The sequence below is a fragment of the Cornus florida genome, unplaced genomic scaffold (genome assembly GCF_030987335.1).
Source record: "Cornus florida cultivar Cherokee Brave unplaced genomic scaffold, ASM3098733v1 CherokeeBrave_3.0.0_Hap2_Chr06, whole genome shotgun sequence".
In the NCBI taxonomy this organism is placed as follows: Eukaryota; Viridiplantae; Streptophyta; class Magnoliopsida; order Cornales; family Cornaceae; genus Cornus; species Cornus florida.
The window spans coordinates 35,393,587-35,465,675 of record NW_026775576.1 but is presented as its reverse complement, the minus strand read 5'-3'; the positions used below and the strand labels follow the sequence as shown (position 1 = coordinate 35,465,675).

At 33.8% G+C, this 72,089-nt stretch overlaps 2 pseudogenes; both read right to left on the bottom strand.

The window, feature by feature from the left end:
• Positions 1–29,305: 29,305 nt before the first annotated feature.
• LOC132311320 (G-type lectin S-receptor-like serine/threonine-protein kinase LECRK3) lies at positions 29,306–56,941 on the bottom strand (annotated as a pseudogene).
• Positions 33,307–35,275, bottom strand: LOC132311321 (putative pentatricopeptide repeat-containing protein At3g49142; annotated as a pseudogene).
• Positions 56,942–72,089: the final 15,148 nt, after the last annotated feature.

Sequence of the window (72,089 nt, the reverse complement as noted above, 5' to 3'; positions counted from 1 at the left end):
AAACAAGTCATAGTTGGGATAATCCAAGATCATGACAAGAAGGATACTAGAACATAGGCAAACATGAATTGCATTATCAAATACAATTAAGAAAGATTTAGAATGATTCCATACAACACGACAAAAAGATACTAGAATACAAGGGTTTCATTTTCAATGCAATTATCATGATTGGAGCATTCCAATTAACACGATAGGATTAATACACGAAGTCAAGAACATGGCATAATATCAATGCAATTTAATAAGGTTTGGACATTCCAATTAACAAGACAAGAATAGTACATAGAATTATGTATAATACATAGTATCAATGCAATAAAACAAGATTTGGGCATTCCAATTAACAAGGTAAGAAATTATACATGAAACCAAGAACAAGGCATAACATATATGCAATTTAATAAGGATGGAATCTTCCATACAACACGAAAGGAGTCTTAAATCTTCGAGGAATACAACACTTGAAATTTAAGGAATTAAATCATGAATGAAGCATAAAATCTATGCGATGAGACAAGATTGGAGCATTTCACATACATGACAAGTTTAAATCTTCAAGGAATAGCAACTTGAAATTTAAAGAGTGAAATAAACCAATGTGGAAATTTGGATATCGCCTGAATTAAAACCGTACTCTTGAGATCACTTTAGGGCTACTAACCGTTGGGTACCTTTCCCCTAGTGCGCACTATAGTGTAGAGGGACATTCCCCCGTACTAGAACCGAGTCCTAGCCATGTCAATTCTTGATTGATATCCTAAGTCCCAAAATCAACAAGTTGTGCAAGTCAAGATTGTATTAAAATACAAGAAATGCATTAATCACATATCATGCACAACCAAGATTTTGGAACACACAAGTCATGCCCCTAGTTCATCAACTATCATGGCGTGTGAGATGACAAGAAATCATAGTATGCAGCTATATAGACAACATCCAAGATATATAGCACATGGAGTTCATTGAAGTAAATATACTAGAAGTATAAGATACATAATTCAATTACTTTCTAAGCAACATATGAGTAATTAAATCATTCCAAGACAAGTTTGCATGTTCATTAAGTACATTAATCAAACCTAGATACAAGGGGTCATGATTAAACCGATGGAAGCGTAAAAAAGAAAATTTAATCAACCTAAGGGATTAAATTATCATGATTACAAGGCAAGTCCAAATATTCTATGAACAAGGTGTGTCAAGGATCATATCAAGGTCAAGTTCAATGTCAAGTTACAAGTCCATTTCATGCAAGACATAACCATGTGAATTAAGTTCCATACAAAAGAAGTAAATGAATATAAGTTTCAAACTTATCCGATTATTCTCAATTTGATACATGTGAAGGAATTTGTCACGAAAAGCATGAATTCCAAGTTAGAAACTTAATCAAGACCAATGAGCTATTGAATGGATTTTAATTTTTACACTTAATTAAAATCCCTAAGTTTTGAAATTCATCCAAATGATTTCAAATTTAAATATGTTATAAAACATACCATGACATGACTTAGAAACACGACACAAGGGAATTCCATGCAATGAATGGCCATGAGCATTAAACTTTAATACTAGAAAAATAATAGTTGAAAGGTTTCAAAACCTAATCAAATATTCCAGATTTAATATATGTGAAGCAACATTGCATGCATATCAAGAATTTCAAGTCGGAAATCCAACGGGATGAATAGTGCACTTGGAGCAAATTAATTAATCTAATAAATTAATTATTACTAGATTTCAAAACTTCTCCAATTACTCTCAGTTTAGTCTATGTTGAAGAGCATGCTAGGGCCTAATATAATATGCTATCACATGTTGATTTAACGCTAGATAAGGCCACATGATTTAATATTTTATTCAAGATAAATATTAAATAAAATCTTCATTTCTTGTCCAAATAATCTAGATTTAATATATGTCAATCTACATATCAAGGGGTAATATTCTATCATACCACATGATTAAACAAAGCTATGGACAATTGGGAAAATTAAATCCTTCACAAGCAAAATAAATAATAAAATCTTTATATTTTACATCCAAGCATGTAATCAAGTTGTATAAGCATCATAAGCATGTAATATAGCAAGAATTTAAATTATAACATCCCCTACCTCAATTTGAGATGAAAACCCCAAATCCCCACCGAAAAAAAAGTGTTCCGAATCCGCCGAAATCGAAGGGTTTAACGGGGACAACACGATCTACATGAATCTAAAGGAAGCCCCATGAAAATCACAACTTGACTTTTAACCCAAACTCAAGAAATGGTCAGAAACGAATTCTAATAAGGGGGAATGGTAGAGCACGTCGAGGGGAGCGATAAACGTAAAGGCCGAAGAGATTTCACTTAGGAAACAAGTGGAGGAGAAGGTCAAAGGGTGGCAGCCAAGTAGCTTCCATGGCTGCCGGTCAAGAGGTGGAGAAGAAGAGTGAAAATCTGATTTTTCACTTTAGGGCATCCTATTTATATTAAGTCTCAAAAAGTGCCCCAAAAGGGCCCTACCGGGTCCTGAAAAGTGGAATTTGAGTAAACAAGCTCAAACGGAAAAACTCTATGAACAAAAAAGATTCAAAATAAGAAAATATGAACAATAAAAGAAACGGCGTCAAAAACTGAGTCCCGAGCAGAAAGTTATGCCCCGAACAAGTTTGCCGGCAAACGGGTCCAGAAACTCTGAAACTGGAGAAAATGACCAGAACGGAATCTAAGAGTCCATAACTTGATGAAATGTAAAAATGAATCCCGTACGAGTATCCAGGCTTCAGACGAGACATTTTGCAATAACTTTCGTTAATTGCACAATGGCCCCTACAAAAAAGGTTAACTACGAAACTGCCTCAGAATGAAAATATGTTCCAAAAGATATTTTCTTACATGCCCCTGAAATAAAATATCTTCAAAAGATATTTACGAAAAACACCCCAAGAAATGAAAAAAATTCTGATGAATTGTGCATCCATGCCCCTATGGACACCTGGAGCAACTAGAGTACTTTCTTGCAAAAGTAAAGATACGTATTTCGAGGAAACCACTCAAGATGAAGGCATGTGAAGTCAAAAACTAACTCTGAGTATGAGAAGTGAGGTTGTGCCAACAATGTGAAAAATGGGGAAAAGACAGAATAGGGAAAAAGACGAAACAGGGAAAAGGACGAAAGACGCATAGTGTCCGAAAAGTGAAAATGCGAAAATGACTCGGTCCTTAAAGGAAGTTGTCAATTCATATGAAAGAGTCTCATAAACCAATTTCGAGCACTCGAAATGACACTAAGCGACACAAAACAGAGCTCAAAAAAGAAAATTAAATGAAAAAAATTCATTCGTAAAATTTCAGGAAAAAGGAAAGGAAGGCAAATGACCGGGTCGTTACAATCATCATCTTCTCCGACGAATCTCTGGTGAGATCCAAGCTTTGATTCTCTATCTCTCCTCTCGGATTCTTTTCTCCATCTTCATCTCATTTTCTCTCACGACTAGAGGTAAGATCCGAGCCACATCTCATGATTTCAAGGCTCCACTTGTTCAATACATGTTTTAAATGTTGAATCCATGATATTTTATTGATGATATCCACCATTGATGAGCTCGAAGCATGTTTGTATATATATATATATATATATATATATATATATATGTATATATATGTATATATGGTTATATATTTTTGAATTTTGAATTAATTTATGGGAGTATGGGCCATGCTAAGTGAGTAGAATTGATTGAATTGCTGTGTTAATGGGCCCACGACCTTGTTTGTGTGGCCCTCGTGCTACCAAAGTCACAGATCTGTGACCTTTTAGTTCTCACCTTCGCACAGTTCGATCGATCGAACTTATATCTCAAATCGATCTTGAGAGATCAATCGAACTCATATCTCAGATCGATCGAAGTTTTGAGATCGATCTCAAACCTTTTTGTGATCGATCGAAGTTTTGAGATCGATTTCAAACCTTTTTGTGATCGATCGAACTTCACAGATCTCATACACACACTTCATTCATTATGCATTATATTCATGCTATCTCATATATACCCAATGCCTGTGATATTCCACATTGGATGCATTTCATACTTATATTGTTTAGCATGTTTCATATCCTGTCACTTGCATAGATTCATGTTATATATGTTTTTTCTATCTTATTTGACATGCATGTTTCTATTTTGTGCTTTTAAATTCCTTATTCTGGCACTAACTCCCCTTGCAAGTTTTTAAATTATTTTTTAGGCTATAACTAAGCGCAAGACTGTTGCCAAGAGGCAACATGGGCCTCAGCTGTAATACCCCGTAATTTTAAAGAATGTATTTAAATTAATTTTGTGTTAGGTTAATTAATTTTATTTATTTGTGCATACTACATTATTATATTATGTTCATTTAATTGTGCATGTAAAGTAATTGTGTATGTTAAAATAGTAAATTTATTCATTTAATTATGCATGTATTATTAATATTAATTTTATTTGTTGGTTATGCTTATATTAATCATTATTAGCTAATTAAAGTATTATATTTGTGTTATATAGTATTATGATATTATAATGTATTCTTTTGTAATAATAATAATTATATTAGTTTAATAATAATAATAAAAAAAATAATAATATAATAATCATATAATAATAAAAGTTTATTAATAATAATATTAGTAATAATAATAATAATAGTTATAATAAATCAATGTAATGATGGAAAATTAAATACTAGGATAGAATTTCATTTACTATGGTAGAATGGTGGATCAAATATCTTGATTAAAGATAGCATTGTCTTAAAGCCATATAGGTAGGAATATGAGAAATGGGTGAGAAGTTATTATAAATTAGATATTTGTAATATTTATATTATATATTTTGTGTATAAATTAACTAGCTTGCCTTAGAAAAAAAATAAAAGGGAGTTAGAAGCAAAGTATAAATTCTAGAGAGCTATTTTATAAGAGTGAAAGGAAAAGAGAAAGAGAAAGAAGCTTGGACCGGTGTAGGCAATTTTACCCGACTACGCGCAGACCGGCGGATTTATTTTAAATCCAAAAAGGCAAGTTATTATCTACTTTTCCCCTTTGAATTAATAAATTAATTGTTTAGCTTATTTTTATCCATAGAGCCAAGGTTTGGAGGTTAATAAATTATTAATTTTATTTTATTAAATTAATGGAATTTTAATTATATAGGATGGTATATATTTATTTAATGTCCTATGAAATTAATAATGGCTAAAAATAATTAAATACGACTTTAGGGATTTTTTCTAGAATTTTCTAGATTTTTCCGGGCATTTTCTGCAATTTCCGGCGACCTTCCGGCGAGTTTTCCGGTCGCCGGCAGTGGGGGAGACGACCGGAGTGATCCGGTGCGACGCGGCACACCATAGGAGGGTGTACGCGCGCATCCTGGCCATTAGTGGAGTCTGATTGATCCGGTGCATCGCGGTCCATGATACCGCGGTACACCCGGATCTGTGGGCGTTGGATGGAGGGAAGATAGGGTGAGATGATCCGGTGTGACGCGAGTACGGAATCCGGATGCAGCCAACCAACCAGGAAGTGACACGTCAGCAAGGCACCCTTAGTGCGCGCGTGGCAGCGCGTGCGCGCGCGTGGGAGCGCGTGGCTGATGCCAGACGCGCGTGGAGGCGCGTGGGAGAGTGGGGAAGGTTGGGCTGCGCGTGGGGAGGCTCTGGGAGGCGCGTGAGGGCGCGTGTGGGGTCCCTACAGCTGCTGGAAATTACCAGAATACCCTTAGGGCCTGTTTTGTAAATTCCAGAACCTTAAACTTGGATTTTTAGGTACTGTGTTGGTAATTACGGGTTAACGGGCCACGAAATTATTATTTTAACACCCGTTACTTATTCTTATGGCTGATTAATCTTTTCTAAGCATTTATTGGCTCGTTCGCAGTACGGATACTAATGTGATTTATTTAACGACATTGTTAAATATAAATAGTGTTATTATCGTATTTAATGGTATCAAACATTACTGTTAAATTAAATAAGGCCATGGTTTTAATCAGATAAATTATCCATGATATCTTATAGGATGTTTATACTGTTAATTGATATATAAACCATGATTATTATGCTGTGTGCATTTCAGGAAATAAATGGACTGTTTAATTATGTCGCATTTATATTATATGGATGTGTTGCCATATAGAACCATATGAGCTGGCTAATAAGTTTAGACTCATTTATACCTTATGCATTCGTTGCGATAGACAGATGTGTGGCTGTCGGGGTATGTGGTTTAATATTATTGGCATGTGTTGCCTAATTGACATACTCGGTATATTTATTAATATTATTGGCATGTGTTGCCTAAATTGACATTCTCGGTACATTTATTAATATTGTTGGCATGTGTTGCCTAATTTATATGCTCAGTATATTCATCAGTACCTTGCGAGGTGTTATCACTGTGTAGTTCGTTATAGTCTGCGTTGTCAGTACCGTACACCATGTATAATAGCTGATTTCCCGGGTAGGGAAAGGCGACACTTGACCACCTAGTGTGAGTCTAAGTGATCACCGTCTATTCTGGTTGAGGTCATGTTATACATCGGATAGTTCCCGTAGGATGTATACAGATATAGTACTCATCCGATTCATAATGATTAATTTATTTGATTCTCTGATTTGGGTCATAGTAGAGAGGACTTGCTCGTGGGGTTGACCCACCATTGTTGTTATTTCAGGATACGGTCAGTATCCGTTTCAAGGCTGAGGTTAGCAGTGTGGGACCATCATCCGAACTCATCTACTCCTACGATCCAGTGCAGGGTAGAAGTTTTATGTAGTATTTCAGTTTCAGTTTTTATTTACTTTTGACGTTGAACTCTCAGGGTTATATTTAGGGATCCCTGACGTAGGATTTCCAAGTTGTAATGAAGTACTGTATTAAATAAAGGATGGATGGATGTTGTATTATTTAATGTTTCTTTCCTGTCTAAATTCTTTTAATTCCATCATTTTGTATTCCATGCTTGTATATTGCCAATTGTTTTGATATCCCTCGTTTTTCGTGTATAAGCCTGATCAACTTATGCGTGAAAAATGTGGGGGTGTTACAGTTGGTATCAGAGCATTCCAGGTTCGAGTGTCTTAGGGATCTGTGATTACTATACTTCCGCGTTGTGTATTCTGATAATTAGAGCCTAAGTATTAGGGTTCTTTGTATTCTTTTAGTCGGTCCATGATAATGTACTGACGTTAGATTCTTTCTGAATTTAATAGAAGGATGTCTCGGCGTGGGACAAGGAATGCGAACCGTCATCGCAGTATTTCCCCAACTCAAAATGAGAATCAAGAATTTTCTCCTCAAGTTGCTGATATCATTGCACGAGCGGTGGCAGCAGGAGTAGCATCTGCTCTACGAAACCAGCAACCTCCTCCGATAGTACCTGTTCCTGAACCAGTGGCACAGCCAATGTCATGGGACAAAGTTCGTCACTCGTTCATCCGGGGAAATCCACCGACATTTGCGGGGTCCACAGATGTCTTGTTAGCATATCAGTGGAAACAGGAGAGCGAGCGTCATCTTCGGATGGTAATCTGTACCGAAGTGCAGAAACAGATGCTGGCTACGTTTATGCTGATAGGCAATGCATTGCAGTGGTGGGAGTCTGTTACTACTGTCGAAGACAGGACCAGATTGACGTATGCTGAATTTCAGACTCGCTTTGACGACAAGTATTTTCCTATGTCAGTAAGATCAGCGATGAAGACCGAATTTCTGGATCTGCAACAGGAAGATATGACTGTGGCTGAGTATGAACAGAAGTTCATAAATTTGTCATTATTTGCACCAGAGGAGGTCAATACGGAAGAAAAGAAGAGAGACCGCTTTGTGAAGGGGTTAATATGGCCGATTAAAGTGGTGATCTTAGGTAGTCCAGCATATACTACTTATATCCAGGTGGTTAATGCCGCCTTACAGCACTGCCAGATGAGGAGTGATTACCGGAAGTCCAAGGGAGATAAGCGGACTAACCGAGACTACCAGACAGTGGAGAAAGGAAGCAGCAGTGGTACCAGGTCCAATGATCGGGGCAGATTTCAAGGACATCAACCTTGGAAGAAAAACAAAGGAAACCTAGATGTGCAGAGGGATGGAGTCCCTAATCAGGGTAGACAAGGTGGGATACCTCAGACCGGACAGGAACAGTGGTCGGGAAATCAACAGAGAAGGCAGGCAGGACCTTTTACGGGACGTTGTTATCACTGTAGAGAGATTGGGCATCCGGCCAAGATGTGTCCCAAAGCTAAGCAGGGACAGTATGGGCAGCCGAGACCTAATCAGCCGTTACCTCTACCGGCCCCACCGATGCCACGTGGGCAAGTTCAGAATTTTCCGGCACTTCCAGCACCACCATTTCCTCCGGGACAACCTCCACAGCAGTTGCACCATGGCAGAGTTTATAACTTCATGCCACATAATACGCAGGCTCCTCAGGCTATTGAGGGTATGTTTTCTATACATGGTAGAACTGCTCGTATACTGTTTGACACTGGTGCATCACATTCTTTTGTGTCTAGATCTTTTGTTATCTTATCTGGTATGACGACTCAGTTATGTGACCAACCTCTTAATATTTATACACCATTGGGAGTTGGCGCAATTTTACGAGAGTATAGCGGTGATATCCTTATAGATATGGGCCGGCTTCGATTTCTTGCAAATTTGTTAGTGTTAGATATGCATTCGTATGATGTTATACTTGGGATGGACTGGTTATCTCAGTACCATGCTCAGGTTAACTGTTACGAAAAGTCTATTGTATTTTCCATACCAGGACAGGAGATGTATCTTCTTGTTGTACCACAACCTGATAGAGGGCCTAGCACTTATTTATTCGTTCTTGAGGAGGACTCACAGGAAGCGACTGCGGTATCTCTTGACAGCATCCCGGTAGTACAGGAATTCCAGGATGTATTCCAGGAAATTCCAGGCTTGCCACCGAGTCGAGAGATAGATTTCGTTATTGATTTAGCTCCAGGCACTACGCCTATTGCTAAGGCGCCGTACAGAATGGCACCAGTGGAGATGCGAGAGTTGAAAGATCAAATTCAACAGTTGCTCAGCCAGGGATTTATTCGCAGGAGTACTTCACCATGGGGAGCACCAGTACTGTTTGTAAAGAAGAAGGATGGATCTCTTCGTCTTTGTATTGATTACAGAGAACTGAACAAGGTCACTATTCGCAACAAGTACCCGTTGCCCAGAATTGATGACCTGTTTGATCAGTTGAAGGGAGCTACTTACTTCTCAAAGATCGATTTGAGGTCTGGTTATCATCAGCTACGAGTCAGAGAACAAGATGTTCCAAAGACAGCATTTCTCACGAGGTACGGATCTTATGAGTTTCGTGTTATGCCTTTCGGTTTGACGAACGCTCCAGCTGTCTTTATGGACTTGATGAATAGAGTATTCAGAGAATACTTAGATCAGTTTGTCATTGTTTTCATTGATGATATTCTGGTTTACTCTAAGTCGGAGAAGGACCATGCCAGACATTTACGCACAGTATTGCAGACACTTCGAGAACATCAGTTGTTTGCGAAGTTTGAGAAGTGTGAATTTTGGCAGAAAGAGGTCAAATTTCTGGGACATGTAGTGTCAGAAGAAGGGTTAGCAGTAGATCCAGCCAAGGTTGCGGCCGTTATGGAGTGGGGACAGCCTACCTCACCGACAGAGATTCGCAGTTTTCTGGGATTAGCGGGGTATTATCGCCGGTTCATCCAGGGATTTTCCAAAATTGCGGGTCCACTTACTCATCTAACTAAGAAGAATGTACCATTTGTATGGGATGATTCTTGTCAGACTGCTTTTGCTGAATTGAAGAGTAAGTTAACTTCTGCACCTGTCTTAGCCACACCTCAGAGTGGAATCGAGTATTTAGTATTTACCGACGCTTCTCTGAAGGGTTTGGGTTGTGTGTTGATGCAAGAAGAGCGACCAGTTTCTTATGGGTCTAGGAAGCTTAAGCCTCATGAGCTTAATTACCCGACTCACGACCTAGAGCTCGCCGCAGTGGTTTTTGCCTTGCGTATTTGGAGACATTATCTTTTGGGGGAGACTTTTCGATTGTTTAGCGATCATAAGAGTCTACAGTATTTGTTCACACAGAGGGAACTGAATATGAGACAGCGCAGATGGTTGGAGTTCGTGAAAGACTATCATTTCTCTATTCAGTATCATCCAGGGAAGGCGAATGTTGTAGCAGACGCACTCAGCCGCCGACCCTATGTCAGCCTTTCAGCTTTGTTTACAACAGAGTGGGATGCTTTGAAGACTGTTGATGAGTTAGCAGACGCTTTTATGGCATGTGTGGTAGTAACTCCTTCTATCATTCATCAGGTCATTCAAGCGCAACTCTCAGATCAACAGTGTATTGATCGGGTTTCGGAGTTAGCCTCCGGAGATGTTCCTTTTTATTCTATAGGGACTGATGGAGGATTGAGGTACAAGGGACGTTTAATTGTGCCTTCAGCTGATAATTTGAGAAATGTTGTGATGAGAGAGACACACACTTCTCAGTTCTCTGTACATCCAGGGGGAGACAAGATGTATCAGGACATGAAACGCCAGTTTTGGTGGGCCGGCATGAAAAGAGATATAGCTATCTTTGTCTCTAAATGTAGCACCTGTCAGATGATTAAGATTGATCATCAGAGACCGCCAGGATCGTTACAGCCACTTCCCATACCAGAGTGGAAATGGGAGAGTATTTCCATGGACTTTATAGAGGGATTACCTACTTCACAGCATAATCACAACTCTATTTGGGTCATTGTTGATAGATTGACCAAGTCCGCTCACTTTCTGCCTGTTCGTTCAAACTTTACGTCAGAACAGTATGCTAAGCTGTATATTGCAGAAATGGTGAAACTTCATGGAGTACCATTGTCCATCGTATCAGATAGAGATCCGAAGTTTGTATCGGGATTTTGGAGGAGCTTTCAGCAGGCTTTGGGTACAGAACTTTATCTTAGCACTGCTTATCATCCTCAAACAGATGGACAGACTGAGCGAGTTAATCAGATTTTAGAAGACATGTTGCGGGCATGTGTTCTTGATTTTAAGGGCAATTGGGAGGAATATTTGCCGCTTTCAGAGTTTGCTTATAACAATAGTTATCAGAAAACTATTGGTATGGCACCATTTGAGGCTTTGTACGGCAGACCGTGTAGGTCTCCTGTCTGTTGGCTTGGAGTTGGTGAGAACAACTTTCTGGGTCCTGAATTTATTAAGGACACGTCAGAAAAGATCGCTATCATTAGGGATCGGATGCGTACAGCTCAAAGCAGACAGAAAAGTTATGCTGACCGTCGAACTCGTGCTTTGGAGTTTAAGGTTGGTGATCAGGTTTTGCTTAAGGTTTCTCCCATGAAGGGAGTAATGCGGTTTGGGTCAAAGGGTAAGTTATCGCCTCGTTTTGTGGGTCCTTTTATGATTACAGATCGGATTGGGGCAGTAGCTTGTCGTCTGGCTCTACCAGATAATCTTCATAGGGTACATAATGTTTTTCATGTATCTATGCTACGAAAATTTCTACGGGATGAAGATCGATACCAACACATTGATGTGGGTGAGATTGAGTTGCAACCCGATGCAACCTATTTGGAACAACCTTACTGTATTCTCGATCGTAGGAATCAGATACTGCGCACGAAGACTATTCCATTAGTACGTGTACAGTGGAGTCATCATAATGCTACAGAGTCTACTTGGGAACGGGAAGATATTATCCGTGCCAAGTATCCAGAACTTTTTACTACAGGTATGTAGTGAATTTCGGGGACGAAATTCCTTTATTAGGGGGGGAGAATGTAATACCCCGTAATTTTAAAGAATGTATTTAAATTAATTTTGTGTTAGGTTAATTAATTTTATTTATTTGTGCATACTACATTATTATATTATGTTCATTTAATTGTGCATGTAAAGTAATTGTGTATGTTAAAATAGTAAATTTATTCATTTAATTATGCATGTATTATTAATATTAATTTTATTTGTTGGTTATGCTTATATTAATCATTATTAGCTAATTAAAGTATTATATTTGTGTTATATAGTATTATGATATTATAATGTATTCTTTTGTAATAATAATAATTATATTAGTTTAATAATAATAATAAAAAAAATAATAATATAATAATCATATAATAATAAAAGTTTATTAATAATAATATTAGTAATAATAATAATAATAGTTATAATAAATCAATGTAATGATGGAAAATTAAATACTAGGATAGAATTTCATTTACTATGGTAGAATGGTGGATCAAATATCTTGATTAAAGATAGCATTGTCTTAAAGCCATATAGGTAGGAATATGAGAAATGGGTGAGAAGTTATTATAAATTAGATATTTGTAATATTTATATTATATATTTTGTGTATAAATTAACTAGCTTGCCTTAGAAAAAAAATAAAAGGGAGTTAGAAGCAAAGTATAAATTCTAGAGAGCTATTTTATAAGAGTGAAAGGAAAAGAGAAAGAGAAAGAAGCTTGGACCGGTGTAGGCAATTTTACCCGACTACGCGCAGACCGGCGGATTTATTTTAAATCCAAAAAGGCAAGTTATTATCTACTTTTCCCCTTTGAATTAATAAATTAATTGTTTAGCTTATTTTTATCCATAGAGCCAAGGTTTGGAGGTTAATAAATTTTTAATTTTATTTTATTAAATTAATGGAATTTTAATTATATAGGATGGTATATATTTATTTAATGTCCTATGAAATTAATAATGGCTAAAAATAATTAAATACGACTTTAGGGATTTTTTCTAGAATTTTCTAGATTTTTCCGGGCATTTTCTGCAATTTCCGGCGACCTTCCGGCGAGTTTTCCGGTCGCCGGCAGTGGGGGAGACGACCGGAGTGATCCGGTGCGACGCGGCACACCATAGGAGGGTGTACGCGCGCATCCTGGCCATTAGTGGAGTCTGATTGATCCGGTGCATCGCGGTCCATGATACCGCGGTACACCCGGATCTGTGGGCGTTGGATGGAGGGAAGATAGGGTGAGATGATCCGGTGTGACGCGAGTACGGAATCCGGATGCAGCCAACCAACCAGGAAGTGACACGTCAGCAAGGCACCCTTAGTGCGCGCGTGGCAGCGCGTGCGCGCGCGTGGGAGCGCGTGGCTGATGCCAGACGCGCGTGGAGGCGCGTGGGAGAGTGGGGAAGGTTGGGCTGCGCGTGGGGAGGCTCTGGGAGGCGCGTGAGGGCGCGTGTGGGGTCCCTACAGCTGCTGGAAATTACCAGAATACCCTTAGGGCCTGTTTTGTAAATTCCAGAACCTTAAACTTGGATTTTTAGGTACTGTGTTGGTAATTACGGGTTAACGGGCCACGAAATTATTATTTTAACACCCGTTACTTATTCTTATGGCTGATTAATCTTTTCTAAGCATTTATTGGCTCGTTCGCAGTACGGATACTAATGTGATTTATTTAACGACATTGTTAAATATAAATAGTGTTATTATCGTATTTAATGGTATCAAACATTACTGTTAAATTAAATAAGGCCATGGTTTTAATCAGATAAATTATCCATGATATCTTATAGGATGTTTATACTGTTAATTGATATATAAACCATGATTATTATGCTGTGTGCATTTCAGGAAATAAATGGACTGTTTAATTATGTCGCATTTATATTATATGGATGTGTTGCCATATAGAACCATATGAGCTGGCTAATAAGTTTAGACTCATTTATACCTTATGCATTCGTTGCGATAGACAGATGTGTGGCTGTCGGGGTATGTGGTTTAATATTATTGGCATGTGTTGCCTAATTGACATACTCGGTATATTTATTAATATTATTGGCATGTGTTGCCTAAATTGACATTCTCGGTACATTTATTAATATTGTTGGCATGTGTTGCCTAATTTATATGCTCAGTATATTCATCAGTACCTTGCGAGGTGTTATCACTGTGTAGTTCGTTATAGTCTGCGTTGTCAGTACCGTACACCATGTATAATAGCTGATTTCCCGGGTAGGGAAAGGCGACACTTGACCACCTAGTGTGAGTCTAAGTGATCACCGTCTATTCTGGTTGAGGTCATGTTATACATCGGATAGTTCCCGTAGGATGTATACAGATATAGTACTCATCCGATTCATAATGATTAATTTATTTGATTCTCTGATTTGGGTCATAGTAGAGAGGACTTGCTCGTGGGGTTGACCCACCATTGTTGTTATTTCAGGATACGGTCAGTATCCGTTTCAAGGCTGAGGTTAGCAGTGTGGGACCATCATCCGAACTCATCTACTCCTACGATCCAGTGCAGGGTAGAAGTTTTATGTAGTATTTCAGTTTCAGTTTTTATTTACTTTTGACGTTGAACTCTCAGGGTTATATTTAGGGATCCCTGACGTAGGATTTCCAAGTTGTAATGAAGTACTGTATTAAATAAAGGATGGATGGATGTTGTATTATTTAATGTTTCTTTCCTGTCTAAATTCTTTTAATTCCATCATTTTGTATTCCATGCTTGTATATTGCCAATTGTTTTGATATCCCTCGTTTTTCGTGTATAAGCCTGATCAACTTATGCGTGAAAAATGTGGGGGTGTTACATCAGCGACATATCAAGCCAAGGATAGAGGAGCCAGTAGAGCCCTCTCATGCACAGGAGGAGCCATTACAGCCTACTCCACCTCAGTCACCTGCTCATGAGGCTGAGGATGATCATATTCCATCCATTTCGGCAGCTCAGCCTGCGTTTACACCATCACCATCTCCATCACATGCTGGAGCTGAGCATTCACCATTACCATCTCCACCACATCAGCCAGCTCCACCAGCTCGAGAGCGTGATAGGCCCGCGCTTAGATATGCGCATATGGCAGTGGACCATGAGTCAATGTTCGACACAGATTTCTTCTCCAGATCGGTGCTGACCTGATCAGCTTACCATGACATTATCCAAAGGGGCCTTGCAGCTATTCTTGCCCCAGTCACTGAGCCAGTCTACCCGCGGCTGGTACAGATGTTCTTCTAGAACCTCCGACCGTCCCCACGTGCCACGGCAGAGCTGGTCACTACTATAGATGGCTATCAGATTACTATTACTATGGACTTGCTAGCCCGATCATGCCATTGTCCACACCGATGCCCTCCGGAGCTACAGGAGTTATATCCGCGGCTATACAGGCCTTCTTATGCCGACATGACAGTATTTATTACAGGTCACCATGTCAATGGCGAGACTTTTGCCACCCGCACTTTTCTTTCAGATAACCTATGGTTCTTTAATTCCATTCTTTTTCGAAATATATACATGGCCGAGCACAAGATTCAGCGCGTGAGGAGACTATTTGACAGCCCTCTACGCATTCTATACAGGCCACTAGGTATCTATCCCCGCGCTCATCTGGAGCGTGATGAGGAAGCTCTTCGACGAGTATATCAGCAAGGAGAAGCCCAGAAAAGCTAAGTCTCTCCCATTCGGCCACCTCATCACCCAGATATTGATCGACCAGCACTACCCTTTCCATCCTCGGGAGCACCCTGAAAGAGGTTCCTGTCACTTCTTGAAGAAGGACTGGGATAAGAGCTATAATGACATCATCACTAGACTGCAGGACCACGCAGTAGTGGCTACAGAGAAGCTCGAGGCTGAAGAGGCAGAGGTAGCAGCTAAGGCAGCAGCAGCAGACCCCGCAGCGGACAATGTACCAGTAGGTCCAGCTGCCGAGTATATAGACATTGATTTAGAGCGACCTGCAGATGATGCAGAGCAGCACTCTCCAGCTGGGTTGCCAGTACATGAGGAGGAGCAGACTCAAGATCTTTCAGCTGATTCATCCATACTTGAGGCTCCTAGTTAGACCTCCGGCTTTAGAGAGCGTCTTCAGGCTCTTGAGGATGCAGTGGTTGCTATCAGAGTTGATACTGTTGCCATTCGAGCCGATGTTATAGCCCACCGAGCTGATTTTGTTACATTCCGCACGGATGTCATGACTGCACTCTGAGACTTATCTCGCGATATCCGCGAAGCTCGCCCTGCCCGACCTACCTCCTCCACCTGAGATTTCCAATTCTTCTATCTTTTTTATACTACACCTCTGTGCTCTATACTTCATTGTTGTCACTGTATATTATTTGCAGCCGGTCTATCGGCTTTGATCTTTTGATGTATCCAGTACTTTATTTTCTTTATATATGCTTTTGTTATAGATGTCATGTGTTATATTCTTATATCTGTCTGTTTGACTCCATCAGGTGCATCACAGTAACTACAATGAGAGAGAATTCTACACAATTTTCAGGACCACCCTTATGCCTCTCTCACTGCTTTATTTCATTTACACTTGCATGTCCACTATGCACTGATTATCCCTTTTTGTTATCTGATGAATTTATTCGAGCACCAAATTTCAGGACCACAGTTAATTCCAAGTTTGGGGGGGCTATGCCACCTACTTTGGATACTTCAGTCCCAACCATTCTTTACCTTAATTGCACCGGTATACTCTTTCCTTTTGTTCTCTTTGCACATTGGGGACATTATGTCGTTTAAGTTTGGGGGTAATGGTGTACTTTACAATGTTAGCTTTAAACTTCAAAATTTTGAGCATGACTTGTGTATTTGAGAGATTTTTTTTAATGATTGGTTCATATCTAGCTATGATTTTGATCTTTTGAGGACTATATTGCTTAAAATTTAAAAATTGTTTGACTTGAGAGTCCAATACCCCTTGTATGCCTTATGGATGCCATTTAAGAGTAAATTTTTCAAAAGATTGATGTCTTGCTTGCATTTGTGGTCCACATTATCTAGATTTTATAATTGTTTTGAGATTCATTCTAAGATTCTACACTAACACCGACGCACACTAGCATTCATTTGTGGAGTACATGCTTTGTTGATTATTGAATTAGTTATATCCCAATTAAGCTAGTAGTGCATTGAAAGCTTTCATTCTTGATAAAGGTGAATAACAACCCCTTTTCACTAAGTAGCCGAGATTCTAGCCTCATCAAGCACTGAACTTCTCGCGCCGAAAGGTGGAGGGCCCAAACTTTAGGTTAATAATTGAACTTGTTTATTTAAAATAAAAAAAAATAAAAAAAAGGAAAAAAAAAAAAGTGAGGACTTCTCCCAAAAGGTGAGAAGTGGGAAATGATTAGATGGAGGTTGTTTTGATTTGTAGTCTAGTTAATTTGAGCTTGTAAGTCCGTAGGGGTGTTTGAACACCTAATGCCCTAAAGCCGTCTGGTTTGGGAGTCATTGACCTAACGCTCGACCTCATGAATCGCTAGAAAGCTTAATAGATCAACACATTGCACCATGCTTCCATCTTTGATCCTCAAAAAAAAAAAAATTAAAAAAAAAAATAAATAAGCGCACCTAAATGAATAAAGCTTTAATAAAAGGTTCACTTTTTGTCTTGATGATCGGTACTAGATTTGTGTGCTAGTTTGAGGGTAAGGATGTGATTAATTCTTTAATTGGCTAAGATAGCAACATATTTGATGCCGGTCCACTCAAAAGGATTCTAGAGTTGTTTTGATTTGCATGATCATTTTCTTGATGTGTGTAGGACCATACTTGTTTGCTTGATGTTAAAATTTTGGGACATTGCTTAGAAATGTTTGAAAAATTGCATACTTGAGGTAGTTTTCTCCCAATTCTTGTTTGCAATATTGGTGCCTCTTTTAAAAGAATGAGCTTAATATTTATGGGTATCATTTCTAGAAACCCTCACGAGACTTCACTCGTCCACTAAGGGTAACATAGGGATTTAAAAGGCTTGTTGCATATGCTAAGTGTAATCATGTTCCCTACGAAAATGGGGTTATCCATTCATTGTTTTCTAGTTCATAGTTATATAGTTGTTCATTTCATTCCTTTACTTTCTAGTTCATTGCTAGGGACTAGCAATATTTAAGTTTGGGGGTGATGAGCCCTGAAAAGTGCGTATTTAAACCCCTTAAGCTTAGGCATTCTAGTACCTTTATCTATCTTACTTTACCGTTTTAGATTAATTTCGTATTATTTCCATTTTCAGGCACTTATCCCGAAAATAAGTTAACTCAGCCAAATAAGAGCAGAAATGAAGCAATTCTGGGATGAATTAAAGAAAGGAGCCAAGTGGAAGCAAAAGAAAGAAAAAGGTGGAAATCAACATCTTCGATCGATCCAACATGATCAATCACAGCACTTCAAGATGGATCAGAGCCATGATGATATTTTCAGAGATCTCAAAAGTTCGATCGATCCAACATTATTCTTCGATTGATCGAACTACCTTGTCCTTATCCAAATGATTGATCTTATCTAGTTGTACCACCCTACCAACCATTTTTGTTTCTTTCCCAAAAATATCTTCAAAATATCTCAAATTTGTCTTTATCCAAAAAGTGCCGCCATTGAAGATCGATCCAGCCTAAGTTCGATAGACCTTAGCCATGTTCGATCAATCCAAGTCCAAGGTTCGATCGATCGAACTTCCTCCAATTCGAAAAATTTAAAATTCCAGCTCATTAAAAGTTGTCCTTTATCCAATCATTGGGGAATATTTTGTGCACGACCCCAACTCATTTTGTGTGTCATTTGACCTACCTATATAAGGATAAGGATTACTTTTTACATGAGAGCACCTCATATCACATCATATCATCTCATACCTTGTAAGAACTCTTGGAGAGCAAGCTTAGAGGATGAGGAGGCTAGAGACACCATTGGAGACTCTTCATCAACCAAGGAGCAAATCTCTACCATAGAGCTAGCCCTTGAGGGTTGGAGAAGTACTACCATGAGTGGCTAGACATCCTCTTGGGGCTAGAGTTAGCCCCAAGCATGATTTCTACATCTTGAGTTTGTGTATTATTGATGGATTAGTGTTGTAATACATGTTTTGGCACTTTTATATATATAGATCTTGTTTATTCAATGATTTATGTGGTTTAATGCATCCAATTGATCATTTGATTCTATCCATGTGTCTATGTATGCTAGAATAGATGTTCATGTGTTTGTCTCTATTTCTTGTGTTATTGATGCATGTCTATGTGTATTAATGCCATAGATCTAGAGATTGTCAAAACATTGTGCTTAAAGGAATGCTCTTGTAATTTTCTAGATGGTTCATACTCATTTCTTGATGGATTGTGCCTCTCCCTTAGTTTATTAGTTTAATTTCATGTAATTAGCTTAATTTTAGTGTAGTGGTAGCATAGTTGTTAGATGGGAGAACAATCCATGCTTGTTGTTTGATGTTCCATACTTTTGAATGCAAGTAGCATATGTCTCTAACCTTGTGGTGTATTTGGCTTGTGAGCTTAATGAATGGATTAATGACTTGTTAGATATATTGTGCTTTTCACATGCTATTTAGACAATATATACTTAATTGCTAGATATATTATGCTTTTCACATGTTGATTAGACAATGTATGCTTAATTGGTTACCCTTACTAATTGAATCAACCAAACACACACACACACATCAATATTGCAACACACATTTCCCTCATTAGTCACTAGTTAAGGGTGTAGAAAAGCATTGCTTGGTGGTGACCTCTAAACCCCAAGATCTCTTTCTCTCTTACTTACTCCTTATTGCATTCAATTATTTAGTTTAATTTGCTCTCTAGTTTAATCAACCAACCAACTGATTGTTTAATCACTCGACCTACTAACCCTAATAGCGATTCCACAACCAAATTCGACTCCAATCCCTTGGGACGATCCCTACTCACCCTAACTATATTTTTAGTGAAGGTAGTAGTAGCTTCTATAAATATAAAACTTGGCCCTCGCCTTAATGCACACTCTTAAGCTTGTGGTGTAGGACGGCGAAAACCGCCACCAGACTCCATGAAATTTAACAATAAATTTACATGCCATCACGGATTATGAAAGTTTTATTACGAAGTGGTCGTTATATTAAATTAAATGGACCGCTAGGGATGTAATTGGGATTGGAGTGTATGTGCTCAGTTTATACTTTGGAGTATTATTGTAGCCTGTTTTGGATTTATAATGAAGGATTAAATGGACATCATTAAATTTATATAATAAGTTTCATGATGTTAAGGATCGTGGAAGGTTCAAATCACTAGTCTAGTTTAGTTAAACTTAATAGACTAGTATGGAAGGATTGATTTGGGATTTTTGGGAAGAATGTGCTCAGTTAATACTTCTGATCATCATTATGAAATGTTATAGATTTTTAATTGATGAACTGTATATTTTCTGTTTTGTTAGTTGGATGGATATGGATGGTATAAATTTTTTATCAATATTTTAGCAATTTAAACAGAAATTCTATGATTATAATCATATACTCGTTGCATGATAGGATCGTATTTATATCTGATTTCTATTATGTTGGTTTCTGGATATACTTGATGTTCATTTGAGTGTGCATCATTTACGGATCATATGCATTATATGCACCGGTATGAGACGGTGGCATATCGGAGATGGATTAGATCAAAAAGCTAAGTCCTACCTCTTCATACATACGGAATGGATTAACTAAAACAGTTAAATCCTACATGGATGCATGTCCTGTCAACTAAATCAGCTGAACGACATAACGGATGGTTGTTTTATTTTTCTGTATTAAGAAGGATATTATATATATATACTTATGGTACAGTGATACGAGCTTGAGTCTCCTAATCATAGTTAAGGTGTGTATATCGCTTGGATGGATAACTGGACCTAATGACGTTCCATGGTAGGTCTAGGTGTGCATGACTACGCTACGGCATTTTGCGTGTTACCTTCTACCCAGGTGTGATGACTATGGGTTAGTGAATATCGTATAATGTGTATCTATATCTATATGGACTATTTTAGCTATTGCCGAGTTATCTAGGATGTATCTACGTATCGAGTTTATGTACGGATTATAGTGGTATGGAACTTGCGGTTTGACCCATTCATATTTTTCAGGTGTTCGTCAGTACCAGGCTTAGAGCTTGATCGTGATGAAGCAGATATAGTCATTCACTCTTCCGACTACATAGGATTTCATTTCTTAATTTAGTTTTGAAATTTTGGTTTTGTAATTATTGTTCATTTGGGATTATTAGGGGTCCACTGGATGAATTCCCAAGTTGTACGGATTGGGAAATTAAATTAAATAAATAATATATTGTTTAGAGGATTTTCATATTTAGTATTCTTTTCCGCTTGTTAATTTATTCTTATTTTCGTTTTGTATTCCTGCTTGTTTACATATTAATTGTCTGATATCCCTCGGATCTGTACTCGGATTTGATCACCCATGACTCTAAAATTGAGGGGTATGACAATTTTGAACCTCTTTATAAGAGATTACGGTTGTTTATTGATGTGAGTGAGGAAGTAATGGGGAAAATTGATAAACGGTTAAAGGTGGATTTCTTGTATCCCCTTTTTAATAGTTTTGACTAGCAAGTATCCCCCACATCTACTAGAGACTTTAAAGTTAGCATGTGATAGGGGCATCGTCTCCATTGTAGATTATTATTTTTTTATTTTCCTTTTTGTAGCTTAGATTAGGTTTTATTTTATTTTTACCTTGTCTAGTGGTTTAGTTTTATTAAAAAAAAAAAAAAAAATTAACAAAAAAAAATTCATAGGATAGATTATTATTATTATTATTATTTTAGATTAGGTTAGTTTTAGGTGAGTTTATTTTTATTTTAGTTTTTCTTTTTTTAGAATATATTAGAATTTTCTTTTCTTTGTATTTATGATAGGTTCTTTTGGTTTTTTTTTTTTTTTTTTGGTAGTTTAGGTTTGTTATATTTGTTTTTGTCCCACATCGAATTTTAATAAGAATTGAAATGGGTATAAATGGATTTGGTGCTAGCCCATCTAATAACTTAAGTTTTTGAGTAAGATCCTTAAGCACTCTCCTATTACAATTAATATCAGAGCCAAATCCGGTGGCTCGCCAAACGCCACCAAAGGTAGGCAGGTTGGCCTGACCGCAACTCCCGCAACGAGGGCGTTACGAGTTCGGGTGGGGAATAATGATTGATGGAAATGGTCATCCATCTGATGTATATATTCGCACAAGATTCTGAAAATTATTTGTTCCACTATATAGCTTTTCAATGCATGACCATGTCCTCTCAGATTTTATTATGTTCTTTTACAACACTGCCATTCTGATATGTATTGAAGAATGTTGTAAGATATTTTCTTATATTTGTGGCCTACATGATTTGGACACGTGATTTACTTCTATTATTTGGTGATTAAATAAAATAGATATCAGATTAATATTATATTAGTTGGTCAACTTATAAATTATCTTTTTGGTAATTAATTATTAGAGAAGTGTTTTCCTATTTATTCCTTAGCACTATCACTATGGGGAACAATTATTCTTATAGCCATAATGCTTGATTTGTTCAGTCTTTCCTAAATTTTGGAAACTTACTCATTCCATTATGAGAAGTTAGTCCTATTTAGAAGTAGAATAGATGTAGCATGCGAATTAAGGGATATAATAAAACAAACATAATAAGATAAAATGCTCACAATAATGATGCTTTGAGTTCATAACACGTATACATAACTTAAAATATAAATACAATATATAAGTACAGTACCCCTTTGGGTGGCAACTATAAAATACTAATAATGATGCTTATTTGTATTTATATGTATACATTTATTAATGATGTATTATTTAATTAAACAGATAAGTTACCTTTAAATATCCTATATCTATCAAATTAAAAAAAAAAAAAAAAAAATACATACAACCCCTTAATTTTCATTTAATCACTTGAAAATCAATTCCTCGTGGAGAATTATTTCTTATTATTAAATAAACTCAATATTCATGAATACAACAAAAAATCATAAGCATCATAATTCATAAAATATTGTAATTGTGTCTACCACTAAAATTAATATTCACCAACTATTATGGTTTGGTCACTTTGGTAGCTACCAACCTTTACATAATATGAATATTAAATTAGTTAGTGACTAATTCATCATTAATTATATTTACTACTAAAATTATTATTCATCAATCATTATGGTTAAGCCACTTTGGTAGTTACTAACCCTCACATAATATGAATATTAAACTAACTAGTAACTAATTAATCATTAATTTTCCCATTTAACATTATACACACATACTTATACTTGTTGATTAAAGTTTAAGCAACTTGGATCTCAGAAACTTAATAGTACAAAAAATTAATAAAAATATTTTTTTATTTTATATACATAATAAAACATTATTTTTTAATTTCTGGACTTAGAGACAAAAATTAAATCAATCTCAAATTGACTCTCCATCATGTATGGATGTATGGGTACAGAACAATAATTTATTTATATATCCAATAAGATCAAATTTATAGATTCAAGTTTATTCTAAAAATTTAGATAATAAAATAAATAAATACGCATATACTTAATAATTTATTAACTTTTAAATAACTAAAATAGAATCTTTGAAATCATTGGACATCTATTAATATAATAATAAGTTTCTTGAAAATAAATGACATACTGAAACTATTTAAGAACCTTCCACATCCGGGCTATGCATACTATTACTACGGTAATTCTTGAATTGTCTTATATTTGGTAATTGATCCAAATTATAAACCTATATATTTAGTAATTCGTGAATAGTCTCATGAGACCGATCAAAAACAAATACTATATATATATAGATTCCATAAGAAAATTAAATTATATAAATATTTAATTTTACTTTATATTTACACATTATGTATATGGAGGAAAATAATGAGTTCTTAAACTGTAAGTTCTGATACCACATGTAAACTATAATTCTTTATGAAAATCATTAATCACGAATAAATATGAATCCTAAGATCTTAGAACTTCATTATCTTCACATTACTATAATGCATAAATAAAGTAATTAGATATAAATACCTCGATCTGTAATTGAAAATCTTGTTGAGATCAAGTCAAACATTGAGATCTTTTTTGTGGAAGGAACAACGTGATAAACTACAAGTACAAACAATAGCAATGCATGTGGAAACTGATTTCTTTTCCTTGACCTTTTGCACACATAAACATTATACGTGTTTTTTCATTAGCGTATATAACTGATGGGGAATATGCACTTTATAAAGGCAAAGAGAGGACCAGTTTTTCTTTTTAATAACCTTTTGTTCCACTTTTCATCAAAGTAAGGAATAAATAGGAAAACACTATCATGTAATCTATCATGTATTAAAAGGAATATCAATAAGAAATTCGAAATATATAAAAGTCAAAAGACTTACCTTTCTTTTGAATTATTCTTTATGTTTCATGTAATCTTTCTAAAAGTGTTTAATACATAATTGACACTTTTGCATTATCGCATTCCTTTCTTTTAGTAGATTAACCTAAATCTTCTAATTTTGGGTGTTGCTGACTTAATGCCTTTTCAGGCTTATTCCCAAATTCCTTTCTAATTTGTTGAGTCATTAGATGACCATAATGATTACCATGCTACTTAAGCCTAGTCTACTCCTAAATTAACATAATAAAAAATTACTTTACACTTTTTCATAATATTGTTCTTCCAGCCAAAAGGAACAAATAACCAATTATGGATTAATTATTATCCACATATTCATAAAAATGTATTCTTAAGTCTGAGCATATAATCTGTTATCCCTTACCAACTTGTATATACATCAAGCTCCATAATATATGCATAAGAAATATTTTTCGTTTCTTTACCTTCTAGCTTACTCATTCTTTGGGATTACATTAGGCTGAATTTATTCCCTTTTATATATGGAATAATACTGGTTAAACAATGTTCCATACCAAATCTTTCTAGAACTCTTTCAATATATATTTTCTGAGATAATTCTAAAAATTTACGTGATCTATCATGAAATTTTTCTATTCCGATCACGTTGGATACCTCATTCATATATTTCATTTTAAAATTCCTATAGATAACTTTTAGTTCATATAATAAATTAAGATCACTACTAGCAAATAAAATATCATCAATATATAGAATCAGAAATATAAACTTACTCCCACTAACCTTCTAGTATATACACTGATCAATAGTGTTTTTCTTAAAATCAAAAAAAATAATGGTATTATTAAACTTAATATACCATTTTTAGGAAGCTTGTTTAAATCCATATATTGATATCTTAAGTTTACAGACCATGAATTCTTTACCCTCTAATGTGAAGCCTTTAAATTGTTCCATATGGACTTCCTTTTATAAACTCTCATTCATAAAAGTTTTATTCATATCTATGTGGTATATCTACAAGAATCTGATTTTGATATATAGTGAGATATATACGGATTCGGTTACAGATTCACAAGCCATTAATAGTAATGATTTTGCTAAATGGATTAGTCTTAATGTTATTCTTTGTCATTCTTTTACAATTTATTGATTGGTGACAATCTCATCATGGAATTATTGATCATTCAATTATTCTTCGTTATTATAAAATTCAACAGCTGAAGGAATAATTATCTTCTTAGAAGTTATGGGTAAAGAAATTTGTAACCTAACTTTTCGAATGATCATATTCTTATTTTTATCACTCCCACTGATTTCACCATTCTTAATTAATCTGATATTTTCGGTTTTAATAATTCTCGTACTATATTTAGGATAGTAAAACTTGTACCCTATAGATTATAGGTAACAAGAAACTACTTAACATACTCCTAACCATATCCATAAGAGTACGATTACACCTTTCAACTATATGCTTCTGCTGTGGCATGCCTGAAATGTCATACATTTCAAGGAGTTGAGCAAATAGTTAGAGTATTAACTCGTTTCATCATACTTTCCATAATATTCACCACCTCTATATGACCTTATGATTTCCATTTTTCTATCCAGTTGTTTTTTAACCTCATTTATTTATACTTCAAGAGTACCCATTGCTTAAGACTTTTCATGCAACAAATAGATATATCTATAACGTGAAAAAATCAACTATAAAGGCAATAAAATACTTTTCTCTACCAAAAGATGGAACATTAGAAAGTTTACAAATGTTTGTATAAATAATTTCAAGAAGCTCTGTACTCCTTGTGGTTTATTTCTTTATATGTTTAGTTTGTTTACCCTTAATACAATCTACACACACACCGAAATCAGTAAAGTTTAGATACAAAAGGATCACATCCTTTAATAATTTTCCTAATCTTTCACTTAATATTATCCAATCTTTTATGTCACAAGATAAATGAATTTTTATTAATTGAGTTACGTTTAATTCTAACATTATGATGCAAGGTCAAAAGGGTTTTAATAAATAAACTATCAAGTTTGAATTTACAGAAATCATCAATAATAATACCATGACTCACAAATTAGAATTTCTTGAATAATCATCATTATCAAACTTAAAGGAAAAATCATTAACATAAAATTTTGAAATAAATCAAATTAAGAGAAATTGAATAAACATAAAAATTTTAAAACAATTTAAATAAAATTCACTGTCTAACACTAAACATTATATTACAATAATTTCAACAAAACTTTTTTTTTTTCAATTCTCATAAATAATAAATTTTCATTTGAATTAGTGATTTAGGCATAAGAAATTCCTGCATTTATTAAAAACATAAACATTAGTACTTAAGTCAACCTATCATGTATTTGAATGAATATCAATAAGTGATTCGAAATATACAAAAGTCAAAAGACTTACCCTTCTTTTCAAATTATTCTTTATATTTCAAGTAATCTTTCTAAAAGTGTTTAATACATAAATGACACTTTTGCATTATTACATTCCTTTCTTTTAGTAGATTGACCTAAATTTTTTAATTTTGGGTGTTACTCACTTAATGCCATTTCAGGCTTATTCCCAAATTCTTTTCTAATTTCTTGAGTCATCAGATGAACATAATGATTACCATACTACTTAAGCCTAGTTTATTCCTAAATTAACATAATGGTCAATTATTTCACTTTTCACTTGCTTTAATAATATTAATTCGAAATGACCCATACTGAGCAAATAAGAAATTGAGAATAAATTGAATAAGAAAATTCTCATCTATAATCATTCCTAAGGTTCTCAATTTTGTAGCAACATTAGTCATCTCAAAATTATGTTCATATATGGTACGAGTAACAAAAAAAAAAAATCCATAGTAGTGATATCAATCAATAATTTTCGTTTTAGATATTTATCCACAATACGAAAACATTCTTTTAGCCAAATATTTCTTATGAATATATTATAGAGTTTAATGTATATATAAGATGGTAAGGGATAAGAGATTATATGTTCACACGTAGGAATACATTTTAATGAATATGTGGATATTAATTAATCTACAATTGGTTATTTGTTTCTTTTGACTGGAGGAACAATATTATGAAAAGGTGCAAAGTAATTTTTTATTACTTTGTCTACTATGAATTTTAAATTTGTTGCATGCTTTGAGGCTACAATTTATTATTGCCGAATTTATTTCAGGACTTGGAGTTGTGGGTACCATTTTCAGATTGCTGAAAATTTATACTGCAATTGTTGATCTTCTTATATAAAAAATGATAAGTATTCTAAAGTTGAAATACTTTATCATTAAAGAAGATATTTAGAAACAACGAATGTCTATTGAACATATAAGCACACAACTTACGAGTGCAATCTATTAACGAATGAACTACCACTCAAGACATTTATGGAATATGTTGAAAGAATGGGTCTTGAATGTGGTCAACAATGATTATTTTTAAATCATGGATTGCTTAAAGGTGTTTATATATATATTTGATATTTTGCGCTTATTAAATGTATTTATGATATTTCCTATTAATTAATGTACATGTACGTATTGGTTTAATAAGTGGTAATAGGAATAGTCTTTGAAGAGATATTATTGTTAGATCATTATTGATACTTCTCATTTATAGACTATATTGAATACGTTACTAGTGTAGTGGTACATGAAAGGAACCGTATCATTTAGTGATATACAACTGCCATGACTCGTATTGGTAATTTATTTACCATGGTATTTATAATGACCAATTTAATTAGTCAATCTAATTTATGGTGCACACTAATGACTATTTTACAAACCACTACAGAAGTTATCATATGGGTCAAGTGGAAGACTATAAAATATTTTCTTATATTTGTGGCCCACATGATTTGGACACGTGATTTACTTCTATTATTTGGTGGTTAAATAAAATAGATATCATATTAATATTATATTATTAATTTATAAATTACCTTTTTGGTAATTAATTATTGGAGAAGTATTTTCTTATTTATTCCTTACTTTGATGGAAAGTGAAATTAAGGTTAATAAAAAGGAAAATTGGTCCTCTCTTTGCCTTTATAAAGTGCATATTCTCCATCAGTTATGTACGCTAAGAAAGAACATATATAATATTTATGTGTGCAAAAGGTTAAGGGAGAGAAATCAATTTCCACATGCGTTGCTATTGTTTGTACTTGCCGTTTATCACGTTATTCCTTCCGCAAAAAGGATCTCGATGTTTGGCTTAATCTCAACAAGATTTTCAATTACAAATCGATGTATTTATATCTAACTACTTTATTTATGTATTATAGTAATGTGAAGATAATGAAGTTCTAAGATCTTAAGATTCATATTTAATTGTAATTAATGATTTTCATGAATAATTATAGTTTACAGATGTTGATATCTATCTATACTTTAAATGAATGAACTAATACCTCTAAGCATTATCATCTTAATATTTGCTTACTAAAAACTGAGTATAAGCATACATGAACAATAAATATAACACACACACACAAAAAACAAAAAAAAAACCTAATACCTATAAGTAGGGGTGGCAATTCGTGTTGGTGTGTCGTGTTCGTGTCGACACGATTACAACACGGACACAATTAGGGTTGACACGAACACGACATGATTATTAATCGTGTCTAAGACCCTTGACACGAACACGACACGATTATTATACGTGTAACACGACATGACACGACACGCATAACCTGTTTAATAAATGGGTCAAGATTTGACACGACACGAAAAGACACATTTAAGTCATTTTCGACACGAATACGACATATTTTGCTAAATGGTCATTTTTTACACGAACACGACACGTTTATCTGACACGAATACGACATATTTTGCTAAATGGGTCATTTTTGACACGAACACAACACATTTATCTGACACGTTTAGTTAATCGTGTCATACTCGTGTTTACAGGGCCAAACACGAACACGACACATTTAGTTAGTGGGTCAATTTGTGTCGACACGATTATAACACGAACACGATTAACCCAAACCCTAACCCGCTTATCTCGTGTCGTGTTAGCGTGTCGTGTCAAATATTGCCACCCCTACCTATAAGCACATCATCGTAACATTTTCACACTGCAATGAAAAAAGAAAAAATAAAAAATAATACTGATCACAAGTATATATAAACAAACATGGCTATTTGATAGGACTTAAATTGATGAACTCATATATGAGGATGGGTCTAGAGGAACAGAAACTTCAACAGCTTCTTCAAGCATCTGTGTGACTTTCTTCATGGTTGGCCTTAGTGACGGATTTTCCTGAATGCACCAAATCGCGATCATGACAAACTTCTCGAACCTCTTCATGTCATCCTTGGCCTCCTCATCATTTTCCACTAACAATTGAAGTTTCCCTTCTCCGTAGCAATCACAAGCCCAGTCAGACAATGTCATTTCATCTTCACACTCCCCGTTTGGTTCAACATTCTTCTAGCAGCAGATGAGCTCTAGCAGCAAGATACCGAAGCTGTAGACATCTACCTTGATTGTAGTAGGCATGTTCCTGAACCATTCAGGGGCCACATACCGTTTTGTTCCCCTTATTCCAGTCGTGGTTCGAGACTGATCAATCTTCAGAAGGTTGGATAATCCAAAATCAGATATTTTCGCTGCGAAAGACTCATCCAGAAGAACATTTTGAGGCTTGATGTCACAGTGTATGATTTGGGTGCTACACTCGTGGTGCAAGTAACACAGCCCTCTTGCAGTTCCAAAGGCAATCTGTATTCTTTTGTACCAATTAGGCCTTGAATTTTGGAACAGAAAGCTTGCCAAAGATCCATTGCCCATGAACTCATACACCAATAGCCGGTGTCCCCCATCGTTGCAGTATCCAAGAAGTTGGACTAAATTCTTGTGATTAGTCCGGCTAATTGTGCTCATTTCAGCTTTGAATTCCTTCTCTCCTTCACTCACCATCTTGTCCAACTTCTTGACACCAACTATCTTCCCATTTTCATTCTCCAGGAACCCTTTGTACATTGTCCCTAAAGCACCACTACCAAGTTCTTCATTGAATTTATTGGTAGCATCTTCTAGCTCATTGTAAGTGAAACTTCTTAGATTCAGGCATGGCACTACAGAGTATGATTGAAGCATCTTTGATTTTCTTCAATTGAAGCCAAGCAAGACCAAACGGGATGACACAAGTAAAACAAAGTTCAGCAACACAGAGCTGCCCTTTATGGGTATAAATGTAAAAAAGTATAAAATTAGGGGTGTAAAATACAATAATAAAAAATTTCAACTGCGGCGTTTGTATTAGACTTTTTGTTTTTTTTTCAAATTTTTTGCCAAAAAACCACTGAATTATCCAATGGGTGACTTAGCAAACAGACCTTAGCTGAAAGAGAACTGAAATAGAAATTGACTTAAATACTCATTGGTCGATTTGAAAATCTACTTTGTGGGTGCCTCTTGATTTTTTTTTTTTATTAAATAAATTAAACGACATTATTCATAGAAATACTTGTATGGCAACATCATCTTCATGTATGAAGTTATTAAAAGGGTGACTTTTCTTCATGGACTGTATTATTGTTGACACCGGCCTCACATTACAAACGCCTTAACTATAAAGGAATAGAATCTTATCTAAATATTAATTATATCATTTACATTAATTTTATTATTAGTATCAATTTATCATAAAAATAGAAAAAAAAAATATAGTTATAAGTATCATTTCTAAACTGATTAACTTATTATTAAAACTTTACTACTTATAATTAAATTTATTATACTCGATTTAAACTTTTTTACTGTAACAAATATACTTTTTTTTTCCATGCAATATATTCATGAAACATTAAGAAATTACTTAAATTGTTTAAAATTTTTCCACTTAACATATTTATTTAAACAATTAATTTCAAGAATTAAAGGTCAAATTATGCCAAATTAATGGAGAATATGCCATCAAATTAGTATGATTTTTTTTTTCATAATTTATTTTAATAAGAAAAATTATTTTAAATTTAATTCAATAAGAAATGACATTATAATTATTTAATAAAAAAAATAACTCAGGTGTGGGATCATTTTGCAACAAAATATGATAATTCATAACTTTTTTACACTTTATCCTATATTATATTATTATTATTTGACATATCACGCAGTATTTCGTGTCCTATTTTTTAAATATTTTTGTATCATATAATTCACGTGCTTCATATTTGTGTGTCGTTTTTGTGTCCCTTATTTTGTATTCAGAGACCTACTCACTCAAAACATTGGGACCGGGCTTATGAAATTCAAGTGCACATAACTTTTATTATTAATTATATTAGAGTTGAATCCAACCAATCCATTTTCATCCAAGGGCTAGTATACATCCTATATAATCACTTTACCCCTTCAGAACTTGTAAGAGCCCTACTCCACTGATAAAAGACTATTCACCCATATGCTTCTGATCATCACACTTCTTTGAAGGAGTCACAAGACACCTCGATAACACAAACACATGTGAGACATGGCTCAGTACGTGTCTGACATAACTAAAGGTGTGATGGAATTTAAATTCTCTTTGCTAGAAGCTGGGCATGAAAATGATGAAGCCAAATTTAGAACACGTCAAGACACCGTTGGGTATTTTGCAATTAATCTCTTAAAAAGGGAATTCCAATGTCAATCTAAAACATACTATGGGTTAATTGAAAATTTGATATAAAGTTATGGAAAAAGTAGCAACATATTCACTGATTACTTTCCAGATAATGTAGATAAAATCAAGAATAATATATATATATATTTTGTGTATATACCATATAATAATATATAATTTTATATTATATTATGATTCTTTAACATATCCCTGTCCTTTTCAACTTTTAGATTTGTGGCATTGTGATTTGCTTTGTGAAGTTCCATTCTGCATTTACAAGTTCCTTTGAGATGTTTTATGGTAGTTGCAGAGCTGAATAGGTGTAGTTTGCTGGTTTTATTGATTTTCAGATTATTTTTAAATCTTAATCAATTAAAACACAATAAATCAATCACACACAACCAATAAAAATAAAAAATAAGAAAATTAAGATATGACACACAATTTTTTTTGTGAAAAACATCAAAGAGAACAATTATGGAAACCTAAGTAAAAAAATAAAATAAAACTAACCCAAACCTAACCCATTGACTTATGTGTAAACATGTAATTGATCCGAAATCAATAATTCCGAAAAGAAAAATGATAAGTCTTTCGACGTTAATTATCGATTTTTCTTACGAATATAATGTGGTTGGATCCCATTGGAACTCTTAGAAAAATTCTCGTAAACATCTTTTTTTCTTCCACTTATTTCCAACTACGTTATATTCGGAGGAGTAATCGGCAATTGAAGTCAGAAGATCTATCACTTCTCTTCCCAAAAACTTGCCCGAATTGCATATCAACTAAAGGGTATTACAAGGGGTTGATAAGCTATAAAATCCAAGAATCATAGAGTATGTAACGAGAAGAATAGGACATCTGAGTATGTTTGGAATTCGAAAAGAAGCAGCATCAACGAAAGAACTCCAAAAATGGTGGATATGCATACATTCGAGGTGGTTGTCCAAGTTACATGGCCAAGTCCACAAAGTCACATAAGTCTTCTGAAGCAAACAGAGTGGGACCGGAATCCAATTATGAGGATAGAGAATTTCTCTAAAGACAATCATGTGCTTCTATTTATGAATGATAAAATAAATTTCACTCTAGCAAATTAATGACAAATTCTCATTATTATTATAAAAAGGAAAAAAATAAAATAAATTAATGACATATTCTCATTTTTATTGAAAAAAAAAAAAAAAAAAAAAAAGGAAAAGAAGAAGAAGAAGAAGAGAATATGTCATTTCTCATGAGAAGATGGAGTTTAAAATGCAGATTGGCACCCACAAAGAAGCAAGCATAAGCATCAATGAACCATAATCTAATTACTTGGGGTTCAATTCTAAATGAAAATCTTTTCATGTTACAAATTACAAACACTTCTTTTTTTTTTTGTCCCCAAGTTACAAATTACAAACGCTAACAAAATAACCCGCAAATCCAACAGCATCTACGTGTTTTAAATCTCTAAAATTCTGCTCCCTTTCACCTTTTCTGCAGATGACTCAAGATAAGAAAGATTGTCAAGATAGAAGAGGAAGCAGCAACTCCAAGTGAAGAGAATGTTTTTCTTTAATGTGGTCTGGCCAATGAAAAATTTCCGGCATTTTATCATGAACTTCAGTCCATTTCAAAAAATATCTTTTGAAAGTTGAAATATATTCCAATTGCAATAAACTTGATCTATATCACGACTATTTCTATCAGGATTCAGCAAACTCATTCATCAATTTACCCATACATGCTTCAATCTCAACAGCCATCCTCGTCACCGAGGGCTGCAGCTATGTAGTACTTACTCACCTTGTAGAAAGTTAAGAGTTCAAGTCCGCATAAGGGAAAAGTGGTTGTGTGAATTTTACTTTTCCTACTGGGATTCAGCAAACTCGTTCCTCTTCTCAACCCAACTGGAACCAGGTTTCTTATGGACCCCCATCGTCTTCATAACCTGCCTCACATAATCAACCTCTTTCCACTCTCCATCAGCAGCATAAATATTTGACAGAGACACAAAACCAGCAGGTCTCTTCAATTCCATCCTCAAAATATCCTCGGCCGTCTTTTTAGCCAAATCTCTTCTTTCGTGGATTCTACACCCATTGAAGAAAGCCCCCCCAACTGAATCTGTAATTCCATTGACATTTCCTTCACCAAATCATAAGCTTCTTCCATCCTCCCAGAACGACACAGAAGATCAACGACACAAGCATAATGCTCTTTGCTGACTTCAACCCCATAATTCTCTCCCATAGACCTAAATATCTTTAAACCCTTCTCAACTAAACCACCATAGCTACAGGCACAAAGAACACAAATCAAAGTGACTTCATTTGCTTGCATTCCTTCATCGTGCATCCTCTGAAAAAGTTGATTGAGCTATCAACCAAGCCATGCTTCCCGTAACAGCCAATCATGGCATTCCACGATGCTACATTCTTAACGGGAATTTTGTTAAAAACATTCGAAGCGTCCTTCACAGACCCACATTTCGAGTACGTGTCAATAAGAACACTAGCAACAAAGACATTAATACAAAGATCCATCCTATATATGAGGCCATGAATTTCTTTTCCACTTTGAATTGAACCTGTTGATCCACAAGCAGGGAGCAGTCCTGTGACGGTCACCTAATTGGGATTTAGCCCAGCAATCAACATGTCCCGAAACAACTCCATAGCTTCAACATATTTTTGGCTTTGAACAAATCCTGCAATCATTGCATTCCAAGTAACCAAATCAGGAATGAACCCTCCTCTTCTCATTCTAGAGAACAGCGTGAATGCGCTATTGCAATATCCTTTCCGCGCATAACCTCCTATCATTGCATTCCATGTAAACTCGTTCGGTTCCAATCCTTCCAGCTTCATCTGCTCAAACAAGACAACCGACTGATCAATCTTTCCCACATTAGAATACCCACAAATCATTGATGTCCAAGAAGCAACATCTCTCTCAGTCATTCTATCAAACACCTGCCGGGCATAGCGCAGATTCCCACATTTGCAGTACATATTAATTAAAGCATTACCCACAGATACACCTGACTCGAATCCCATTTTACTCCACATAGCATGAACTTCCTTCCCCTTACACAAATCCATTAAACCAACACAAGCTTTCAATACACTGGAAAATGTATAATTATTAGGAATATTTCTTGATTTTTCCATCAAAGAGAAGTACCCAATTGCCTCTTCAGAATACCCATTGAACGACGAAGCCAAAATCATCCAATCAGGGGAGGAACTAGTAACAGGCTAACCTGGGCTATAGCTTAGATTCAATTGAAAAAAAAAAATTTAGTACTATTATTCATATAAGCCTGTATACTACTCTACCCAATTCATAGTATTTGTATAAATAAAAAGAGTAATAATATTTACAAAGGTTAAGCCTTAAATATGAGTAAGTCCATACACATGTCCAATCATAAAATAAATCATAATAAAATATAATAGGGCCCAACCCAGTAAATCAAACAGTCTATGGAACATGACCTAAACTCTTCGTGTGTAAAGCACTAAGGTATAGGTGGATGGATTATTATTGTTAATCCAATGAAATATTGAATTTTATTTAAAAAAAAAAAAAAAAAAAAAAAGCGCTTTGTTGAAGATTTGATAATTTCTTGTTAAATTGGGTAATTTACTATATAATGGATTAATAACTAGTAAGAGGTGGAGCACATATGTTTTACTTTCTAATATGAATTTACTGATAAAGAACATATATATCTCGCATTCTTGTAGTTATTTGTTTTAACACTTGTATAAAGTAAATTTCAATGGATTCTTGACTGTGAAAATACGTTAGAGTTTGGAAGTATAAATGTGTTAAAAGGTTATAAATTATTGGGTTTAATTGAATAACTGATGCCAGATAATTGTATATTTAAAGTATGGATGACACACTAAGCAATCATAGGTTTAATTGTTTTTAGCCCTCCCTACTTTGCAATCCTGGCTCCGCCCCTACATCCAATTGAATGCGAAAACATTTGGTTTTGGAGTGCTTTGAAACTTCAGCTTAGCAGACTTCAAATCCCCACAAATTGCATACACACCAATGATCCTAGAGTTCAAAGACAAGATGCTCGTATTAATACCAGAAGCTAATAAGAAAGCATGAATTTGTTTGCAGGGTTTCAATGCCTTCGCTTTCAAGCATTTTTGCAGTAGCAAGCTCAAATTATCCAATGACAAGTTGTTTGATGTCAACAATGGGTACTTCATACTTAAACATAGTCCTCCATCAGCAACAATTAGATAATCCAAGAAGATAATCCAAGATTCTATCAAAGCCTACTTTTTGTATAACAAGAGAGTGCCCATAAGACTCACGCCAATCCTCAACTCACCTCACCACTCACGAGTAGGCCTGTAAACTTATTGGATTCGGATCAGATCCAATCAGTCAAATTCATATTAGATTTGTTAAGCTAAAATTTCCAATTATTTTTAATTTATTATTATTATTATTTTATTTTATTTTTTTCAAACAAAAATTAAAATGACATATATAGATGCATGGTTAGATGAAACAAAGAATTGTTAATATATAGGATGATACATAATATAATTATGCAGCCAAATGAATATAGTGATAAATAATCATATACGGAGTATATAAATTTGATACTAGTAGATAATAGTATATTGTAATCGAATATTCCCTCCGTCCCATTTTAGATGTCACGTTCGAGAATCGCGAGACAGAGGGAGTAATATAATAAGACATATATATATATATATATATATATATATATATATATATATATATATATTTAATTTTAATCGGATTGGATTATTATCTAACCGAATTACCTATAATTTATATCCAATTTGTTAGGGTAACTAATTATCAGATTCAAATCATTATTGGATTATCAAATTATTTTTTTAATTCATATCCGGATAATCGAATTAGATTTGAATCAAAATTCGATCTATTGACATTTTACTCAATAGGGATTTAATTATTATTATTTTTTTTATTTACAAGGGATTTAATCATTTTAAGGTTGCAAAATAGGCACTTAAATATTTAAATAATAGTATATGACCTGAAAAAATTAAATTGTATATTTATATTTTTTTGTAAAAAAATTTTGCTCTAGTTTTTTTTTTCCCTGTAGTATGCTATTTTGAGTGAATAGCCCTTAAACTATCTGAAAATATTTGATACTCGTCCCACCAAGAACAATCAATATTTTCCTTAATAATAAGAAAGTAGTATAATTCCCGATTAACAAAGATAAACTATATTGTCTGTACTATTCAATTTCTCAATATGAGAAATTATTCGCTACACTTTTGAACAATCACCCCTAATCTTTTCACATTGTACAAAAATACATTTCAATCAAAAATCTGACATAAATTAATGTTGTAATACTTGTTTTGCCCTTTTTACTCTTTCAAAAATGTCCAAGGGGGTATATATTATACTAATATAATAGTATAGAGGTGTTATATGCACATTATCTTCTTTTTTTAAAAAAAAAACTTTTTTCTTTATATATATCTCTAATTTTTTTTTTTTTTTTTTTTTTTTTTGAAATTTTGAGAATTTGTAAAATAAGGATTTGAATTTTTTGAAATTTTAGTTTACTGTTTTCTATTAATTTTTTTACTTCTTTATTTTAAAATTTTTTTCGTACCAACGCAATTCAAAAAAAAAAAAAAAAAAAAAAAAAAAAAAAAGGTAAAAAAATACCAATATCAGTGTGCATTAGTTTTCGGAGTTTAGAGCTAATTTATTTATTTTTAGTTTGCACTTTATTTTCGTTTTTTATTTTTTATTTTTATCTTTACTTTTCTTTTATACTTTTATTTTTTATTTTTATCTTTACTTGTTCATTGTCGGCATCCTCCAATAGTATCATTTTTGGTCATTTTACAAAATTATTTATTTTTATATATTTTATAAAATTGATCAGTAAAGGTAATTTACTCAACTTAGGGTTTAAATTTGTTAGAGGGACCTATATGCAGCAAATTGAAACTTTAGGGATGTTTTTGCACTGGAGGGGCATCTTCCAATAGTGTCTTTTTAGGTCATTTTACAAAATTATTTATTTTTGTATATTTATAAAATGGTTCAGAGGATTTAAATTTGTCAAAAGGACCTATTTGCACTAAATTGAAACTTTATGAGTGTTTTTTTGCACGTAAGGGGTGTAATATGCAATGTAAGCATACTTTTAGGTTTGTTTCTTGCACTTGACCCATCAAAATTATGGTCCTAGGACAGAACTTTATGCTATATTTTAATACCTAGGTATTTTTGACTCATCCAATGCCGGTACCCAATGCCAAATGTGAAAAGAAATGGGTTAGTGTCATGAAGACAACCTGCCGTAAAATTTATATTAAATCTCTATGATGAATTGTCTTTCAAGTAAAAATAATAAAAAAAGAACATTGGAATAGAACTTTTACATAACCACTGTTCCACCACTACCACTAGGGATGGCAATCTCCTTCAATCCGGCGGGTTTTTGCCCCGATCCGCTCCTAGTGGGGTGGATTTAGTAGCCCTCTAAATGAGTTTGGGACGGAAATGGTAAAATAATTAAAAACTAAAAGTGGGTTTGGGGCGGAGGCGAATTTAGTAATAAACCCGCCCTGCTCCCTCCTCAATTATATATGTACCTTTAAAATTTTTATATATATATAAAATATGTATTTAATATTTTCAAGACTCTTGTTATTTTGTTTCATCCGTTAATATATTAATATATACTACTTTGTAATATTAAAGCGGGACCCGTTTATTTATTAGCCAAATTGAACACATTGGACTAATTTTATTTTATTTTATTTATATATATATATATATATATATATATATATATATATATATATTTACTACATAATAAAATTAGCATAGCCCGTCCCGCCCCCACAATTAAACGGAGTAAGCAGGGCGTAGTCGATACTTTGTCTGCCAGAGTAGGGGCGGGGATGATTTAACAATTACTAACCCACCCCGGAGTTGGAGCGGAGTTGGTATAACGGATTTTCTAATTAGACGAAATAAGGTTTAGCCAATTCTGCTCTATTGCCATCCCTAACTACCACATCATCGCCACTTCCACTGTCATCATAACCAACGCAGACATCGTCGCCTTCCACCTCCACCACCACTGTTGACTGCCATTTCTGTATATATATATATATATATATATATATAATACCCCTCTAGTTACGTAAATTATACTAACAAAATAACATTTTTATATATATATAATTTATGTAACTAGAGGGGTATTTTGAAGAATTCAATTTAAAATTTATTATATTAATGGTGGTGGTCATTCAATTCCTATACATCATTATGTATTTGCAACCAAACGGTAGTATGAGAATTATCACTCCATTTCATTCTCATTCTCATTTCATTTCTGCCTGCATGTCATTCCCATGTGCCTGCATTCCATTGTTATTTGTACATACTAAACAAGGCCGAATGGTGTTGATCATTTCAAATATACATCATTATGTATTTACAACTAGTAAAATGAGAATTATCATTTTATTCCCACTTGTATTCCATTTTAATTCTCATTCTATCTCTATATGTATTCAATTTTAATTTCTTCGTACCAATCTAGGCTCTAAATTCTAATGAAATTTTTTGCTTTTGTTTTTTTGTGTTTTTTTTTTTTCCTTCTTATAAACCCAAGGACCTCTCAAGGATAGGTTGATCAGCAAAGGCTAGGTATGTTGTCACGATTTGATTGGTCATCATCCACTGGAGTATATAACTTTTGAGTCTATTTCTTTTATAAGAAGGCAGGTAGGGGATTGTTCTTAAATGCAACAACTCAGTAGATCTGAATTTATTTATTTATTTATAGTATTTTTTTTGTACTTCACAAGTTTGTTGCAATCTGCCAATTGTTAAGGGTTTTATTAGTTTACTTCTTTTTTTATTATTATTTTTTTAATTTACTTTTATTTATTGTTTTCCAATTCTCACACGTTCTACATGCATGAATTTTAATGCTTATATCTATCATTATTCTTTAATTTAGTAAAAGGAATAAAATCTAAAGTCTTTTAAAATAGAATTCATAAAGAAGTCACAAGTAGTGTTAAATTGTCTTTACAAATTTAATAATTCGTATTTAAATTTATTAAAAATTATTTTTAATAAATTATTTGGTAAAAAGTAGGCTATCAATTAATTTTGAAGTTCATCTTAAGGTCAAAAATTAATTGAATTTTGGGTAAACTATGACCCGATGGCAGGGAAAATCCCTAAAGTAAGTAAAATGACTTTCTTTTTCCAAGCCCAAGAAAGAGAATCTCACGCGGGCGCCGAGGAAGAAGCCGAAGATGGAGCAACGTGAGTCTTTGAATGGCAAAGAAGGAGTTGCCGTAGAGTTTAGTTGAAAAATTCAGGAAATGAAGACGACATGGACGTCTGCGTGCTCTGAATGGCGGTGAGCACAGATTATTTGGCGGTGCACTACACAATAGAAATGAAACACACCAGCGACAAACTGAAACACATCAACGGGAAGAAAATAACAGATCCAAAAAAAAAAAAAAAAATTGTAAAAAAATTAAAGACAATATATCCAAACCAAAATTGATTGAAAAAAAAAAAAAAAAACGTTCTAATTCTACTCCGTTGAGGTTTTTCAATTCTTCAATTGATGGTTTTGGGCAGTTAATTTAATTCCCAAGGAGAAGAATTTGACGGGGGCAGGAAATGGGAAAATGTGTGAAATGTTGGGTTTGGGTTTGAATTAGTATTTGCATCTGCAGGGTAGAGAGAAAGGAGAGCGGAGATATCGCCAATTGTGGTGTTGGATTTGTGGTGGTAGTTAGTTTTTTTTTTTTTTTTTTTGGGGGGGGGGGGGGGGGGCGCGATTGTGGGTAATGGTCCTGTGGTGGTTGGCGGGGTCAGGATTGTGGTGGTAGTTTCGGGTTTGGATGGTGGTGATTGGTGGCCGATGGTGGTTGTTCATAGAGAGAGGAGAGAGAAAGGCCAAAATAGGTTATGGGTTTTGCAGAGTGAGGGAGGGTGCCGCTGGAAAAGGTGGCAGCGAGGACAGTCCCCTCTTGGATCCGGCAGCCGCATACAAATATGGGCCTCTTCATCAGAAGTAAAGCACCAACGACATGTCTTTCAACTTCGGCACCACCGACCCCTTCTTCACCACCGAAGTTTCTTGAAGACCGGCATGATATGACTACAACAGCTCCTCTACACCGCTGCCATGGGGAATGAAGAGGAAGAGATGGAGGGATTACGCGTCCAGCCACATCAGATTCCACGTATGTCGGTTTTGAAGTCGGCGAACACTAGTCGTCAAAAATCAAATTATATATATATATATATATATATATATATATATATATAATATCATATTTTATTCCTTAAATGCTGTAGGTTCAATTTTGTTTTTTTAAAATTTTGGACCACTCATTTCTGTCAAATTTCTAACAGCAAACGTAACATTTGCAACAAATAAAATAATTTTGATGGTTAAATGTGTACCGAGTCTATTAAGAGAGATAATAAAATTTAGGGATTTACTGCACTTTACCATTGAATTTTTTGCATTTAACTTTTGGTCCTTGAAATTGCTACCTTTCACATCACCCACTTAAGTTTATATCTTTTGAAATTGCGCCGTTTTTAATAAGAGTGAAAGTGTCTTTTTTTTTTTTTTTTTTTTTTTTTTTTTTACCCTTTGTTTTTGTAATTACTTATATTTTTTGTTTTCCAATTCTCACATGTTATATATGCACGAGTTCTATCATTATTCATTAATTCAGTAATAGGAATAAAATCTAACTCTTTTAAAATAGAATTCATAAATAAGTCTCGATTTATGTTAAATTGTCTTTACAAATTTAATAAAAAATATTTAAATTTATTAAAAAATTTATTTTTATTAAATTATGTTATAAATAGTAAGGTATCAATTAATTAATTTTGAAGTTTATCTGGAAGGTCAAAAAAATTCACGTGATATTATAATTGAGGTAAAGTACAATGACACCCTAAGATTCGCCATAAGAACATACATATACAAGTTGGCTATTTTTCAGACAATGACACTCCTAAAGTTTAAAAAAATTGACAAAGACACCCTGTAACCACCTTCCCCCATATGACACCTAGAGAATTGACCAACTTACCATTTGACTATTTAGTAGACCTTTTTAACTTTACAACTTAATGAATTGGATCAATCTATCCATCATTAACATTTGATGCAAAAAAGTGGAGAGGAAACGAAAATGTTTTGGAAAATAAATTAATTTTTTTCTTAGTTGGTGGTACTCACACACACATGCATCCACTAAAACTCAAACCCTTGACCTCTCTTTGAGAAGTAAGGGCCTAATACCGCTAGGCCACTGGCCTATTGGTTGGAAAATAGACTCATGGAATTATAAAATTGAATATTTTGGTAGGGATGCAACTTGGGTTGGGCAACCCGAACCCAAACCGAGCTTGCCCGATTTTTTCTGGGCTTAGACAATTATTTTTACAAATAGGGTTAAGTTTGGGTTGAAAGATCTCAACCAGAATTTAATTAGGGTTATGCTTGCGTTGAGGTACTAGCAACCTGAGCAAACCTGAATTCGAATTATAATATTATTTTCATATATATTTTTAATTTTAAATACATTATATATAATATATAAACTACGATTACCTTTTTTTCTTTACAACTTCATTTGTTAAATCATAACTTATTGTTTGTTAACATTTTAGACAATTAAATTTTCTAAGAATTTGTTTGGAATTTATTCAAAATTTATAAAATCTCTTTAAACTTTTTTTTTTTTGCTTTAAGTGTAGTTTGATCTAAAACTAATTCAAGATCATATTAATTTTTTGGTGTGAAGATTAGCTATATGAGTAATTCGAACTCACCCCAATTTTTAACATGGAATTTAAACTCGAATATAAAATTAGAAGGATGGATTGGGTTCGAGTTGAGTAGTTAGGGTTGAAAATAGGGTTGGGTTGGGCTTGTGTTTAACATTTCATATAGTGGGTTGGGCTCGAGTAGTTAGAGTTGAGTAGTTATACTTCAAACCCGCCCAACTCGCCCAAGTTGCAGTCCTATATTTTGGTGATGATCGATTTCCACAAGGCTATCAAATAAATAAATTAAAAACCTAATTTCAAAGAGTGGAAAATTCTAGATAGCAGCTGTTGTCGAACTTTTATAAAAATATCTGTTTGGCCAAAAATTATTGATAAACACTGAAATATTATACATTTGAGCCCTTAACTTGCATTTTTTATTCTCTTGATAATAGTTTTATTTGTAATTTTATGTCGTTTTAGTGTTTTTCTTATTTTCAGGCCCTTAATTATAAAGTCAGTTAAAACCGTGGGTTTTGTGCTTTAAAGATGATATCCAAGAGATTAGGAGAAGATCACATTCATTGGGTTGAGCCATGATGAAGATCCAAGTTCAATTAGATTTGGAAAAAAGCCCAAAAGAAGTCACAACCTAATGAGAATGGAAACAAGAAGAAAAGGAAGAATCCTTCTCCAACTAGGAAATTCTTTCTTGATTTGAAAACTGGACCTGTTTTGGTATTCCAACTACATCTCCTTTTGTGAGTGTCAAAATGGCTTAAATTTCTTTTAGTTGAAAGGAAATTCAAAGCTCTACAAATTTGTATTTTGGAAATTTCGTCAAAAAGGAAGTTTACTACGTCAAAACTAAGCTGTAAGACAGCACGAATTTTAGAGTCCGAGTTTGGCAAATTTCCTATTTCCTATTTTGTTTTGGAGTGGTTTCAAGGGCTATAAAAATAGGGTTTTCTTCACAACTAGAGGAAGGGAGGAGGGGCATTGATAGTATAGTTTAAAGACTTTCTTCAGAGCTAGAGATGGGTTTTCAAAGACAAGATCAAGCAAGAGAAGATGAGGATGGAGGTTTCCACATCCATGAAGTCTTCTTCCTTCTCCATGAGCGGCTAAACTCTTTTTAAGGGATTGATGTAACCCTAATCTTAACTCCAATGGTTTAGTTATTTATTTTATTGGGATTATTTATTGTATAATGATTGCATAATTAAGGGCAAAACAATGGTTGTACCTTGATTTTGGAATTTAATGCTTAAATTCAATTATATTTGATATCTTACCTTGTCTTAGGAAGAAGGATTTATATTGATCTCGACCTCTCTATTTTTTGTGATTATAGGGTAGGTTTATCATGCAATGGTGCTTAATGATCATATGTTTACGGGTTTGATACGCCATGCTAAGGGAAAATGGGTCGTATTACACCCTTAGTTTAATGTAGTTAGGTAGACGATCTATGCTAACCGAAGATGGGTTATGCTTACCGAGGATGGGTTATGCTTGCCCTAGACATATGACTTTTTCTTTATAAATTATGTGTTGTGCTTGTAACCACACATTTTCTGATCATACAAAATATCCTAATAATATATCTAATTGACCATTGGAGGGCGGATTAATGGTGAAGTCAATACCTTAGACTATTTATCTCTTGATTTCTCTAATTACTCAGTTTAAGTTAGATTTAAATAATTAGTTAAATTAAAATTTAAAACTTCTCTTTCAAATTAAATTAGAAATAATTATAGTATCTTGACAGCATAACTGTTGCAGTCATTGAGGTTTGACACCCTCAATATAGCCCTATAATGTAAGGATTCGTACTGTTGCGAGTGGTTTATCATTGAAGAAAACACACATCAATTTTTGGCGCCGTTGCCGGGACTGCTTACGGTTGCATTGTTAAGTTAGGGTTTAGATCTAATTTAGTTCCTAGCATAGGATTGGTATATATTTGACTTCTAACTTATTTTTGTTTTCTTTCAGTGCAGGTATTTGGGTTCGAGAGCTTTTGCACAGCAGAAGGAACAACATTTTTTAGACTTTTTGTGAGCTTTTCTTAATCTTATCCTCGCATTTATTTATTTTATTTATTTTATTTTTATTTTTGAAGGAGATTAAATGAGTATGGAGGAGTTGATAGATCTATGTTTTATAGGGAATATTACAACCCTTGCACTTATAACCCTTTTTCGTGTCTTGTTCCTTATGAAATTGAGTCCAATTCGCTACAAACATCACCATCTTACTATGGACTTGATTATTCTTTTCATCCTCCTTATAAATACTATTCTCCCCAACAGCTCCATGATAAACCAACTCCACTCCCTCCCGATTTCCAGAAGAAGTTTTTGCTAAATCTTCTATGCTTTAAGAATTTTCTAGAGTAGTGCATTCTAATTCCCTTGCTTTAGCTAGGCTTGAAACTTAGATGGAACAATTAGTTGATATTTTTAATCATCAAGAGGAGGCGGAATTGACAAGTCAGCCCATGGCCAATCCAATAGAGCACAACATAATTGATGAGGATACTCCTTGTAATTGGGATCATGAACTTATTCAGGCCATCAATACCTTAGAGAGTGAGGAGACTGTAATAAATATAAATGAAGAAAAGAATGATGAAGATATTGAGTTTCCTAAAGATCCAATTGAGTCTTTGAAAGATCCAGCCTTGCTACATAACAAAGGAAGTAATTCTTTGAATGTATTTCAAGAGCACAACAAGGATGCAAGATGGACTGTGGATAAAGGGAAAGAAATTAAATCTTCCATTTGTTTTAACATTTTGGTAGATGATTTTGAACCTCTTTATAAGATATTACGATTGTTTATTGATGTGAGTGAGGAAGTAATGGGAAAAATTGATAAATGGTTAAACGTGAATGTCTTGTATCCCCTTTTTAATAGTTTTGACTAGCAAATATCCCCCACGTCTGCTAGAGACTTTAAACTAAGCATGTGATGGGGGCATCGTCTCCATTGTAGATTATTTTTTATTTATTTTCCTTTTAGTAGCTTAGATTAAGTTTTATTTTATTTTTACCTTGTTTAGTGGTTTAGTTTTATTAAAATAAATAAATAAATAAATAAAATTCATAGGTTAGATTATTATTATAATTATTATTTTAGATTAGGTTAATTTTAGGTGAGTTTATTTTTATTTTAGTTTTTCTTTTTTAGAATAGATTAGATTTTTCTTTTCTTTGTATTTATGATGGTTTGTTTTTTTTTTTTTTTTTTTTTTTTTTTGGTAGTTTAGGTTAGTTATATTTGTTTTTGTCCCACATCGAATTCTGATAAGAATTGAAATGGGTACAAATGGATTGGGTGTTAGCCCACCTAGTAGCTTAAGTTTTTGGGTAAGATTCCAAAATACCCTCCTATTACAGTTAATATCAGAGCCAAATCCGGTGTTCCGCCAAATGCCACCAAAGGTAGGCAGGGTGGCCTAACCGCAACTCCCGCAACGAGGGTGTTACAAATTCGGGTGGGGGATAATGATTGATGGCAATGGTCATCCATCTGATGTATATATTCGTAGAAGATTCTGAAAATTATTTGTTCCACTGTATAGCTTTTCAATGCATGACCATGTCCTCTCAGATTTTATTATGTTCTTTTACAACATTGCCATTCTTATAGCATTGGAGAATGTTGTAAGATATTTTCTTATATTTGTGGCTCACATGATTTGGACACGTGATTTACTTCTATTATTTACTGGTAAAATAAAATAGATATCAGATTAATATTATATTATTTGGTCAACTTATAAATTACCTTTTTGGTAATTAATTATTGGAGAAGTGTTTTCCTATTTATTCCTTAGCACTATCACTATGGGGAACAATTATTCGTATAGCAATAATGCTTAATTTGTTCAATCTTTCCTAAATTTTGGACTTAACTTACTTATTCCATTATGAGAAGTTAGTCCTATTAAGAAGTAAAACAGATGTATCATGCGAATTAAGAGATATAATAAAATAAACATAATAAGATAAAATGTTCACAATAATAATGCTTTGAGTTCATAACATGTATATATAACTTAAAATATATATATACAATGTATAACTACAGTACCCCTTTAAGTGGCAACTATAAAATACTAATAATAATGCTTATTTGTATTTATATGTATACATTTATTAGTGATGTATCATTTAATTAAACAGATAAGTTACCTTTGGATATCCTATATCTACTAAATTAAAAAAAAAAATACATACAACCCTTAATTTTCATTTAATCACTTGAAAATCAATTCCCTATGGAGAATTATTTCTCATTATTAAATAAACTCAATATTCATGAATACAACAAAAAATTATAAGCATTATAATTCATAAAATATTGCAATTATGTCTACCACTAAAATTAATATTCATCAACTATTATGGTTAGACCACTTTGGTAGCTACTAACCTTTACATAATATGAATATTAAATTAATTAGTGACTAATTCATCATTAATTATATTTACTATTAAAATTAATATTCATCAACCACTATGGTTAAGCCACTTTGTTAGCTACTAACCCTCACATAATATGAATATTAAATTAACTAGTGACTAATTAATCATTAATTTACTCATTTAACATTATACACACATACTTTTACTTGTTGATTGAAGTTTAAGCAACTTCGATTTCAGAAACTTAATAGTCCAAAAAATCAATAAAAATTTTCTTTTATTTAATATACATAATAAAACGTGATTTTTTTTTTTAATTTATGGACTTAGAGATCATAATTAAACGAATGTAAAATTGACTCTCCATTATATATGGATGTATGGGTACAAAACGATAATTTATTTATATGTTCAATAAGATCAAATTTATAGATTCAAGTTTATTTTAAAAATTCAAATAATAAAATAAATAAATACGCATACTTTATGTATTTAATAATTTATTAACTTTTAAATAACTAAAATAGAATCTTTGAAATCATTGGACATCTATTAATATAATAATAAGTTTCTTGAAAATAAATGACATACTGAAACTATTTAAGAACCTTCCACATCCAGGCTTTGCATACTATTACTACGGTAATTCGTGAATTGTCTTATATTTGGTAACTGATCCAAATTATAAACCCATTTATTTGGTAATTCGTGAATAGTCTCATGAGACCGATCAAAAACAAATACTATATATATATAGATTCCATAAGAAAATTAAATTATATAAATATTTAATTTTACTTTATATTTACACATTATTTATATGGAGAAAAGTAATGAGTTCTTAAACCGTAAGCTCTGATACCACATGTAAACTATAATTCTTTACGAAAATCATTAATCACAAATAAACATGAATCATAAAATCTTAGAACTTCATTATCTTCACATTACTATAATGCATAAATAAAGTAGCTAGATATAAATACCTCGATCTGTAATTGAAAATTTTGTTGAGATCACGCTAAACATTGAGATCCTTTTTGCGAAAGGAATAACGTGATAAACTACAAGTACAAACAATAGCAAAGCGTGTAAAAAATGATTTCTCTCCCTTGGTCTTTTGCACATATAAACATTATACGTGCTTTTTAATTAGCGTACATAACGGATGGGGAATATGCACTTTATAAAGGTAGAGAGACAACCAATCTTCTTTTTTAATAACCTTAGTTCCACTTTTCATCAAAGTAAGGAATAAATAGGAAAACACTATCATGTAATCTATCATGTATTAGAAGGAATATCAATAAGTGATTCAAAATATACAAAAGTCAAAAGACTTACTTTTCTTTTCAAATTATTCTGTATGTTTCATGTAATCTTTCTAAAAGTGTTTAATACATAAATGACACTTTTGTATTATTAAATTCCTTTCTTTTAGTAGATTGACCTAAATCTTCTAATTTTGAGTGTTGTTGACTTAATGTCTTTTCAGTATTATTCTCAAATTCCTTTCTAATTGGTTAGGTCATTAGATGAACATAATGATTACCATGTTACTTAAGTCTAGTCTACTCCTAAATTAACATAATAAAAAATTGCTTTGTACTTTTTCATAATATTATTTTTCTAGCCAAAAGGAACAAATAATCAATTGTAGATTAATTATTATTCACATATTCATGAAAATGTATTCCTTAGTGTGAGAATATAATCTCTTATCCCTTACCAACTTGTATATACATCAAACTCTACAATATATGCATAAGAAATATTTTTCATTTCTTTACCTTCTAACTAATTCATTCTTTGGGATTACATTAGGTTAAATTTATTTCCTTTTATGTATGGAACAGTACTGGTTAAATAATGTTCCATACCAAATCTTTCTAGAACTCTTTCAATATATGTTTTTTGAGACAATTCTAAAAATTCACGTGATCTATTATGGAATTTTTCTATTCCTGTCACGTTGAATGCCTCATCCATATATTTCATTTCAAAGTTCTTATAGATAACTTTTAGTTTCATATAATAAACTAAGATCACTACTAACAAACAAAATATCATCAATATATAGAATCAGAAATATAAACTTACTCCCACTAACCTTCTAGTATATACACTGATCAATAGTGTTTTCCTTAAAATTAAAAGAAATAATGGTATCATTAAACTTAATATATCATTTTTAGGAAGTTTGTTTAAATCCATATATTGACATCTTAAGTTTACAAACCATAAATTCTTTACCCTCTAATGTGAAACCTTCAGGTTGTTCCACATAGACTTCCTCTCATTCATAAAAGTTGTATTCACATCTATTTGATGTAACTCTAAATCATAATAAACTACTAATGTCATGATATTTTACAAGATTCCTTCTTATATACTGGAGAGAAGGTTTCTTTATAATTTCTTCATTCATGGCACTAATCCATTTAGTAAAATCATTACTATTAATGGCTTGTGAATATGTAACCGAATTCGTATATATCTCACTATATATCAAAATCAGATTCTTGTAAATATACCACATAATCATCTTGAATAGCAGATTTCCTTTTTGAGATAGTCTTAATGTTATTCTTTGTGGTTTTTTTATAATCTATTGTTTGGTGACAATCTCATCATGAAATTATTGATCATTCAATTATTCTTCGTTATTATACAATTCAACAGCTGAAGGAATAATTATTTTCTTAGAAGTTATGGGTAAAGAAATTTATACCCTAACTTCTTGAATTATCATATTCTTATTTTTATCACTCCCACTGATTTCACCATTCTTAATGAATCTGATATTTTCCGTTTTAACAATTCTCGTAATATATTTAGGATAGTAAAACTTGTACCCTATAGATTATAGATAATAAGAAACTACTCAACATACTCCTAACCATGTCCAGAAGAGTACGATTACGCCTTTCAGTTACATGCTTCTACTGTGGCATGCATAATATAGTGTATTGAGCACAAATGCCATGCATTTCAAGGAATTAAGCAAACGGTTAGAGTATTAACCCGTTTCATCATACTTTTCATAATATTCACCACCTCTATATGACCTTATATGATTTTCACTTTTCTATCCAGTTGTTTTTCAACCTCATTTATGTATACTTCAAGAGTACCCACTACTAGAGATTTTTCATGCAACAAATAGATATATCCATAACGTGAAAAAATCAACTATAAAGGCAATAAAATACTTTTCTCTACCAAAAGATGAACATCAGCAAGTTTACAAATGTCTGTATGAATAATTTCAAGAAGCTCTTTACTTCTTGTGGCTTATTTCTTTATGTATTTGGTTTGTTTACCCTTAATACAATCTACACACACATATACCGAAATCAGTAAAGTTTAGATATAGAAGGATCACATCCTTTAATAATTTTCCTAATCTTTCACTGAATATTATCCAATCTTTTATGCCACAAGATAAATAAATTTTTATTAATTGTGCTACGTTTAATTCTAACATTATGATGCAAGGTCAAAAGGGTTTTAATAAATAAACTATCAAGTTTGAATTTATAGAAATCATCAACAATAATACCATAACTCACAAATTAGAATTTCTTGAATAAACATCATTATCAAACTTAAAGGAAAAATCATGAACATAAAGTTTTGAAATAAAATCAAATTGAGAGAACTTGAATAAACATAAAAAGTTTAAAACAATTTAAATAAAATTCACTGTCTAACACTAAACATAATATCACAATGGTTTCAACAAAACTTTTTTTTTCAATTCTCATAAATAATAAATTCTCATTTAAATTAGTGGTTTAGGCCATAAGAAATTCCTGCATTTATTAGAAATATAAACATTAGTACGTAAGTCAACCTATCATGTATTAGAAGGAATATCAATAAGTGATTCGAAATATACAAAAGTCAAAAGACTTACCTTTATTTTCGAATTATTCTTTATGTTTCACGTAATCTTTCTAAAAGTATTTAATACATAAATGTCACTTTTACATTATTATATTCCTTTCTTTTAGTAGATTAACCTAAATCTTTTAATTTTGGGTGTTACTCATTTAATGCCTTTTCAGGTTTATTCCCAAATTCTTTTCTAATTTCTTTAGTCATCAGATGAATATAATGATTATCATGCTACTTAAGCCTAGTTTACTCCTAAATTAACAAAATAGTCAATTATTTCACTTTTCACTTGTCTTAATAATATTAATCGAAATGACCCATACTGAGTAAACAAGAAATTGAGAATAAATTGAATAAAAAAATTCTCATCTACAATCATCTCTAAGGTTCTCAATTTTGTAACAACATTAATCATCTCAAAATTATGTTCATACATGGTACGAGTAACAAAAAAAAAAAAAAAATGCATAGTAGTGATATCAATCAATAATTTTCGTTTTAGATATTTATCCACAATACGAAAACATTTTTTTAGTCAAATATTTTTTATGCATATATCGTGGAGTTTGATGTATATATAAGTTGGTAAGGGATAAGAGATTATATGCTCACACGTAGGAATACATTTTTATGAATATGTGGATAATAATTAATCTATAATTGGTTCTTTGTTTCTTTTGGCTGGAGGAATAATATTATGAAAAAGTGCAAAGTAATTTTTTATTACTTTGTCTATTATGAATTTTTAATTTGTAACGTGCTTTGAGGCTACAATTTATGATTACCGAATTTATTTCAGGACTTGGAGTTATTGGTACCATTTTCAGATTGCTGAAAATTTATGCTGCAATTGTTGATTTTCTTGTATGAAAAATGATAGGTATTCTAAAGTTGAAATACTTTATCATTAAAAAAGATATTTAGAAATAACGAATATCTATTGAACATATAAGCACACAACTTATGAGTACAATCCATTAACGAATGAACTACCACTCAAGACATTTATGGAATATGTTTAAAAAAATGGGTCTTGAATGTAGTCAACAATGATTATTTTTAATTATGGATCGCTTAAAGGTGTTTATATATATTTGATATTTTGCGCTCATTAAATGTGTTTATAATATTTCCTATTAATTAATGTACATGTACATATTACTTTAATAAGTGGTAATAGGAATAGTTTTTGAAAAGACATTATTGTTAGATCATTATTGATACTTCTCATTTATAGACTATGTTGAATAGGTTATTAGTGTTGTGGTATATGGAAGAAACCGTATCATTTAGTGATACACAACCGGCATGGCTCACATTGGTAATTTATATACTATGGTATTTATAATGATCAACTTAATTAGTTAATCTGATTTATGGTGCACACTAATGACAATTTTACTAAACCACCACAGAAGTTATCATATGGGTCAAGTGGAAGACTGTAAGATATTTTCTTATATTTATGGCCCACATGATTTGGACACGTGATTTACTTCTATTATTTGGTGGTTAAATAAAATAGATATCAGATTAATATTATATTATTTAGTTAAATTATAAATTATCTTTTTGGTAATTAATTATTGGAGAAGTATTTTCCTATTTATTCCTTACTTTGATAGAAAGTGGAATTAAGGTTATTAAAAAGGAAAATTGGTCCTCTCTTTGCCTTTATAAAGTGCATATTCTCCATTAGTTATGTACGCTAATGAAATAACACGTATAATATTTATGTGTGCAAAAGGTCAAGGGAGAGAAATCAGTTTCCACATACTTTGTTATTGTTTGTACTTGCAGTTTATCATGTTATTCCTTCCGCAAAAAGGATCTCGATATTTGGTTTAATCTCAACAAGTTTTCAATTACAGATCAAGGCATTTATATCTAACTACTTTATTTATGTATTATAGCAATGTGAAGATAATGAAGTTCTAAGATGTTAAGATTCATGTCTATTTGTAATTAATGATTTTTACGAATAATTATAGTTTAAAAATGTATATATCCATCTGTACTTTAAATGAATGAACTAATACCTCTAAGCATTATCATCTTAATATTTGCTCACTAAAAACTGAGTATAAGCATACATGAACAATGAATATAACACACACACACACACACACATACATGATAGGAGCTAAATTAATTGAACTGTATTTGAGTTTGGGTCTGGAGGAACAAAAACTTCCAACAGCTTCTTCAAGCATCTATGCGACTTTCTTCATTCAATCAATTTATTATGAATGAACTAATACCTATAAGCACATCATCATAACATTTTCACACTGCAAAGAAAAAGCAAAAAAAAAAAAATACTGATCACAAGCATATATAAACAAACATGGCTTTGTGATAGGACTTAAATTGATGAACTCATAGGATGGATCTGGAGGAACAAGCATCTGTGTGACTTTCTTCATGGTTGGCCTTAGTGACGGATCTTCCTGAATGCACCAAATCGCGATCATGACAAACTTCTCGAACCTCTTCATGTCATCCTTGGCCTCCTCATCATTTTCCACTAACAATTGAAGTTTCCCTTCTCCGTAGCAATCACAAGCCCAATCAGACAATGTCATTTCATCTTCACACTCCCCGTTTGGTTTAACATTCCTCTGGCAGCAGATGAGCTCTAGCAGCAAGATACCGAAGCTGTAGACATCTGCCTTGATTGTAGTAGGCATGTTCCTGAACCATTCAGGGGCCACATACCGTTTTATTCCCCTTATTCAAGTCGTGGTTCGAGATTGATCAATCTTCAGAAGCTTGGATAATCCAAAATCAGATATTTTCGCTGTGAAAGACTCGTTCAGAAGAACATTTTGAGACTTGATGTCAGAGTGTATGATTTGGGTGCTACACTCGTGGTGCAAGTAACACAGCCCTCTTGCAGTTCCAAAGTCGTTGCAGTATCCAAGAAGTTGGACTAAATTCTTATGATTAGTCCGGCTAATTGCGCTCATTTCGACTTTGAATTCCTTCTCTCCTTCACTCACCATCTTGTCTAACCTCTTGACAGCAACTATGTAACGACCCACTCCACCACATGGTATGATATTGTCCGCTTTGGGCCTGAGCCTTCACGGTTTTGCTCTTGGACTTCACCCCGAAAGGCCTCATACCAATTGGAGATGACACACTTACATATAAGCACTTCACATTTCCTCTACCCAGGCGATGTGGGACTGTGCACCCGTAACTCGCCAGTGTGGTAGCCTGACAGTGTTTCTCGCACCCGCCCACAGCACACCTGCCCACAAGGTCGTCACAATCCACCCCCCTTGGAGGCCCGACGTCCTCGTCGACACACTTCCGGCTGGGTCAGGCTCTGATACCATTTGTAACGACCCACTCTACCACATCACATGGTATGATATTGTCCGCTTTGGGCCTGAGCCCCCACGGTTTTGCTCTTGGGCTTCACCCCAAAAGGCCTCATACCAATTGGAAATGATGCACTTACATATAAGCACTTCACCTTTCCTCTACCCAGGCGATGTGGGACTTGTGCACCCGTAGCTCGCCAGTGCGGTACCCTGACAGTGTCTCTTGCACCCGCCCATGGCACACCCGCCCACAAGGTCATCACAATCCACCCCCCTTGGGGGCCCGACGTCCCCGTCGGCACACTTCCGGCTGGGTCAGGCTCTGATACCATTTGTAACGACCCACACCACCATATGGTATGATATTGTCCGCTTTGAGCTTGAGCCCGCACGGTTTTGCTCTTGGACTTCACCCCAAAAGGCCTCATACCAATTGGAGATGACACACTTACATATAAGCACTTCACATTTCCTCTACCCAAGCGATGTGGGATTGTGCACCCGTAACTCGCCAATGTGGTAGCCTGACAATGTCTCTCGCACCCGCCCACGGCACACCCGCCCACAAGGTCATCACAAACTATCTTCCCATTTTCATTCTCCAGGAACCCTTTGTACACAGTCCCTGAAGCACCACTACCAAGTTCTTCATTGAATTTATGGGTAGCATCTTCTAGCTCATTGTAAGTGAAACTTCTTGGATTCAGGCCTGGCACTACAGAGTATGATTGAAGCATCTTTGTTTTTCTTCTATTGAAGCCGAGCAAGACCAAACGGGTTGACACAAGTAAAACAAAGTTCAGCAACACAGAGCTGCCCAATAGCACTGATCCAGAGATGATAAGAGTTGATTGATCTTTATTCTTTTCCGGCCTTGCACCTGGAGATGTTCGTTGAATTCTGTTTCCTGATTTTTATCATCGCTTTTCCTTCAACACTGGGACCGTCCCTCCCATTTGAGAGAGGGCTATTCTTCTTCCAACAATATTGACCAATCTCCACTATTTTAAACATAGCAACAGCACAAAAACAATCTCTCAAGCACTCTTCTCTGCACCAATCTTCACTCACTGAATGAAAATATTCATAATCAGAATCCGGCCAGTCTGTGTTGGTCATGTCCTCGAAGCCAAAAAGATCTGTTTCTTGTGATACTTCAGCATCACAATTTTGGGGAATGAAGTTTTGCTTGCATCCACTCACTGCATCATTTGGATTCATTAGGATGTATCCCAGCGGGCACCTGCATATTGGTCTCTGAGCACCTCCTAATGTGCAGTAGCTGTTGAACCCGCAAGCCCCACCACCAGTATCTTGCCTGATGCTCGTGCATATGTCTTCAGGTATGGTAGAAGAAGGGGACCATTCCATACGCCTTCCACCAGTTGAGCCAGCAGATTTTGGGTAGACGTAATAGATGAGAACTCCATCATATTCAAGAACAGCTCGCTGGTAAAATTGGCTCGGTGAAATTGGATTTTCTAATACATAATTTAGTACGCTTCCATTACTTGCGGTGAGCTAGACGTAGCCAGATTGGTTGAAGATCACCTCCAAGCCACTGCCCGCAGTTGCGGTTGACCAATAAGCTTTATTAGTTGTATTCAGAGGAAAATTTAAGGTGGAAAGCACCAGATCTCCACTGGTTTGCAGCTCAAACTCGAATCTTCCACTTGAAAGATTTTTGTTAGAGAAGCTAGAGACGAGCTTTTTGCCTTGACTCAATCTTTGTGTTGGTAACATTGTGTCTGTTGGATTATCAAAACTCTGCCACAAAAAGGCAGAAGTATTGGCAGAATTGTTACTCACTAGCACTGCCGAAAGCTGCAGACCATATATTATTGCCATTTGGGTCATCGAGAACAAACCTGCCATCTGTAGTGGGTTGAATTTTGGATCCTTCTTGCCCTAGATTGTTGCGATTGGCTGACCAAACTATGGTTTTTTCAGGTATTTTGTTGAACCAGATGGCTAGATGGAAACCTCCAGTTCCACTAATCTGCCGGAACCCAAAAGCAAAGTCGCCCGATGGTGATACCCATGAAGAGTTATCGTCAGGGGCAGTGAGTGATTCACCCAAAGTAACATTGCTGGTACGTGCAATTGTTAAGTATGGCAGTGAAAGTAGGATGAAATAGATAAGAGATGATACTGCAAAGGCCATGGTTTATTGAAATTGTTCAAGTATGGCAGCAATTAAAAATACTTGCATACTAGAATGAAACTTCAACATCGTCTTCATGTATGAATTTATTAAAGGAGTGACTTTTCTTCATCTGACTATTACGCAGAAGTTTTACTTTATGTTAACAAGACGACCATTTCAATAAATACTTATGATAAATTCAAAGTAGAAGTACGTGGGGAAACTTTTGATATATCAGGTGGCGCGCATTTTCATGTAGGTTTCTAGAACTAGAAAAACACATATTGGTACTACTTGGAACAAATGGTATATGTTCAAGTAGAATAAAATAAAAAACCTTGTCTGATGATATAACTTTTAACCATATTGGCAGTATTAATATAAATTACATTTGCTTTTAACTTAGTTGAGTTGTATTCGCTCTCATGCGACATACAGTTTGTTTTTGACACTAAGAATTTTTTTTATTTGTAATTTTGAAAATAATTTTTAAAAATTTTAAAAATAAAAAAATTATTTTATGAAAACTATAAATGACTTTTATCTAAAAACAAGTTTTTTTATAATTGAATTTTTCAGAAAACTGAACTGAACATAATTTTTGAACAATTTTTTTATTTTAATTTTATGAAAATAGAAAACTGTTTTCAAATTTACAAATAAAGCAGACCCTACATTTTTGAATCATTGTATTACTAAATCAATGTTTAGACTGGGTCATGTTAATCTGGTATGTTCATGAACTTATATTAAAAGGTAACTTTCTTGCTTAAATTTTTTATTTTATTTTTACAATTTTAATCTTTATTCGAAATCAAAATCTAAAAAATATCGAGTATCAATTCTCATTAAGGATGGGACTTGGGTGGACAAGATGCTTGAACCATGAACATAGTGTAGTGTTTAAATCTTGGAATTCGAATTTATTTTGAACAGAGGGTCTGGGAAAAAATTTTATTAACCCAGATTTGGTGGCTACCAATGAGACTAAGGGACATGGATTGAGGGCAGGTGGTATAAGACATAAAATTGAGTGGTATATTCTCTCTCAAGAATGGTGGTTTAAAGCTGAGTGCGTGTGTAAATATATTTACTTAAATAGAGGGAAAATAAGAAAACATATCAATCAATAATCCCATAGAGCATACCACCGGGTAACTAGCCAATTGATGGGAAAGATAGAGAGTAGCAGCATCGTTAGAAAAATATTGTGAATGTATGTCTACTTTAAATTTTTAATAAAAAAATGATTAATATTCACACACAGCATAAAATGATTTAAACGACTATGTCAACAGTAACAGCTATATACAAATTTGAAAGTACGCCAAGTATTTGTAAAAAGGGTCCATCTTGTAACGTGAAAAGAATACTAGTAAGTGCGTCTGAATTTTTTTATTTAGCAACTAATCTGAACGACATCTTTCATAAAAATTCTTGCATGGTGGAATGAAATAATACAGTCCATGAAGAAAAAGGGTGACTTTTCTTCATGGACTGGATTATCATAAAAGGGTGACTTTTCTTCATGGACTGTATTATTAGCACGCCAGCCTGTAGTTATCTCGGAATTTTCAATTCTCTGATATTCTGATTTGGTAGTATTGTTGATGCTTGCTCAATGTTAATTGACTAATCATCTTGACTTGTTAACAAAATGTCTATGTCTGATATATTCGAAGTAGAAGTATGTGTGGAAACTTCTGATATATCAGATGGCGCGCATTTTTCATGTAGGTGTCTATAAACACACATATTGGTACTAGGATGTCACTTGGTGCATATATATGCGTTTGTATACATTTATATCTCCATTGATATCTCTACCAGTCAAAGTCTTAATCTGACCTTATATGTAATATGTAACGGTGAAATTTTTTGGTTTTTAACTTAGAGAAAACGAATGCATCAAATTTTTATTTCTCTTAAGGGCCGCATGAAGCCGTTCTCCGGATGTTAATGCAGAACAAAAGGTTTATATTCTTGCATAGAATAGTGAAATCAAGAATCTTGTTTGGTGATATTATTGAGATTTGTATGTCCTAACATAGCGAATTTTTATTTGGATTAAAGTTACTTATGTTCCTAATAAATCTGAAATATTTATACTTTATACAATTGGTGAATTCAATGTATTATGTTTCGATTCATTATGGAATTGATAGTTTCCAATTGATTACAAGTGATATTTATATGTAGAAACACCAGTCAAAGTCTTAATCTGACCTTATATGTCATATGTAAGGGTGAAAATGTTTGGTTTTTAATGCAGAGAAACCGAATGCATCAAATTTTTATTTATATTAAGGCCCAGATGAAGCCGTTCTCTGGACGTTAGCGGCAGAAGTGTCTAACACCCCTGAATGTAGAAGTGTCTAACACCACTGAATGTAGAACAAATGGTATATATTCTTGCATAGAATAGTGAAATCAAGAACCTTGTCTGGTGATATTGTTGAGATCTGTATGTCCTGACATAGCGAATTTCTGTTTTGATTAAAATGACATATGTTCCTAACATATTTGAAATATTTATTCTTTAAACACAATTCGTGAATTCAATATATTATGTTTAGATTCATTATGGAATTGATAGTATCCACTTGATTATAAGAGGTATTTATATGTATGTGATAACGACCAATACATGAACATAATTAGTAATCATAAATAGTCCATAGTCGGTAATTATGGATGAATTTTTAATTAACTAGGACTTGAATCGGGTCCGCGTTAGGTTAGGGTAAATTGCGAGAGCCGTCGTATGCAATTGCTTCCCATCACTGTCATGTCATTTGACTCTGAAACATGAGAAAAGTATGGACTCTTTTACTAATTAGTAAGTACTTTAATTTGTTAGGCGGATTCTTCGAAATCCGAAGACCGACATTTTGGGTAATTATGAATTAATAGTTAGAATGCTATATTTTCAATATTTGCATTATTGTTACTTGTATTTATTTTGTATTGATTATGGTTGATCAAAAAATAAATTCGAAAGCATTCGTGTGTTTTAGACAAAATGATTTTCTATAAATTTAATTATTTATTTAAATTATTATTTTTGTTAAACAAATTTTTATTGTAATCAAGCCGAAAATAATCAAAGGTACCAAAATAAATATATTAATTTACTAGTCAGATTGATGGTTTTATTTATTCGATAACTAATTATGCATAGAGGGGTCAAAATGCAACGTTGACTTAGAAGTTAGTTACTATTTAATTGGAGTTCAATTAATTTCTTTTAGTGGAGTAGAAATTGATTAATTAATTAATTAAATTGGATTCATCGTATAATAGATCGGGCCAATTATTAATTCCTTGTAGCCAAGAAAATAATAAGTCCAAAGAATTCTCACTCATAACCCAACTTGGATTGGAGGCCCCTTAGATTTGATATATCACGTGAATTTTAGAGATTGAGAAAAATATATTATTTTCAATTTTTATTTTTATTTTACCTATATATATATGGGGTCCATGTATATTTTAGGTTACGCCTTTGTGCAATATTTTTGGAAGACAAGAAAATATTATCTCTCTAAGATTTTAAGGTTAGTGTTCTCATCTAATGGAAGCTCCCACAAGTTAAGCTCTCCAAGGTCATTTATGGAGGTTTATGAGTGATTCCGAAAATTAATATCACTACCAAAAAGACGGCAAACTAAGAAAGAGACATAAAACTAAGGGATCTATAAAAAGTGAGAACATTCACTTTAGAGGAGATATTTAAGGTTTACTCAAATCTCTTGATGTAAGTTTTCTATCTCTAATTGAATGATCATCATGTTCTTCATGTATAAAACTTGTCTCTACACATGAATCAAGATCTTTTGCAATGACCCAAAAAAATACTAGTCGACGATGCCAAAAATTCGGCATGACCTCTACAGAAAAAGTCCTACTACAACCTGTTGAAATGCATATAAAATGCAATGGCCTCACTTGGTCTTAAAACTAATCTATCATGTCCCGACGCACAATACAAATACTATACAATATTCCCAAAATCTAGAACATACATATAAAAAGACTCTGGTTCCTCCAGTTCATTCAAAACATGGAAACACCAGTCCACTACCTAGTCCCATAATCCTTCCCAAGGAACACACTTTAATTACATCAAGTTATAGTTCATAAAAAAAACTAAAAATTAAAAGGCCATAACTTACAACATTATACATTGTAACGTGAAAGGCTTGTTCAACACATACAACAATACAGCATTTCAATACAATTTATCTTTTCATTGCAAAGCAATTTCAATATGTTTAGCTTAAGTCATGCACGTTATTGCTTTACATTCCAGTATTTTACATTCAAGTCCTTTACTTTCAAAAGTAGTTCGTTCCTCCTTAACCAAGTAGCAGTCCCGAAGACCTTTTTTCAAAGGTAAAAAGAACCCAGAGGTGTTCATTCCAGACCTCTTCACAATCGCCTGGTTTTGCAATCTTCCAAAAATAGGGTTTTCAGAAATAAATCACATGCATCCCATAATGCATGTGAACATCCTTGATTTTATTCCAATTAAATTTAGAAAATATTTGAACTTTAAATTATTCACTAATATTTAATTTGAGGCACACTTTTGAAAATAATTTTTCATCTTCCTTTAAATGCCCTCTAAATAATTAGTAATCAAATCTAATTAATTTTTATAATTTAATTAATATAAATCAATTCATTTAAATAAATATCATGAATCTAATGCATGGACAATAATAATTGTAATTATATATATCATGCATTTCATCATCGCATGAATAAATAAATAAATGAAAGATAAAACTAATAAATAAATAAATGGCCAATGGATTTAGCTTTTAAAATTTAAAAACTAAATAATCATTAAGTGCTATAATTATTGCATCCCATTATCTTCCACTATCTTTCAATAGTGTAGAATAACTTTAAAATCCACTTTGGGGTAATTCACTCTTTAATGAGTAAAAATAATACAAAACAATCATGAAAGTAAGCCTGAAGGTCCACTATAAGGTTTTGTGCACATGTAGGACATAAAGCCCGGTCTTATACACCCCCACGAGCCTTTCATGCGCCTGTGGAAGGTGGCAGTGCATGGCATGCGCAGCCAAGCGCTTGATGGGCGCTGGCTTGGCCAGCGCATTGTCATCACGTGATTGGCTCATTGGGTGCATATGGTGTGCACCGTAGGCTCACCTCACCAAATCCCTTCAGCCGCTGATCTGCAATCCAATGGCTAGTGATCCAGGTGCACGTGGACCGCACCGCACTAGATCCTGCCAGCCATTTCTGGCGCTGAAGCTACCACCGGCAGCATTCCGGCCACTGGATCATCGCTGGAACATCCAGTAGCATTAAAATGGCCCAAAAGAATTCTAGAAAAATTCTAAAAAAATTCCAAGAACCAAATTTAACACTCTTGGACCTTCTTGAACCTTCATAGTACCCATTGATGAAGATTACATGGCTTTAAAATTAATTATACATTTGAAATACAATGGAAAAATATAAATTACATTATTGAACTTTCAAATGGCTAAATCAAAGCCTTAATTATATTCATTAAAAGATAAAATTATATTTAAATAATCTATAAGCTTCATCCATGGCCTAAATAGACATCATCATCATCCATTCACAAATATACATACATCATCATCATATATCAATATATATTAATATATTAAACTATACATCAACATATATCAATATATACATATGCATATATAAATTGGATTCATAATGATGATTTTTATAAAAAAACATGATCTCTAGTCATAAATCAAACCAAGCTCATGATGCCATTGTTAGGGAAACGGAATTTTTAAAAACAATTTGAGAGATTTACAAACATGGATCTTGATTCATGATATAAAGACAAGTTTTATACAAAAATAAGATGATGAATCATTCATCTAGAGTTTGAAAACTTACATCCAAGGTTTAACTAAACATTAAATTTTCTTCTAAAGTGAATGTTATTGTGACGGCCCAAGTTTTCAAAACCTGGTGCATCAGCGAGTGACCCGAACTTGACCTGTTATTAGATCCCAAATGCAGCAGTGAAAGGAAATGAAGTGGTCTCTAGTGGTGAACCTCATCTCTAAGACCTAAAAGTGCCTTCTCGAGAAGCTACAAGGCACAAAGAAAAATAAAAGCGGAAGCTAGGTTTCAAAACGGTTAAGAACCAAATCTAGGTGTAAAATAGTCTTTTTACCCCAAGAAGAAGGAATTTGACTCCCAACAAGTCAAATGAGATAAAAAAAAAAATATATCCCAAAACATCATTTGGTAACCTTATATGAGGTCCCAAGGTCAAAAGAAGAGAAATCCCGAAAGAACCCTATCCCGATTTGAACCAAAAACTGACACCCTCTCAATAAAATGAGTATATCTCGAGTTAGGAGAAGAATCAAAAACTAAAATTAGTACCATTGGAAATCTTATTTCAACACGGTCCGTTTAGACTCAAGAACGGACTAAATCGAAGTTAAAACGAAAAAGTTATTTTAGTTTGATGTTTGAAGACCAAAGCTAAACTTAAAAAAAATGCTCTGGAGATCCTGAATTGGTTCAGCAACCCTAAACTGGTTCAACATGGGCAAAGAGCCCATGTTATACCTGAGAATGACCCTTGAACCAGTTCAGCCCATCTGAACCAGTTTGACCCAACCAGATTGTGTAGAAACAGTAAAAAAACAGAAAAATGGGATTGAAATGGGATTTTCGAGACCAAGACGATGCTTTCTTGAAAAATTCTGTGAAGAAACCCCCCCCCCCCCCCCCCCCGCCCCCCTAAAATCACATTTTCTAAGTGACCATGCCAAACCGGAATTCATTTGTCAAGGTAAAATTCCCAAAATGCCCTTATATCAGATTTGTAAATAAAATGTCAAAAAAGTTTCCAAGGGAAGTTCATTTCATGAAATGGTAAGTTTTGTGCCCAAATGAGCATGCACACAAATGTATTATATCTATTTAGACATGTGATATTGGTTCATGGCCTCCAAAAACACTCAATGCAAAAAGTGACCTACCAAACCTTCATTTCACAAGAATTTGTCTAAAAACATAAAATATGGAGACTAAGAGCATATGCAAATTTGGAAAGGTATTTGACCCATGGCCATACCTCGAATAAAATAAATAGACCTCAAAAGAAAGCTCATAACCTTAAAAATACCTCCCGATGCAAAAATAATACTTAAAAGCCTTAGGTTTTACAATTTTCCCCTATAAAAACTATTTTCCACGAATAATGCATAAAGGTGAATCCAAATGTAAATTGGCTATTGGCCACATATTACATACAAAATAAGTATCAAAAGGTGCATGATAAGCGCCGAATATTGCATATTCAAGCGCCCTTAATTGCATTAGTTAAGTCCATTGTTTGTTTAATTATGTAGATTACCTTCATATGCATGTTTTTGCATATTTTCAGGTTCATTGGCCAAAAAGAAGCAAGAAGGATGCTTTGTGGAGTTTTGAGCATCAAAGGTCACAATGCTGAATTTCTGGCAACAGTGGAACCTGGACTTTGCTCGCCATTTTGACCTTGAAAACTTGAGAACTGGACTTCCCTCATAACATAACATATTTAGATCTCTCAATCAGCTTTCCAAATCTTCAAGAGGTTCATCATTCGGAGTTTGGAGTAGAGAGTTATGATCTTCTTATCAGAGGTGCTCAGAACTGCCTGGCAGCAATGAATTTCTGTATTTCTCTTCAATTTCGACCAACCAGACTTGAGAATTGGATCTCCACCAAAACATAAAGTTTTAAGAACTCTGAATCAGCTTTCCAAATCTTCAAACGGTTCATCATTCGGAGTTCGGAGCCCAAAGTTATGGCCATTTTACCAAAGTAGGTCCGGGCGGAGCAAACCAAGCATAGGGCATTCTGCCCAATTTTTGAGTGCTCGAGGCCCTATTTCGAGCACTCGAAATTAGGGCAGAATTCTACACGACTCAGCCCACTTGTGCTCAGATTTTACCTACTTTGGAAGTTCTCCTTTATGAGTTGGTTGGGGATGTTTCTTGGAGGAGAGAGAGGGCTTTTTGGGTGGATTTCTTATCTAGATAAAGAGGGGAGAGCCACACATTTTACATTAAGCTTCATTTTGAGAAGATAGAGGAGAGAAAAGAGAGCAAGAAAGAGGAGTTCTTCAAGCCAACACAAGGGAGCACGAAAATGGAGTTGGAGGCCTTGCTTCCTCCTTCATCTAGAGCTACCATGGGTAACTAAACCTCTTCTTAGGGAGTTGATGTAACCCTTGTCAAGTAAATATGTATTAATTATGTTTATATTTGGGGAACTTTGCATTTATGTAACAAGTTGCCTAATCTAGAGATACACTTTGATGTATTTGTGTTTCATTCCATATTTAATCTTGTAGAGACTCTTATCTTGTCTTAGAAATTGTTTCTTCATGATTATGCTACTTACATCTTTATAGTGAGAATGAAGATGAGATTATACAATGGTTTTAATGGCACGTTGTTTAAGAAATTTGATATTCCATGGCTTAGGGAAACCTTTGATGGATTATGGCTTAGTTCTTGACTTCATGTGCACTTACCACACAAATTGAGGACTTTGATAGTTCATAGCTTAGGAAGGATACTTCATTCTATACCCTAGTTTAGATAGATGACTTATGCCAACCTTGGATGGATTATACTTAATTCTTGAATGTGTGAACTTCTTGAAGATATTGTAGTTATCTTGCATTTCTACATATCATGGTTGCATGTATACTTTGTTCCCCAAGTTAATTGCAATTAGGTATGTTTATATGGCTTGTGATGAAGTCAATTCCCTAGTCTCTTCTCTATTGTTCTATCTCTTTACTTCCTAGCACACTATTGTTTTATGCACTTTGAATTCCTAGTTCAGTGACGATCAAACAAACCCTTATTACCCTTTATCATTCTAAGAACAATTCTAGACTCTTAGGTTGCCATAGACTAGCGCAGTCCCAGTGGTTCGACTTACCCGACCAATAGCCCTATTTTACAATGATTCGTGCTATTGCGAAGGTTGATGTATAGTTGATCAACCGATCAGTACATTTAAGTGCACGTTACATAGTTTGAACAATAAATACATGTTTTGTCAAAATAAATCAAAATGGAGCAAGATATGCTAACAAGTGTATATTCTAATATAACAATAATATTCTAAGTAGTCAAGCAAGCTTAGGGGTGTTGTGCAACCCACAATGCCATTTCTTTACCTGAAAAACACCCGGTAACTTTGGGGTGAGTAAACAAGTTTACTCGTAGGGAATGAGTATGCATAAATCAATCTTTACACAACATTGCAATTCATGTAATTTAATCCAAAATGTTAAACCGACATTCAAACTTTCAACACAACGTAATAAAATGCAAACTCACAAGGTTATTAACTTGGAATTTAAAGTGTGAAATCAAACCAAAGTGGATACTTGGACATCACGCTGGATCAGACCGACACCATAGTTACTTTAGAGTTACTAGCCCATGGGTTACCTCCCTATGTGCACACTAGACTTGTAGAGGGACAATCCCCGTACTAGAACCATGCCCTAGCCTTAGTCATAACAACGACATCCTAAGTTTCCAAAATCAACAATTTGTGCAACAACATATATGTATTAACATAACATATATATATATATATATATATATATATACAATGTAAAACCATCTACCATCCACAAACCAATTTTGGAAACACAATACATGTTCTAGTTCACAACTACAATGGCATGCAAATTGTTGAATAATCATTACACAACTTGTCACACTTTATAACAATATTATTCAATAATAGGAACATAATCTCACAAGTGTTATACAAGTTTAAAATCAAGATATAAACATATAATCAATATGAAATTCACCCTCAAACCATTAATACAACAAAGATAGAAATTAATTTAATAAAACAACTAAGTTCTCTAGATTTCATTTCTCATCCAAACATACTCAATTTAATATATGTTCAAGAACCTATCATGATCATTACATGTATCACCTCAAAACTTGATTTAAATCATAGGATCATATAAATGAAAATTAATTAAATTAATTAATTAATTTCTCTAGATTTCAAAACAACCCTAAATGACTTCAATTTAATACAAGTTATGAATCAAGTCATGGCCTTCCCAAAAATCATGTCTTAGCTTAACTTCATACAAAGTACCATTAATTATTAACTTAAAAATTTAGATTAAAGACATGTATTCCATTTGTACCAAGTTATAAAGCATATAAAACATCAAAAACATAACTTAGAACACCCCCTACCTCAATAGAGAATTGAATCTTTTAAAACCAAAGCAACCAAGCTTTAAATGGAAACCAAACTAGGGTCTTGTAGAGGAGAGTGAGAGGAAGCAAAAGTATTCTAAGCTTAAAGGTCTAAGGTGAATGGAAGGAGGCCAAAATGAAGTTAAAAACTTTATGTCAAGCTGTTCCTTCAATGGAGGCTAGGTTAGGGTATGAGAGCAAAATGGTGAGGAAGATACACTAAAGTGAGGTGAGTGAAGGATTTAGTATTCCTCCACTCACTAGGTGATCCTACACCATGGTCTTCAGACACACATAGTGCAAGACCAAAAATGAAGCCTGCACTTGTCACTGATCCATGGCTCTTTCCTAGGCTTAATCCTAAACCTACAATTGTCAACTACCCAAGCCAACAAGTGCCCTATCCTAGGCCAACAAGTGGGTGAATCTCCACCCTCAATGTGTCATCATCCTAAGTCTTCAAGTGGTGCCACCACAATGCCAATAAATGGCTCCATGGGAGTGTGACACTTATTAAACTTTCTAAAAATTACAAAAAGGTCCTTTTCTAAAATATCTTGCAAATTAAATTACAAAATGGTCCCTGTTGACCTTGAATCAAAGGTTTTTGATGATCATAATTCATTAATAATGTTCTATGATTACTAATGTCTTCTTGAGTGAAATTACAGAGCAAAGCATTCATCAAAGCAAGCACTACAATACAAGGACAAAACTGAAGAAGCAACACCAAGGCATGAGCAAAGGACCAAGCAATCAAAAGTCAAAGTCAAGTCATCACGAGACATCAAAATGGGGTTAGCTAGGTTGGTGAGTTTCTTAGGAAGCCTTGTTATAGTGTATATGAATATCTTAAAGCTCAAACTCTCCAACATTATGTATATCATTTCAATTACCATGACTAAGGAACAAAGGACTTAAGCATATCCCTATCTGAAAATGTGAATCCATATCGGTCTACCGAAATGAGAAGCACTTGTGTATCAGTCTACCGAAATGAACCAAGAGTTAGGATCAAAGCTTCAAGTTATTTCGGCCTACCAAAATAAACCATCATTTCATTTCGGTCTACCGAAATGAATATATAGATCCAACTAATAGTTATTTCGATCGACCGAAATAACTGAGAATTCACTTCGGTCTATCGTAATAGATATACCGAGAGGGTGAAGTTCAATCCTGAAACTATTTCGGTCGACCGAAATAAACATGGGTTCCTCTTCGATCTACCGAAGCTAAAGTACTGAGAAGGGTGTCCAAACAGAAATTCATTTAGGACGATCAAAACTCAAGGGAGTTTCACTTCGGTCGACCAAAGTTGCACATTTCAAAACTCAAACGGGCATTTCTGTCTTGGGGTATGTGTCCAACAGCTAGAAAAGTATCAGACATCATCTGAAAGTGTATATAATAACTGAATAACTTCATAAAAGAGTGTAGCATTTATTGAAAAAGATCTACTAGCAATCAAAGCTTTTCATCATCTTTTTATACACATCATATATCATAAAAGAGAGTTGAGCTTCAAGTTATTCATACATACTCTAGAGTGAGCTAAATCTTGTACTTCAGATCTGAGAGAGAGATCATCTTGTACTTCATCTATATATTTCAAAATCTTGTAAGAGCTAGTGTGGCTCAAGAAAGACTAAGAGAAGGTGTATCTCTTAGCACGTAGAAGTTAGAAAGTGCTTCTTATAAAAGGTTTGCTCTCCACCCGCAAGGAGAAGCCTTAGTAAATTGGGAAGTCTTAAGAGGGGTCTTGAGCCGAGGAGTAGGAGTTTTCAAACCTTGCTAAAATTGCTGAGTACATGTTTGCAACTTCTATCTTTATCTCTCATATTTATTGCTTCATGTATGTCTTGATATGCCTCTTCATAAATATTGACAATTAAAGCTTAAATTCAGTTTGCATCATTCAATATTTGCCAAAGAAGTTAAGTTTAACTCTAGTTGATAAATCAATATTGAAAAATTGACCTTTAGTTTGCTTAGACTCTATTCACCCCTCCCTCTAGAGTCTATACTTGGGCAACAATTGGTATCAGAGCTTGGTCTCTATTGAAATAACTTAAGTGTTTTAGAGATCGATCATGGCAAACTTAAATGGTCACCTTCTTCAAGAAGGTCAGTCCAGTACTAGACCTCTTTGGTTCGATGGAACAAATTATGGGTATTGGAAAAATAGAATGATAGACTTCCTCCAATCCGTGGACTACCAAATCTGGTTAGTGATTGTTAATGGACCTTTTGTTCCAATGAAAGGATTTGGTGCTAAAAGAGTCCCTAAGACTGAAGCTGAATGGAACACCGAAGATTATAAACTTATCTCCTTGAATGCTAAAGCCAAAGTCAATCTTAATTGTGCTACAAGTCCTAATGAATATAATAGAGTCTCTACCTGTACCACAGCTAAAGAAATCTGGGATAAACTCCAGATTACCTATGAAGGGACATCACAAGTTACGGAATCCAAAATTGATATCCTTATGCATCAATATGAACTATTTCGAATGAATAAAAATAAGTCTATTAGTACAATGTTTGTAAGATTTACTGACATTATTAATGGCTTAAAACACCTTGGCAGAACTATGACTAATTCTGATCTTGTAAGGAAAATTCTTAGAAGCTTACCTGAAAAATGGGATGCTAAGGCAACTGCAATCAAGGAAGCTTATAACCTCAATACACTTAAGCTGGATGAACTTCTCGGTTCTCTTCTCATATGGGAGATCACTCTAAAAGATAGAGAAGGAGATCATCATCGAAAGAAAGAAATTGCTCTAAAAGCCTCTCAATTTGAAAAAGACGCTTCCGGTAACGAAAGTGAAAATGATGATCTAGCCCTTATTACTCAATCCTTCAAAAGATTTCTTCATAGGAAGAAATTCAACAAGGGAAGGTTCAAAAAGGGAGAATCCTCTAATGAGCAAGGAAACGTGACTCCCCCACCTGTTTTCATTGTGGAAAACTAGGACACTTTAAAGCTGATTGCCATGCCTACAAGGAGGAGAAGAAAAAGAAAAGAGCAATGCAAGCCACTCGGGAAGATGACGACTCAAATGGATCCGAAAGTAATGAAGAAAAGCCATTCTTTGTCTCATGGCGAGTAGGGATGAGGTCAATTCTAATTCTGACTCCTCTTCCGAAAATGAAATTGCTTATGATGATTTAATTGATGCATATAATGGTTACTTAATGGCTTCAAAGAATTGCATGATAAACTAGGTAAAATGGTAAAAAAAATGTGCTTCTCAAAGAAGAGAAAAACTTATTCTTGAAAACAAACTTCAAACTCTTCTAAATGAAAATGAGTGCTTGAAAAAGGAATGCATTTCACTTAGAGAAATAAGACCACCTTAACTCATATCTGAAAATAAATCCTTGAAGTTAATCATTGAAGACCAAATGGTTTCTTGATAGTGGATGTTCAAGACATATGACGGGTGACCGTGCAAAATTCTCCTCTCTAGAAGCATACAATGGAGGAAGCGTAACATTTGGAGATAATTCTAAAAGCAAGGTAATTGGCATTGGGATCATAGGTATTTCTCCTTCTTTGTTAATTGAACATGTCTTACTTGTTGAGGGTTTAAAGTATAATCTATTTAATGTTAGTCAACTTTGTGATAATGGATTTGATGTAACTTTGGATAAATGCATTGTTAAAAGAAATGAATCTCAAATATTTTGTGCTCTTAGAAGTGATAATGTATATACTTTGCTCTTAGGTGAACTTCAAGAACAAGATGTTAAATGTTTTATGTCATCCAATGAACATAGTTGGTTGTGGCATAGGAGGTTAAGTCATACTAGCATGGATTTAATCTCAAGATTGTCTAAAAATGATCTAGTCAAAGGTCTCCCCAAGATAAACTTTTCAAAAGACAAACCGTGTAGTGCTTGCCAAATCGGTAAACAAATCAAGTCCTCCTTCAAAAGGAAAAAGGATATAACCTCTTCAAAACCACTTGAATTGATCAACATGGATCTTTTTGGACCGGAGAAAATTGCTAGTCTTGGTGGTAAACTCTATGTCTTTGTGATCGTAGATGACTACTCTAGATTCACTTGGGTATTTTTTCTTGCACGCAAAAATGAGGCTCATTCAATTCTTTCAAAATTTTGCAAAAGGGTCGAAAATGAAAAGGAATGTAAAATTAAAACCATTAAAAGTGATAGGGGTAGAGAGTTTGACAATCAAGACGTTGAAAAATTTTGCAATGAAAATGGCTACAATCATAATCTTTCGGCACTTAGAACTCCCCAACAAAATGGTGTGGTTTGAAAGGAAAAATAGATCTCTTCAAGAAATGGCTAAGACCATGCTAAATGAACACAAATCTCCTAGATCTTTATGGGCAGAAGCCGTAAATACTTCATGCTATGTTATAAATAGAGTTGTTATTAGAAAGATTCTCAACAAAACACCCTATGAGTTATAGAACAAAAGAAAACCTAATATAGGTTATTTCAAAGTTTGTGGGTGTAAATGCTTTGTCCTCAATGACAAGGATAATCTAGGAAATTTTGATGCCAAATCCGATGAAGGCATTTTTCTTGGATATTCCTCTAGAAGTAAAGCATATAGAGTTTATAACAAGAGGACCCTAGTTGTGATTGAATCGATACATGTTGTGCCTGATGAATCCTTAACCTCTCCCACAAAAAATGTGATGGATAATGATGAAGAAGTTGAACTTGAAAAGGGTACCAATGAACTTGATACAAATAGGTCCCCTATAGAGCTTGAAAGGAGTATCAATGATTTAAAATTAAATGAGTCTCCTATTGATATCTATCAAAGTTCTAATTCAAGTAATGATACCTCTCTAAATAGAGTTACTCCAAATGAATGGAAGTTAGTTCATAATCATCCCATTGACCAAGTTATTGGTGATCCATCCAAAGGTGTTAGCACAAGGTCACAATTAAGAAATGTATGCAATTTTGTGGTATTCGTTTCTCAATTTGAACCTAAAAATATATATGAGGCTGAAAATGATGAATCTTGGCTTTTAGTAATGCAAGAAGAACTCATTCAATTCAAAAGAAATAAGGTTTGGAATCTTGTCCCTAGACCTCAAAATAAAACAATTATTGGCACTAAATGGGTTTTTAGGAACAAAGAGGATGAGTCGGGAACCATTGTTAGGAACAAGGCTAGACTGGTTGCAAAAGGCTATAATCAAGAAGAAGGCATAGACTATGA